This window comes from Staurois parvus, unplaced genomic scaffold (genome assembly GCF_062004578.1).
Source record: "Staurois parvus isolate SC_StPar_1 unplaced genomic scaffold, SC_StPar_1.0 ptg001068l, whole genome shotgun sequence".
Classification (NCBI taxonomy): Eukaryota; Metazoa; Chordata; class Amphibia; order Anura; family Ranidae; genus Staurois; species Staurois parvus.
This window is the reverse complement of record NW_028318864.1, coordinates 558,675-630,763: the sequence shown is the minus strand read 5'-3', so window position 1 is coordinate 630,763 and position 72,089 is coordinate 558,675. Positions and strand designations below refer to the sequence as shown.

Sequence of the window (72,089 nt, the reverse complement as noted above, 5' to 3'; positions counted from 1 at the left end):
CCCATGATATTTTTATTAAAGATTAATAACAGGTACATAAACAGAAGGTTTGGCAGCTATTTCCAAAGGTGACCAATATCAATTCACAATAGGAAATATACCAGAGTCAGGTATAACTGGACAATGAAAAACTGCATTCTAGCATGATATAGTAACAGGGAAATACAAGGGGCCCCTCATCATGGACCTATACTGGTCTTGCTATGCATACACCATAGATGAGTGTTTCTCAACCTTTTCTTAGCCAACGTGCCCTTTAAAATTCCACACAAGCAAATAAATGGGATTGGCTGGAGTTGGCCTCTAGCTACAGCCATTGTATTGAGTTGCTGGTCAGAGTTGCCAACATTCTAGTCAATGTTATGTAAGCTTGTCATTGTAACAATATAGTGGAAGAGAAAACAGAACCCCACATGTACTAAATATGACAAATGGGAATAGTGGAATTTGGAACCAGATTACTATGAAAACATTTTTTTTGCTGGATTGTGCTTTCAAACCAAACTGAAAATTGCCTAACAGACAATCTAGGATGACCTAAGAAGACCTGTATAATTTTACTTCTAGGATACATGAAGAAAGAAAATCTCAATGTATGTATGAGGTTGGTTATATTCTAAAAAAAATGTAATCAATACACAGACCTCTAAACAAAAGAAAATAATGTATTCATACTTGTAGGGCAATAACAGGCAATTTAGATAAAAGGTAAAAAAGCTAATTGAGGGAACATAAAAACGTTTGTCTATTTAACTTACTGCTAAAACAGGTTCTTATTGTAAAATTTGGAAAAGCAAAGAAAATTAGGGGGGAAACAAAGTTGCATGTACAAAAAGATAGACGGGAATGGTGAGAAACTTTTGATGGTGAATTGTTGTTTAACACACAACTACTAATCTACAATCTCTCAGACAACCTCGGATGGAACGGTTTCATTTTATTTCAAGGGAAGATGAAGAAAGAACATCGGAATGTAATGCATGAGGTTGGGTAGATTGATGGAATATCTGCAATATGTTATTTTTACAATCTATGGATCGCTCAACAAAAGGCAATCATTTAATCCTTCTTGTAGGGTAATAACAGGCAAGTGAAATAAAGATAAAATCTTCTAAATTCTGGGAACATTAAACATTTTTTATTTATTTAATCTTTTTGCTACGACATTTGTATTGCTGGGTTGTCATTGTAAAATATGATGAATGAGAAATATAGGAAAACAATGGCGTGTACAAAAAGACAGACAGGAATGGCAACATATGAAATTTGGGGAAATAAAAAATCTTTTGGTACTGAATTGCTTAGCATGCAATTACTAATCTACAACCTACCAGACAACCTCGGATGGAACGGTTTCATTTTATTTCAAGGATACATGAAGAAAGAACATCTGAATGTAATGCATTAGGTTGGGTAGATTGTAGAAATTACATATTGCAGGATAATGTGGATATTCCATCAATCTATGGATCTCTAACCAAAGACAATCATTGAATCCCTTTTGGTGGGCAATTTAACCTTCTGCTAAGAAATCTGTATTGTTAGGTTGTCATTGTAAAATATGATGACAAAGAAAATTAGGAAAACACTTGTATGTATGAAAAAGTCAGACAGGAATGGAAAAATTACAGGAATGGCAAAATTACAGGAATGGCAAAATTATAGGATAGGCAAAATTACAGGAATGGCAAAATTTTGAACTCAGTAAAAAAAACTTGATTTTGAATTGTGTTTAACAAGCAACTGCTAATCTATCATCTAACAGACAACCTGAGGAGTAATTGTTTTTTTTAACTATTTCAAGTGTACATGAAGAATGAATATCTGAATGTAAAGATTAATGATTAATATATTTTAAAAATAAATGATCACAATATCATGTGGATATTTAATAAATATATCAATCTCTAAAATAAAAGGCCTATTTGTCTGACAATAAATAACAGGTAAGTGAAAAAATAGAGAACATTCTTTATTTTTACTATTTAAATTTCTGCTAAGTACATCTCTTAATAGTAGAGATAAATGCTAGCTAAGGATAAAACTGAGGATTATAAAACGATGAAGTTCTATATGACTTACTTTGGAAAATGAAGGTATAGATGGTCTCCAAGTCGGTCTTCACGGAGGAAATCTATGTGGTCTTCTGAAAAGCAATTCTGGCGGGAAGCAGTCAATGGAGGAAATGAATCACTTTTGCTACAAACAAAATGAGAGTCACTGAAAGTAAGAACTGGAGGTCTGGTATATATGTGAGGAGAAAAAGGAATTTGTTAAATGAGATTCTGATTGGCCAACGCAGAGGAGCTGCTCATTAACATATGATTGGTGACTTTGGAATGGGCTCCTGAAGGGTGGAGCAGGTAGGTCCATATGAATGGGGATTGTTTATGCTGTGCCAGTGTGATGAGGGCGGGAAATTTACCCTGAAACTAATTTTAAATGATTTAATTAACCAAGGAAACCGTTTTTAGATGAAAAGTTTTATAGAGACAATGTATAAAAGTCTTAATATTCTTTTAATAATATATTTTTATTAAATTGCTCAACATAAATTTACAAAAATGCAAAATATCACATTGACCCAATTTAACCATGAAAAGTTTATGTATAAAATATCTGTCTAAATAAATGAAATAAACGTGCATCCATATATAAATCATAAATATACAATCTAAAACCAACATAGAATTCCACCCACCTGAGACTATAAAGTGGGCAATATATATAGACCTGACAAAGGCTGGAATGCTGAGCTGTGATTGGACCCTGAAAGGAAAGTTATTCTTTAAAGGTTTTAACAAAGATGTTCCATCACTAAAAGCTTCAAAAATCTTCTGCAGATTCTTACGATATATACTAATCTTTTACAAGCAGAGGATTTACATATAAAGTTTGAGGGCCAAAATACATTTTTCTGCTATGGGGCTTCATCACTAGTCATTTTTAGTGATGTGGAACTGCTCAGACTCAGCACTGCGCTCATACACATATATGTTCATTGGGGGGATGAAGGAACTTTCCTTGAGATGGTGAAATGTATGTCTTTATTGTCATGATTGCTTTGTATTTGTTGTATTTTGTCTCCACAATCTACTTTACTTTAAATGTTCACTTTGAGGTCACAAAACCGAAAATAGAGAGTACTCCATTGTGACAAGTCCAGATCACATTGGGAGCCAAATTTTTTTAACTGAAAAGGTTAATAAACCCCCTGATGTTGGTAAAATCCAGATTTTCTTCTCTTCTAAGAGTAATGAAGTGTTTTTGGGGTGTCATAGTAAAGGTAAGGAGGTGGCCTCACCAGTGTGTCCCATACTTCCAGTACTTTATTGAGCAAGGCATAGGGAATCATAGACCAAATGTGGAGGAAATGCAGGAAATAACCAGCTACTCTGCATTAGGTTGGATAGTAGAACATGCTTGATAATTACCTTCTATATTACTAGATTGCTGGATTGCCATATTCAGGAAAAGGATATTGGAAGAACCAACTGAAGCCGGTCAATTTAATAGGGATAATAGTAAACTGAAGAGGAAATTTTTTTTGCTTGTTTGATTTTATTTTTTTTGGTTTATTTTATTATTAAAAAGGTAAAAAAAATCATGAATTGATAGATTTTTATTCTTTAAAAACTTGTTTTATTGTGATTTGTTTTTATTGAAATGCATTGTATTTGTATGAAATTAAAGCTAAATGTAGCAGGGAGGATGTTTGGTAATGCACACATTTTAGCATCCTCATTTTTGGAAAAGTGGAACTTTGTAGAAAATGAATAAAGTGAATACAGATGTTGCAGATAAATTATAGCTTTATTTTTTTTCTCTGTGCATTGTAAAAACTTTCTAGTGTATAACGCTGTGTGTGGTCAGTGGACCAGAGTATGGAGTATTTTTAGGTTCTTTTGGTATACACTACAAAACATTGTTGTTGGGGGAAATGGTAGCCATTGTCATTGTCAATTGTTTCTGCTGAGTGTCTGGGTGTTCACCTCTATTATTGTTTGTTTACTGTAATTACCAAATCCCATCACCATTGCCTTCAGTTCCTCCTCTGTGTATTGTCTGTTGGGTGTAGGCTGAAACCATTCAGGGTAGATCTTATTGTTATGGTAAATTTCTGTGCTCCAACACCTTGGGTGTACTGAATATTGTAGTCTCAGACTAATGGCTTGTCATTGTGTCATTTATTTTTCTAGCACTTATTATCTTGCATTTTTTCAACTTGTTAGTGGAGCTTTGAAATGTTTTAAGGTAATTACTTGGAAACTGTGGGCACCATCTGCTGGAAACAGCTGCCATATCTAGCATGGAAAGCTTTGTAACTAAAGCCGGCCATAGAAGGTTCGAATCTCGGATGGTTCAAGGCCAAAATGTAACCAATGTATAGACAGGCTGAATGTACCTAAGTTGATTGATTGGTAAAAATTGGGTATAACTAACCTGTCTGGTCTTCCATGTGATCATTGCTAGAGGCTAATATAGCCGCTAGCAGAAATCACTGTGTTCTCCCAGTGGGGATGCCTCCCCCACCCCCTATCCCCACCAAGAGAACACAATAGCTCCATGGAAGGGATTCTCCCCTCAACACTGATTGTGTTGATATGGGAATCAAGTGATTTTCTTTCCTGAAACCCGCGGTTGCAGGAAACCTTATTAACCAAATATTAGGGCATCGAAAAATGAAAAAAAAAGAGTAAATGTAAAGGGTTTTTACCTGGTATTGTTAAAGTATTATTATTGTTAAGGCCTCCCAGAAGGAAAGTCTTAAAAATTAAGAATTACAAATCTGAAGGTGACACAAAACAAAGAATTGATAGCAAAAGCGAAAACTGAGCAAAATCACACCATAGGTTTACACAAAGTGGTCCTAGCCCAACCCCGGGCGAAAAGGGAAACATTACAGATTATGCACAATGTAAACTATTTCAATTTTCAATGGTCAGGCTGCCATAGCCGAGAGGTTGGGACATATTATCACATCTGCTTCTATCTGTGCCTATGATGTAGGGAGGGGTGAGGGATGTGAGGAGTATTGGGAAGAGAAGGATACAGATCTAAATTATCCTTTTCCAGTGGATATGGAAGAAATTGCTGACCTAAAAGATATATTAGTGTAGATGTGGAGGCGTATAAAGCAGTCATGACTCTAGGTGTCCTCATTTGGTTTGGTCAGCTTGTAGTGACCGGGTATCTATGGATCAGTATGTGTCTGTGGTTGCCTGACCTTGTCCCCGAGTTAGTGTATGGTGGTTGGGGGCCAAACAGAAGGAACGTGTTCCATAGACACAGGGATTGTGTTTTGTTCCTGTGGTGTCTTCACAGATGGGAAGTGGTTTCTGTGAACTACATTGGTTGTGTTTTTGACCTGATCATGAATGAATTCCTTATAAATGGTCTGTATCTAACAAATTCTGTCAGGGGTATGTACACTTATGAGCACGACCCGAATCATTCCTATGGATGAAGCCAAAATGAGTAAAGGAAATAAAATGCGTGGACTGCAATTTTGCCGTAAATGCGGGCCCTAGCAAAAGCCGTTTATTGCAAATTCTGAGCAGGGCCACATAATAAAAATCATTGGATGGGTCTCATGTTATGTATTTTACAGAGGGAAGAAATTAAACACCCAGTTTAACTGCTTCCTGACCACCATATAGAAGAATTACTGCTACAGGCCGGCACGGGTGCACATAATCACATATATATATATATATATATATATATATATATACACACATACACACACAATTTTGCATTTCCAGGTAGGTGATTACTCGCCGGCACCCCATGATTACCGAGGATCTCCGCCGGGAAGGAGAACTGTTTTGTTTACTAACAGTTCTCCTCCCTGTCAGCTCGTGTGATTACAGTGACGCACACATGCAGCCCCATAGTAAAACACTCTCAGCGTCCTTTTTTTCCCATGAATTGAGCTTTCTTTTGGTGGTATTTGATTTTATGCACGTGCCGCCCTGTAGCGCTATTTCTACTATAGGGCGGTTGGGAATCGGTTAAACTTACTAAGATCCTTTGCTTTGATAAATGTTACCATTCACTTTGTAGTTATCCTAAACTAACAATATATCTAAAAATCCGATACCAGAAGATTCCTGCTTATGTCTTTTCCACCTTCTAGGATTTGGCTGTGGCCAGAAAGTCACAGAACCTGAGTACACCTTCACACACCGAACTTTCTCACCAGGAGCTCCAAAGCAAAATGAAAAATGTCATTTCATATTCCAGTAGAATGGAATACTGTATATAAAGTGATCATCTATAGCCCAGCAAACGCTGATACTCCTGAACCTCAAGTCTTCCTTGTTTCTTTGTATTCATTCTCACATTCTAATTAGTCTACAAGTGATCAGTTCAAATGCAAATTGGCAAACACAATGTTTGCTTACTTGTACAACGTATGTAAATTCCCAGGCAGCCAATCAGAATGCTTCAACTTTACAACCACCCCCCCCCCCCCCCCCCATTTAAACTCCCATTTAAAGGTGACCTTCTCTTCCCTCTTTCACTTCTCTTCAACACCAGATCTAGGGTGACATTGGAGAATAGCTGAAGATCTCACCTGGAAATCAGTGGAGCCTGATAACAGAGGAACACTTTGCAGGATACATTGAAGAGTCATCTCAACATTTCCTAAGGTAAGTCATTATATTCGTACTATTATAATGAATGTTTTGTTACTTCCTCACTATTATAAAATGACACTTGTCAATCAATACACAAATATAACTGAGCTGTATATAGTAATGTTGTAGTTTTATATCGGCCCTCAGTTGTATGTGTTTGTGAAAATCAGAATTTAATTGGAGCTTTTACTATCAATCCTATTTTCCATCTCATTCCCTACCAGCCTGTACATATAGTTGGTTCAAATGAAGACTTTAAGTCAATATTTTAGTATATGTTCTATTATGTTGTGTGTTTTGGTTGTATTACGAGAAGGATATTTTACATATTATTTGGGCGGGTTGAGATGTTATTTGAATAAGGGCTAAAAACTGTTCTGTCTTCTCCAGATCAAAATGGCTTCTGCTGCCCATGATGTGAAGATCCTTCTGAAAGGACTTGTCTCCTCATCATCACAAGGTCTACAGGAGATAGACTTACAGGAGAGATTCCACCTCATCAAGGAACTTGGAAGTGGAGGACATGGTTCAGTGCTGCTGGTGGAGGACAAAGAAACAAGTGCCCAGTTATACAGGATGTTTTAATTTTATACATCTCTCCATATCCATAACATGATTTAAATATATATGTACACAAATGCTGTGCTTAATATCAATCTAATCATGTCCTATTTACAGATCAGAAGATGGCTTTGAAGATTATGGAAAAGAAAAGAACAAGTAAAAGGCAATTTCTGATAGAGTTCAATGTGTCCTCCTACCTTTCTTCTCATCCCAACATCATCAGGAGTTTTAGCATGGCCTTCAAGACCCAAGACCACTTTGTATTTGGCCTAGAGGCGGCACCAGTTGGTGACCTGTCCTCTATAATTGTACGCAATGTAAGTCTGATTCCAGCTGATTCCGAATTTTAGCAATTTTCTGGATCATTCTATTTCAGGGTAATAACTTTTTTTTTCTATATTCCAGGTTGGACTTCCAGAAGTCAGTGTTAAGAGATGTGCCATGCAGATTTCCAGTGCTCTGGAATTTATTGCCGAGAAAGGACTGGTGCACATGGACATAAAATGTAAAAACATTTTGGTATTTGACCAGGAGTGTCGTTGTGTGAAAATCACTGACTTTGGCCTTACTCGTATGAAAGGAACAGTGATTAGATCTAAGTCTGGCAGCACCTCCTACAGGGCCCCTGAGATGTGTGAACTCACTGGACAGGAAGAACTGGCTGTAGACTCCACTCTGGATGTATGGAGTTTTGGAGTGCTCCTCTACTGCCTGATCACAGGAAAATTTCCCTGGAAGGTGGCCACAGATAAAGACAAAAGATTCAGCAGATTTGTTGCCTGGCAAAGCAATCATTGTGATGACCCCCCAGCATCATGGAACAAACTGCCCACATGTCTGCAGAGAATGTTCAGATGTCTCTTAGCTGTGAACTACAGTCAGAGGAGCAAACCGACTGAAGTCTTGTGTTATATGGAGGAGAGCTGGAAATCAGATTCAACCTATTCAACAGATTGAACCTAAATGGCATCCCTTCCAGCTAATCTACAAGATCTAATGACTCCTTCAGACACTTCCAGTTCACTCACCAGATCTAAGGACTCTTTCAGCCATTACACAACTTGTTTAATCAACCACCTTGACAGAAGTGTTGGTTCTCACCTCCATATCTTCCCATTTCTGGATCTCAGTTCAGGCGGTTACCAAGTCAAAGGCAGGATAATACCTTATATCCAGTAATATCGATGGATGATGAAATGTCCATCAAATGGGCACACTGCTATCTGGGTCTTTGTGGATTTCTTAGGTAAAATGATGTAAGAAATGCCCATCACCAATATGTAATATGTTTATATATGATATGTTATATGGGAATAATAGGATATTTGTGACTACATAGTGATATGACTATGAAAGTAGCTGGTTTAAAGTAAGTTTGTAAACCATATGGGACAAAATGTCTTCCGGATTCTCAAAAGAACTAACCGTCTATGCCTTTATTAGTATTTCAAAGCCAAATGCTAGACATTGTAAATAAGATGGCAGTTTTTGTCTTTAGGGCCTGCTGAAAGGTGGTGGTCAGACACTGGGTCTCTATTTTGTTAAAGGGCTTTATCATGATAATATGGGGTCTGTTTATCTAAAAGTCTAGGGTGATGGCAGATTTAATGAATGCATACATCCTGTAGACATCTTGTCACCAACTAGTAGGCAGAGGTGTTAACATCGGACAGCCATCACATTAAAGTAGGACTTGAGTTCCATCCAATCGCTTTCTCCAGAAAGATATGATTGTACCACTTAGAAATTCCTTGATGATGGGGAATGGAGGGAACTAGTATAAGAATAGCTAGACTGGATATTAAAGGGGGGGCTTTATTGACAAGCTCTACTGGAGACTTGATGGGGGTAGCTTGACTGGGGAGTTGCCTGGAGACCTTGAGTGGAGGCTGACTATGGAGAGTGGTAATATGTGATGTACTTGCTAGCTAGATATCTTGTTGGCTAGCTAAATATATTTACTGGACTTTTGTCTTTGTTTTCCATGATGCAGAGGTTCTATTGCTTGAAGGTATTGGGTCATATTGCTGCTAATCCTTGCCTATGATTTATATGCCTCTTGGTTATATTTCTATGTAATTAAAGTCATATTTTCTTGTCTGCAGCAAAGCTGTTCATGTTTATTCTTTGTACAATATAATCTTTTTCACCTACAGTGTGTGTTTCATTGCTGTCCTACCCCTGAAAGAACAGTGAGAAGTGGGTGTGGGTCAATAACAATTATATTATTATTAATGTCTGTATTATTTGTTTAATCACACTCCCCATTTCCTTACAATGGCCCATGCAATTCTATTTCTTAAGCTACCCTTTTTATATTCTAATATTTTTATTGAATTTTTGTCTTCCTGAGGGGGTCCACCTGTACTATTGTTCATTCCATGCTTACTGTACATACAGGATCCCATCACCATTGTTCATCATGTCCCCTCTGTCTATTGACTATCAGGTGTTGGCTATTCAAAGTAGACACCATTGTTATTCTAAATTTTGTGCCTCAATCCTGTGTATGGAATATTCCAGTCTTAGAACATTGTGGGATACGGTTTTCTTTTTTATTTGGTGGTGGTGTACTGTTGAATAGCTACCAAAACTTTTGAGCTTTATGGAGAAGTTGATGGACAAGATTGGTAAAGTTGAAGAAAGGACTGAAATGATAAAAGTAATGAAGGAAGCCCATGGCACCAGACACAGGAGGATGTGAAATTAAGACTGATCAATGAAATTCAGTAAATGTGATGGATGGCTGAGTAATGTGAACATTTAAAGGTTCAAAAAGAGCTTTGAATGAGTATCTTTGGATACCCGGGCCTCCTATCCTTGTATTGAACTGTATTGTCTCCCGTTATATTGTAAAGTGCTGAGCAAACTGTTGACGCCATAAATCCTGTATAATAATAAATTAATTTTCTTTTGCGATTATGAACTGAATACATCCAGAGCAAATGATGGACTAAAGATATTGAGATCCAGATCTATGGAAGAGAGATCACAGAGCTGTACTGGAGTCTACCTCCATGCTGCCTGCCAATGGGGTCCAATCTGCCTCCATTCTGCCTGGCTATGGGGTCTAGTCCCCCTCCCTGCCAAAGGGGTCCAATGTGCCAGTAGATATTATTTTGTGCTTAAAGCGTCTTCAGAATACAAAGGCAAAAAACTTGAAATCGTAAAGGAGATTGCATATAAACCCTTATTACATGTGTGGTCTAGTTTTACTGACTACAAGGGGGTGCTGGTTACAATATGAGTTTATGTGAAATCTCCATTGGTAGATATCAATAGTTCTTGTACTGAGAAATATATACTAGCTAGAGTTTGATCAATGTGGTTGTGTAATATGTCTTATATTGTATGTCCGGGTTCTGAAGATAGAAGGGAATTGTTTGATTTAAATGTAAGCTGCCAAGGGGCGATATTCTATTAATTACAGGTGATACTGTATGACATAACAATAGACCGGGTTGCAGGAAGGTAGTCATATTGGCTCATTATAAGGAGAATCTGATTCCATCTTATCATATTTGTTGTAATTCACCTCTTCTCATTATTGTTCTACCTGTCTGAACAGACTGAATACAATCAATACACTTGCTGTGTAGCTTCCCCCTCATGTCAGCTGTTGTTCATCAAGGAGGCCTACTGCATGGAGATGGTCACTAAAAGAAACAGCTGAAATATAGTGAAAACTATAAAACAAATTTTACAAGTTAGGTAAATGTAACAATACAACAGAGAGTGATATTCACTGAAATATGCTTTTGGTTTTTCTTCATTCTATGACAATGACTATGTAGTTGCAGAATAAAGAGAGAAATGTTACCCCCAGGACAGAACTGATCATCTCAATGGTGAAGGGCTTGTGAATAGATGTTAAAGAGGAGGTAGAACACCTGGCTGAGATGTAACTGATGATACTGTTTCTTTCACAATGGCCTTGTTTATGGAAGCCACCCTCCATTGTTGGGACTAGTAATGTCCAACTGTGGACCTCTGGTAATGACAAATTTGCAGGATTATCTCAGCATAGGAAGGGACACAACTGCTTACATTAGTAACTGCTACAAGAGTTGCCATAAACAACCCAACTATTATCAGATCAAATGTGTTGTGCTAGCCCTGTAACATCTCAATGAATCCAGGGATGCATATAATCAAATCATGAAAATGACAAATTTGTATTAAACCATATAAATAATTCATTGCATATCCTTGTGGGGGTGGAGAAACATGAATACCAGCTGCGTTTTTGGCTGGATTCCTGGAAGTGGATCATTTGCACTAAGTCACTTCTTTTGCACGCAGCTCAGTTATATTTTATTGATCACAAGGATATGTAATGGTTTAACTAGAAGTATGATTTATAGGAATTCATGAGAATTAATGTGTCTCTTTCATGGATTATATGCTTCACTGCGGAAGTGTGAATCTTGATGGAAACCGATGGGTGAATCCTCTTTGAATTTAAATGCGATGGACAAATCTTAGTTTAGTTGACATTATGCTGTATGTAGATGACGGTTAAATATTGTTTACCTTTCTCAAATAAGATTCATCCATCTGCTGCATTTTTCCAAGAGAATGAATCTCCAGTTAGTGGCATAAAATACAGATGAATGAATGTCCATCAAACCTTTGCTGTAAATACTTTAGAAATATTGCATTATAACAAAACCAAATCTGGCTATTTATAAACATGTTAGAGAGAAGTTTAAGTGAAGAATTAAAAAAAAAAAAAAAAAGCTGTATCAAATCTTAGTTCAGTTTATTTTTTTGTTTACAAAGTTTTTATTGAAAGATAGACTACAAAAACTGCACATCATACATGAGGTAGAATGAACAGCAGGAAAAAAATGCACATAATAATTTACAATGAAATAAAGCTAATCACAAAAAAAGATCAAATACATGAAAGAGGAAGTCAACATTGTAGGCAGATTAACCACATAACTGACAAGAGTCAAAGACAAATAATGGTACAGCAGAGATTTAATCATTAAGTGCCAATGCACCATCCAACCATCCCAGTTTCTGTTGAATAAATGCATCCTGTCCAGTAATGTGTACTGAATACATTCCATGAGCATGACCATATCAACTACCCACAATACAGAGACCAGAGGGACTACTGGGGACTTCCAATGGCCCATAGGGTGGAAATGCAAATACTATGGAGTATCCTATTATGTTCACTGGAATCCTCCTCATATTGATTGGACACAAGGATTTCCCATTCTTTACCTTTGTAGTAGGTCATAATGATTAAAAACCAGTGCAAAAAAGAAAAAAATAAATTAATTAAGCACATATATGTATAATAATGTAATTCACAGTATATAAACACAGACTTGTGGTTGGGCAGAAGGAATTTAAGGATTCTGAACTCAGCCTTTTAAATTATGTAAAATGTTGTAGAGAAAAGTATTTTTTTGGCACGTACAATCTTTTGAAAATTACATCAAAGAGGATATCAATCCCAAGTTCAAATCCTTCCACCTTGGAAAAAGGTCAGTTCAACTTTGGAGGAATGAGGGAAAAAAAAAAAAACACACCTCACAATACACTCAAAAAATATGATGTCTATTGATTGATGATTGATGAGTATAATCGTAAATTAAAAGAAATTGATGATATACATGCAAAGTCATTGACTAAACAATCATCCTAAATGTGTTCAATTTACTGTACTGTGTAATATACTGTATATAAAGTGATCATCTATAGCCCAGCAAACGCTGATACTCCTGAACCTCAAGTCTTCCTTGTTTCTTTGTATTCATTCTCACATTCTGATTACAGTCTACAAGTGATCAGTTCAAATGCAAATTGGCAAAAACAATGTTGGCTTACTTGTACAACGTATGTAAATTCCCAGGCAGCCAATCAGAATGCTTCAACTTTACCCCCCCCCCCCCCCCAATTAAACTCTCATTTGAAGGTGACCTTCTCTTCCCTCTTTCGTTCCTCTCCAACACCAGATCTAGGGTGACATTGGAGAATAGCTGAAGATCTCACCTGGAAATCAGTGAAGCCTGATAACAGAGGAACACTTTGCAGGATACATTGAAGAGTGATCTCAACATTTCCTAAGGTAAGTCATTATATTCGTACTATTATAAGGAATGTTTTGTTACTTCCTTACTATTATAGAATGACACTTGTCAATCAATACACAAATATAACTGAGCTGTATATAGTAATGTTGTAGTTTTACATCGGCCTTCAGTTGTATGTGTTTATGAAAATGTGAATTTAATTGGAGCTTTTTCTATCAATCCTATTTTCCATCTCATTCCCTACCAGCCTGTACATATAGTTGGTACAAATGAAGACTTTAAGTCAATATTTTAGTATATGTTTTATTATGTTGTGTATTTTGGTTGTATTACGAGAAGGATATTTTATATATTATTTGGGGGGGTTGAGATGTTATTTGAATAAGGGCTAAAAACTGTTCTGTCTTTTCCAGATCAAAATGGCTTCTGCTGCCCACGATGTGAAGATCCTTCTGAAAGGACTTGTCTCCTCATCATCACAAGGTCTACAGGAGATAGACTTACAGGAGAGATTCCACCTCATAAAGGAACTTGGAAGTGGAGGACATGGTTCATATGGTTGTATTACGAGAAGGATATTTTACATATTCAAATAACATCTCAACCCCCCCAAATAAACCACATTTTCCATGTTATTTCTTACCAGTCTGTACATATAGTTGGTACAAATGAAGACTTTAAGTCGATATTTTAATATGTTTTATTATTAGAGATGAGCGAATTATTCAAAAATTTGATTTGGCTGATTCGCCGAATTCGCGGAATAAATTCGATTTGAGGCAAATATATTCGCTGCGAATTTAACTTATAAAAGGGTGTTTCTAGGCTTCAGAGAGCCTTTATATTAGTGCAGAACACTGTACCTTTAATTTAAATGCCCTTGGAGTCTGCTGGGGAAGAGAAATAATACTGTCGGTCAGTATGACATGCAGATGAGTGCCGTCGATCTTAGAATCACCGCACACTTCACTCATTTGGGCAGTCACGGGGCCAAAACCAGAGTGTGGAGCCACAGTGTGGTGGTGGAGGCAGCAGCAATGGGAGGCCATACAGCACCCTATGACAAAATGGAACCCACCTGCAGTGTGAGGAGACCTGAAAGTGGCACATGGCAGAGTGTGTCGATGGAAACAGCAGCAATGGGAGGCCGTACAGGGACCAATGACACACTCTGGACCTGGCAGCAGCATGAGGAGGCGGTACAGGGGCCCATGACAGATTACGGGCCTGGCAGCAGCATGAGGAGTCGGTACGGGGGCCCATGGCAGATTACGGGCCTGGCAGCAGCATGAGGAGGCGGTACAGGGGCCCATGGCAGAGTGGCGGAGCGTAAGCAGCTAAAATTGAAGGCCATACAGAGGCCTATGTTAAAAAGTCCCCCCAGCAGCAGCGTGGGGAGACGACTATCAAGAGTCCAATGGCAGAGTGGCGGAGCAGAAGCAGCTTCAATTGAAGGCCATACACAGGCCTAGGTTAAAAAGCGGAAGCCGTCAGCAGCGTGAGCAGACGACAGAGACACATGGCGCAGGGTGACGGTGAAGGCAGCAGTATTCGGAAGCCAAACACAGGCCTCGGTTAAAAAGCGGAAGCCGTCAGCAGCGTGAGCAGACGACAGAGACACATGGCGCAGGGTGGCGGTGGATGCAGCAGTATTCGGAAGCCAAACACAGGCCTCGGTTAAAAAGCGGAAGCCGTCAGCAGCATGAGCAGACGACAGAGGCACATGGCGCAGGGTGGCGGTGGAGGCAGCAGCAATGGAAGGCCATACAGCACCCTATCACAAAAATGGAACCCACCAACAGTGTAAGGAGACCTGAAAGTGGCACATGGCGCAGGGTGGCGGTGGAGGCAGCAGTATTCGGAAGCCAAACACAGGCCTCGGTTAAAAAGCGGAAGCTGTCAGCAGCGTGAGCAGACGACAGAGGCACATGGCGCAGGGTGGCGGTGGATGCAGCAGTATTCGGAAGCCATACACAGGCCTAGGTTTAAAACTGGAACCCAGCAGCCTGAGCAGACGACAAAGACGCACATGGCAGAGGATGGATCTGGCAGCAGTATGAAAAGGCGGTACAGGGGCCCGTGGCACAGTGTGGTGATGGGGGCTACAGCAACTGGATGCCAGAAAGTGGCCGATAGGGCTATATACTGCATGGAATTATAAAGTTGTAAAGACAGCGGCCTATTTGTCCCTAATAACATGTTTGGGGCATGATTCATGGCGGATTTAGTCAGTTGTGTCAGGAACTGGTGGTTTGAAATCCAGACTAATCCACGCCTGATTCATTTTCACAAATGTGAGTCTCTCCACACTTTGGGTGGACAGTCGTGTCCTCCGCGGAGTTACAATACCTCCTGCCGCACTAAACACGCGCTCCGATGCCACGCTACTGGCCGGGCATGACAGCCTTTCAAGGGCAAATTCAGCTAGTTGGGGCCAAAGGTCAAGTTTCGTTGCCCAGTAGTCAAGGGGATTGTCTACCTCGGTTGGCAGGGTGCTGTCCAAGTAGGCCCAAGCCTGTTGTTTGAGGTCCTGCTCCAGGTCCACCTGATGCTGCTGCGGCTGGTTAGTAGTTTCCTCACTGCGCTGGTGAAGAAAGCTACTCATCATCGACTGCAGACTGAGGCAGCCGCTGCTGGTGGAGCTGCCACTGCTCCTACAACCCCACCCCTCCCCTGCTGCCATGGCAGCGGAACGCGAGCGCACAGGGCCCACAGTGTCTGAGGATGGACGTTGGCGCAGAAAGGCAGAGACCAACTGACTACATAGGTGGTTTTTATAGTACTTTATTTTGGCCTCCCTCTCAGCAGGTGTGAAAGGCTACCATTTTTGAACGGTAGCGAGGGTCCAACAAGGTGGACAGCCAAAAGTCATCCCTCTGTCTGATGGTTATTATTCGGCTGTCGCTACGCAAGCAACTGAGCATGCTATGGGCCATTTGTGCCAAGGAATGCGAGGGACTCCCTGCCTCCATCTCCACAGCATACTGCCACGGTGCGTCTGGGTCCTCTGTCTCCTCCTCCTCCTCTACCAGATGCTCCTGCTCCTCCACTCCTGTCCGCTGAGTGGAAAAACCACCCATTTCACTCAATAATTCCTGAGCACCAATGTCCTCCTCTACCTCCTCCTCTTCTTCCTGTCCTGCCCCCACAGGGGTCATGTGGCGTTGAGATCTGTGCGCCACGTCTACCGCACCCTGACCAGCCATTGTTAACAGCATTTGTTCCAGGACGTGCAACAGAGGAATGACGTCGTTCATTCCATAGTCCTGCCGACTCACGAATAGCGTGGCCTCCTCAAAGGGCCTGAGCAAGCGGCAGGTGTCACGCATGAGCTGCCAATGGCTGACATCGAAGTTACACAGGGGAGTACCTTTATCCGCTTGTAACATCAGGAAATCGGTGATGGCCTTTCGCTGTTCGTAAAGGCGGTCTAACATATGTAGGGTTGAATTCCACCTTGTTGCAACGTCGCAGATCAGGCGATGCTGTGGAATTCCGTTCTGCCGCTGCAGCTCAAGGAGGGTGTGCTTTGCGGTGTAGGAATGGCTGAAATGCATGCAAAGTTTACGTGACATTTTAAGGATGTCTTTCAGTGGGATGGTGGATTTTAGGAACCGCTTGACAACCAGATTGAACACGTGAGCCATGCATGGCGCATGGCACAACCTTCCTTGACGCAGAGCAGACACCATGTTCTTTCCGTTGTCGGTCAACATGGTTCCGATTTTCAGTTTGCGCGGAGACAGCCATCTGTCGATTTCTCTGTTCATTACACTCAGAAGTTCCTCCCCTGTGTGACTACGTTCGCCAAGGCATACCAGGTGCAGCACAGCGTGACACCGTTGCGCCCTGCACATGTGATATGCCGGTCGGGTAATAGGACTTGGCAGGGGGGTGGCGGCTGAGGACACGGCGGAAGAAGAGGTGGTAGAGGCGGACATCTTTGCTGGACCAAGGACGTGCAAACGTGGAGGCAAAAGTGGCGTGACCTGTCCAAGTTGCTGGTGCGGCTGTGCCGGCACCACGTTCACCCAGTGGGCCGTAAATGACATGTACTGTTCCTGACCGTAGTTACAGCTCCACACGTCGGCGCTGCCGTGCACTTTGGCAGAGACCGACATGCTCAAAGACTGGCCCACCATCTCTTCTACATGTGAATGGAGGGCTGGCACTGCCTTTTTGGCGAAGAAATGCCGGCTTGGCACTCTCCACCGCGGCTCGGCACAAGCCATCATTTCTCGGAAAGGTGCTGAGTCCACCACTTGGAAAGGGAGGGACTGCAGCACCAGCAACTTGGACAGGAGGACGTTCAGCTTCTGCACCGTCGGGTGCGTGCTCGCAAACTGTTGTCTCTTGGAAACGGATTCCAAGAAAGACTGCTGACGGAATCCGTGAAGAGGAGTAGCAGGAGAAGGAGCATCTGAATGAGCGGAAGATGCCAACGAGCGACAACTCCCCTCAGCAGAGGTGTTGGAGCCTTGACTGGCTGATAGAGGGCGATTGACGTCGGGTGACGGAGCAAGTAACGGAGCGGGTGATGGAGCGGGGGCTGGGGCAGGCAGAACCGCCGTATCTTTATCACGGTTTTCCCAGGCCACCGAATGGCGACGCTGCATATGCTGACGCAACGCTGTAGTCCCAACATGGGCCCCCTGGCCACGCTTGACTTTCTGGCCACATAGTCGACATACGGCTACGTTTACTTCCTCGGGCGGCTTGACGAAAAATTGCCACACCGCCGAGTAGGAAACTTTGCCCCCGCTACTCCTCACTGGCTGACTGCTACTTCCTCTGTGCACACAGGCACCACTACTGGCCGTGGTGGTAGGCTGCAGTGGAGCTGGTGCTCTACTCCGTGGCCGTTTGGCTCCACTGACACTGCTGCGACCCTTCTGCCTCCTGGGCGACCCACCGACTGTTTTGCTCGCTGCCAAGCTGGCACCCTCTTCTCCTGATGATGCGGAAGCAATAGCCTGATGACGACGAGGCTGCCAAGTGCGATCAGCCTCATCATCATCAATTAGGGTCTCCGCGTCACTACTAGCCCCCTCGGCTGCGTGTGGGTCAGGAGACAGACCTGTCTCTAGACCGACTACCGAGCCACTCTACTCGCCAGTACTTCTTCGCCTGGCTGCTGAAGAGGCGGATGTCTCCCCCCGTTCCTGACCGCCCTCTGTTAGCTCTTCCTCACTGTACAGTGGGGCTGAGCCCACAGCATGCGATACTTCGCTTGGTGAGGGAACACCAAAGGACAGGGGCAGGTAGAGGACACGTGATTTCAGTGGGCTTGCTCCCGGGCCATGCCAACTAACGGTTGTGTCTGACGTACCCACCGACCGTTGGCTGTAGGTGTCAGAGGTGACCTGGGAAGAGGAAGACGACCGAGTCAACCAATCGATGACGGCAGGGTTGTCGGTGGAGACACGACCGCTGGATGACACCGGGAGCAATGGCCTCTGGCTGCGACTAGTGCTGCCTCAACCCCTTCCTCTGCTGCCACGTCTGCTCGCTCCTAAAACATTGCCTCCTCTGCCACTTATCTGCGTGTTGTCTGACATACTCTTTAATTCAATAGTGGTTGTGAAGCAGAAAGTAACGATTCTGTGTCCCTGAGTAACAATTCTGTGTCCCTGAGTAACGATTCTGTGTCCCCGAGTAACGATTCTGTGTCCCCGAGTAACGATTCTGTGTCCCCGAGTAACAATTCTGTGTCTGTCCCTGAGTAACGATTCTGTGTCCCTGAGTAACGATTCTGTGGCCCTCAAGTCTCTGTGGCCCTAACTCTGTCCCTAATACAGACAGGTCTGTCTCTCTTGAATGACCGGAGGCTAATGGAGAATTCTAAGATGGCCGCGATTTATAGCTCCACCATTACACAGTGCTGGCTGGCTGGCTGCTGATTGGCTAATGCGATCACATGTCATGAATGAATGCATTATGGGTCAGCGCGCCTTGTCTGCGCGCCTTCCCAGAGATCCCCGCTCCGTGGCCACACATGTCGCCGCCACTTTTGGGAAAATTCGATTCGTGCATCCGAAGTTTGCTAATTTTCGGATTTGGCGCTAATCGAATTTTTCCTAATCTTCGAAACGAATTCCACTTCGCCATGTTCAATTCGCTCATCTCTAGTTACAATGTTGAAAAGTTTAATATTAAAACTCTGTAAAGTTTCAAAGTATTTGGGTTTCATCATGTTTAATCCTATCACCTATTCTCAGGACACACTTTTTATATGCAAATCAGCAAGAACAATCCGGGGTTATTTACACAACATTTACATCAGGAGTCAGCCAATGGAAAGCCTTCATTCTCTGCCTTCCCCGCCCATCTCCCTTGTATAAAGAGGTCCTCTCCTTCCCCTATTCAATGACTCTACTTCCAGAGATACCGGTATACTCATCTACTACAGCCCAGCTGGAGATTTGGTGACGTTGTCCGGAGCTGATCTGCAGAGGAACCCAATACTCAAGAAAACTAATTGGACTTCATCACAGCGGAATCCTCACCACATTAAGGTAAGGTCACTTTCATCTAACCAATCAAGGGATCTTTATTATTTAATGAACATTCTGATAATTATCCTGCAGAGGTTTATGAGGCATATTTAATAAATATATGGAAAACTGACACAAAGGGGCAAGGAGTGGAGGTTTAGGACAGGAAATTGACTGAACAATGTTGAATTCTTTGCTATGAAATACTACCTCTCACCAAAACAGGAGTACAACATTCTACTTCATAATCTCACTGAAAATTCACTTCAACCGTTTTTTATATTTTCCTTGAGAGTTTTGATTAAATTACACTTTTTAACTGACTGAGCTCCGTGTTGATCCCCCTGAATTTATGTAATCAAAACTGGAAAGTTGGCATAGCTGGTCGGCAACAAGAGAGCAGAGTATCTGTTGTAGATTATTCTTAAGGAATGTTTAATCTTTTCATGGAAGTATCTGCCAGAAATATGAGGGTCACCAAAACTCTTCTGGCAGCAGATACACCTTTCCATCAATGCTGACCAAAGTTTATTACATTCTCTTCCTGAAGGATACTTGGGGGTTAAATGAGTCTCCTGACCACCAATTACCAATAGCCTCTCCCCCCGCACACAAATGCACTTATAGCTATTGGATATATTTATGTGTTGCTATGTCTTGGCTTTTCCATTTGTTTTGCACTTGATAAAGTTATAACCTTACTTGATAATTTTCTTATATAAGGATTGCTGGCTTTCCATATTCAGCTCATTTAACTATACTCCATAAATTTCTATTGTTGTGTTCAAACTCTTACTTTAATAACTGAACCTTATTCCCGAGCCCCATTCAATAAGATATGGAGCTTTAGTGAGCATCTCATATATATATATATGTATATCAATGTGGGTAATAGTATTCATATTTGAAACATTTCTATAGTTTTTCTAAAACAATTTGTTTTCTTCTTAATAATTCAACGTTTTCTTTTTTTGCTCTCCAGGACACTATGGCCTCCATTACTCATGGTGTTGAAGGATTTCTGAATAGAATGATCTCCTTCTATTCACAAGAAATAAAGCAGGTAGACTTACAGGAGTACTTCACCATTATGAAGGAACTTGGAGAAGGTGGATATGGAAGAGTTTTATTGGCAAAGGACAAGATAACAGGTCAGTGAACTATTCTAAGTACCGTTTCAGTATCCTCTGCAAATATGTATGTATATGTTTGTACATTTGTACACTATAGACTTTATATTTATTAAATCTCCATAAATATATCATGCTTAAATATTTTTTCGTGTTGGTAGAATGATTTAGGGAACTAAGCATTGGGCTGATTCTTGGGAGCAGTTATGCAAATATTAAAATGCCTTGATGGGTACATATCTGTCTGGAGCAGTGGACTGTATTTCCATGCAGACTGTCCTAGATAATGATCACATGTGATGCTGAGCCTCCATGATTAAAAGGACAGACATATAATGAATGAAAGGGGCAGGCCAGGAATAGTCAGGCTGGGAAGGATATGATGCTAACAATGCTGGACGTCCTCCAGCCAGGAAACGAGATGGGATCTGTATGACTTGCTGAAGCTTCCGATGCACAATGAGAGACTATCGCTGTGTTCAGTGAAATCAAAGTAGGACATTTCAGCCCAGGAAAGGTTCTTGTTCAGCTGATTGATGGCTGAAATTTAGCTATGAATGAAGCATAATACATTCTCAAACATTTTAATAAGATCCGTTGCTCGAATATTGAGATTTTCAAGTGGATAGAAAAAATGATCAGCTAAAAATTTCCATTTCTTAATCAAAGTTAAATTATTTTTTTCTACAGGTCAAAGAATGGCATTGAAGACCATGGATAAAAACAGAACCAGCCAGCGGTCTTTCCTCCAGGAGTTCTGCGTTTCATACTTTCTTTCATCTCATCCCAATATCATTGGATGTAATGGCATCGCCTTCACCACCATCGACTACTTTGTGTTTGCCCAGGAACTAGCCCCTGTTGGTGATCTCTTCTCCATGATTACACCATACGTAAGTACATTAAGGTTTCAGTATGCCCTTTTTTTTTAAAGTTTTGGATAAGGGAGGGATAAAACTAATGTTTTGAATTGCCCATCACTTTGTCTTAATAATGGAGATCACCGGAACATTTAGAAAAAGAGAATCTCTTTTGGGGGAAAACAAACGGCAATAGACTCCACTCCTAGTCTAAAACTAGATCAAAAGTGATGGCCATGCTTATACTTTAACTTATTCTGAATTGCTCTTTATATTCTATCTTACTGTATTTAACAACTATTGTATTTTGATTTTGTATTCCTAGGTGGGAATTCCAGAAGACTCAGTTAAGAGGTGTGCTCTTCAGATCTCCAATGCTCTCGAATTCATATCCGAGAAAGGACTGGTGCATATGGATTTGAAGCCAGAAAACATTTTGGTGTTTGACCAGGACTGTCACTTCATCAAGATCACAGACTTTGGCCTTGCGAAGGTCAGAGGGACAGTGATAACATCCAGGTGTGGTAGCAAAACCTACATGGCCCCAGAACTACGTGACATGACCATTACAGATGGACTGGTTGTAGATGGCTGCCTTGATGTGTGGGCGTTTGGTGTTACCATCTACTGCCTACTTCTAGGGGATTATCCATGGCAGGTGGCCATGCCTGAAGATGAAGGATATAGAGGTTTTGTTGACTGGCAAAACAATTTTCATATGGACAATCCTCCTGAAGCATGGAGAAAGATTTCATCCAGAATAAGAAGGATGTTTGGTGATCTTTTGGCCATTGACTTTTCTAAAAGAAGTAAATCTACAGAAATCCTGAAATACATGAACGAAAGCTGGAAGGAAGAAATCCCAGATGCAATCACAGGACAAGAAGATGAGGATCCCATCAAAAGCAGCTCTGTACAATCTGAGGTAACCTCCATTTCTCACCTGAACACCTCACAGCGTAGTGTTACTAACAAGTCCTTGTCTTACTTTTTGACCACAGACACTTCTGTATCTCAGTCTGAGATGACTCCATTGCCCCAGAAGGATGACATGGAAGAAGCACTGATCATATTCGATGATGAGTTCTCCTTACTTGTTGGTGCAGAGGTAAACATTGGATGAAGAAGAATCATGAGTGATGGTGCGTCTGAAAGAACATCACATATGGCCAACTTCCCCAGGTATGTACCTTTCTCAATTCACAATTTAATCTTTTAGGGCCATGTCACACTAGCAGTTCAGCACTAAGTCATCACTTTTTCCACCACAATATCCATCACTGATTTTGCATTGATACTAAAGCAATCCAGTTTCAGTCAATAAATAGCCGCCACCTTATCTTCCTTTAGTGGGATTATCCTCTTTTAGGAGCTGTCTGTACCTCTTCTGATCTGCAGATCTCTATAAAATGTACTACTGAGCTACCAAGAATGTTGTAACACACTAAACCTTTCATCCCAACTCTTCATTTTTGTAAGAGTGGCATGGGTGCAGTCTATGCCAACATACTTGCATTATGCGTCCTTCACTTTCATCTCAGATGGTTGGGGGGGGGGGTATGTCAGCGATAGAACTCTTGTTAGCAACTTACAAAGGGGTTGGGTCAGGCCTTGTAGTTCGGAAGTTTAAAGTGAAGCTTGAATCAAAGGGGTCGATACTAAAGTCCTTCTAGCTAACAATGGTAATAGCAGGACTCTTGTTGGATATGATATTAGAAGTTTGCGGTAAAATATTTGAAATTGTTAGTATTTTATTATGGCATTGCCAAGACCATTTATAGTACATTATGAGAGAGCCTTAGTCATTATTTTTATATGAATCTAGAGCAGTCAGACCAGTGAAGGATGGTTGCTTTTTGGTTGCTGTAGGTCTCTATCCATTTTTATTTTGTCTTTTTGACTAGATTTGTCTACTCTGTGGATAGTTTGTAATTTACACAACCACAATCTGTCATATAACCTCTTGGAGGAACCTTTTAAACATTTTTGTAACCTTTTTAACTGAACCACAACCGGTGATTTCATTTATTACTCCAGGATCCTCAGTTTTTCTATATAGATATTCAGAACTGACCACATGCATTTTGTCCTGTTACATTCCCTGTTCATGTTTGCATTTCATAGATCATTTCTATATTTTGCTCTAACAATATTTCTTTACATTTTTCAGATGACAAGTCTGGACTATCCCCAGTGGATGAACAAGGCCCCTGCCTGGTACATGGGGGAATGTAACTTGTAGATATATGAGTAGTTACTCCTCCTGTGCACTGGGTGGGGCTCTTGAATTTTCTCTGTACAGAAAAATACCCATTGATCCTGCCAGAAATCATTTGAGTTCCTAAATTACTTTTTGAGCTTACACCACTGCCTCTGTTGCATCTGAAATGCTAAGCAGTGTTGTCAGCCAGGTTTAGAAGGACCTGTTTAGCACTGACAGAGGTATATACTGGTATGTCAACCACTTTGCCACATGATTTAACATTTGTAACTGTGTGTACTGGTAAGTCAACCACCAAATTACTTTTTGGTGAATTGTATTCATCATTGAGGCAAATTGTAGCTTCCAGGCAACTCCTGCTTGGAGTAAACCATGATAATCATATAGTATATCCGGGTAAATAGCATCTTTAGGTTTTCTTTAAATTCACCATTTTCACCTCACTATGTGAATTGTTCTCAAAGTTTATCATATTTTTGGGGGCGCATGCGCGGCTGGCTCTGGGATTACAGCTCCGTGAAGAGAGCTCCGCATCCCGGCCAGCCTAAACCCGGCACTCACCAATCCCACAGCGGCACTGACCTCTCCCCACGCTGATAAGGGGACACAGGTCTCCACTGGATCCCCAGGGAATATGCCCCGATGCCGCAGATCACCAGGGAAGACAGGAAAGCTGACAAACTTTTTCCCAGCTCTCAGCCCCTGCAGGAAAGATGGTGCCGGCTCCTCACAGACAGATGCCTTACAGACAGAACGGAGACCAGAGCACACCACAGACCCCAGGCTCAAAGCAACATTATACCCTGGAGACCCTGGTGAGTCCTCTACGCCCCTGTCTCCCACCACAAGTAGCCCTGCTAAGTCCAGACCTAGGCTGGACATAGAAAATCCTCCTGTCACTCAGCCTTCCTATTCTACACTCAATTCTGCTATTTCTACTCCATCCTTAATAGAAAATTTTCCTGCTTCAGACCAACCTATCGCTGAACTGTCTATGAACAGTATGCTTCTCTCACTGTGACAAACATTACATGATGACCTGACGACGACACTATCGCAAATTTCAACCGCGGTACAACGAGAGGACCACCGTATCAGCCATATTGAAAATAAAACGAGGGAAATGTTCGCAGCTCACAATGGCCTAATAGACGCATACACCGACCAGGGCACCGACGTAGAACAGATTAACCTCAAACTAGCGGATCCTGAAGACCGCTCTAGGCGGAACAACATCAAATTCCACGCAATCCCATAAAACATCAATTCGGACGCCATAGTACCATATTTACAACAATACATGAAATACCGCATTCCTTCCCTATCAGATGTAGAGCTCGTTATAGATCGTGCGCACAGATTACCAAAACCATCGTTCCTACCGGCCGCAGTCCCTAGGCACATCCTGGCACGCATCCACTTTTACCATGTGAAAGAAAAAATTATGATAGCCACGAGAAACATTACATCACTACCGCCAGAGCAAGCAAATATAAAATTATTTGCAGACCTAACTAAAGCCTCTCTTCTAAACCTCAAGAAGCATGTCACCATAACAAAAGCTCTGCGGAACCACGGAATTGGCTACCAATGGGGTTTCCCCACAAATCATTGTTAAACAACAAGGAAGGTTCTTTACAATTAAATCTCTTGAAGCAGGCATCGACCTCTTGAAAGTCTGGAAGATCCTATCAGCGGACTCCCACCAACCCACCTCCAACCATACGCAACACATGGAAGCAGAATGGTCCAGATCCTAAGATCACCACCATCAACAACCAACCAACAAGCTGGGACCCTATCAACCACTAATGGCTGGCATATGGCCCCATTATGACCATCATCGAACCCCAAGTTACTCGTCAACATGACTTACCATGTAAGTCATGTATGTTCAAATCCCCCCTTTAGATAGTAGCAATAAGTGCTACACATACCACTTGTGTTTTCAACAAGTTTTTTTTACCCCCTTACCCTCCTACCTATAATAGTCGATTGACTCAACCTCTCCACATTCAAAATAACGTCCTACAAGATGAAACATCCTCATCAAACCAGTGAACACATCCAGCAAGTTACCTCTTCTTTGTGGAAACTTCTCAAAAACAACAAAAAGATATGCCATTACTCTACATTATCCATGAAATACCTCTGCTACTTCGAACAACTCGCCTACATCCAGGACTATGATTAAAATATCATCCTTAAATGTCCGTGGCCTCAACTCACCATTCACAAGATCTCTACTACAAAAAGAAGCTCGTTCGTTGCAGGCTGATGTCCTATTCCTTCAAGAATCCCACTTTGCCACCAACAAAATCCCCAAATTTCACTTACACCATTTTTCTCCAATCTATATTTCAACCAGCCAAAAGAAGACCGGTGTCATCACAGCCATTAGAGACTCTCTCCAATACCACTGCATCTCAGAAGTCGCAGACCCTCAAGGGCGCTACCATATCCTGATATGCAAAATTAATGGAATCCTGTACACCCTGGTCAACATCTATGGTCCAAACACCAATCAACTCCAATTCTACAACAAAATCAATTCCACTATTTCCGCTCAGAAACAAGGCAGACTAATTATAGGAGAAGACTTCAACATTACTGGCAACCCACTCCTGGACTCTTCTTCTATCAACCGCTCCTCCAAACAATCGTTTAACGTCTTTCTACACAAAAATGACCTCTACGACATCTGGCGATGCCATCACAGTACAGAAAAAGACTACACCTACTACTCCCCCTCTCAGCTCTCCTACTCCAGAATTTACTTTTTCATCACAGACAAATAGACTTTACAACACGCCACATCCTCCAAAATTGGTACCATAACCTGGTCAGATCACCCTCCAATCTCCATCTCCTTAGATCACAATCAACACTCAACAATCCCCTGTATCTGGAGACTTAACACATTCTTATTGAAGAACCCGGACCACAAAAAACTCATATTGGACTCTCACAATATGTTTTTTTACATAAATGACTCACCTGAAACATCGATACACACACTATGGTCCACATATAAGGCATACATGAGAGGTATCCTTATACAAATAAATTCCCCAATCTCCAAACAGAGAAACTAACAAATCGAAAATATCCTCCTCTCCATTAAAACAAAAGAAGAATTAAACAAAAAATCCCCAAACTCCGCAACATCTGCCCAACTCACCGCTGACAGAAACAAACTTAGAACCCTCCTGCTCTACAAATCCTCAACCTTCAAAAAACTACATTCTACTCCCTTAGCAACAAAGCCAACTCCTTACTAATCAAAATGATTAAACAACGACGACTAAGAAATAAAATATCTTCAGTTTATCATCCATCCTCACGATCCCTAACCACAAACCCGCAGGATATAGCTAATGCCTTCTCGACCTATTACTAACAACTATAAAACCTTAAAGACGACCCCAACACCATTCAACCAACACCTACGTCCATACAACAATTCCTCCACACAATTAAACTCCCTCAACTTTCCTCAACCCAACTTGATGACATATCAACTCCGATCACTACCACTGAAATAGAATCCACCATTAAAACACTTCCTCTTAACAAGTCTCCAGGAAATGACGGTTATATAAACGAGTACTACAAACAATCTGCCCCTAACCTATCGCCATATCTGACTAGACTCTTTAACCATGCGGCCACCACTGGCACATTCCCCAAGGACATGCTACAATCAACAATAACCACAATACCAAAGCCTGGCAAAGATCCACAGTTTGTCCAAAATTATAGACCAATTTCCCTACTTAACACAGACGTCAAACTCTATGCAAAAATTATAGCGTGAAGACTACTCCCCTATCTCCCCACTTTGATACACCCAGACCAAGTAGGATTCATACCAGGCTGCCAGGCACCTGACGCTACTAGAAGACTCATATCCCTCATCCATCACTTAGAACACACCAAACAACCCTCATTGCTTTTATCATTGGACGCTGAAAAAATGTACGACCGCATACACTGGCTATTCTTGCAAATGACCTTACAAAAATTTGGCATCACAGGTTGGATGTTAACAGCCATTTTAGCACTATACTCCCTCCCATCACCCAGAGTATTAACTGACGGAACACTATCAGACCCCTTTGATATTACCAATGGCACCAGACAAAGTTTCCCCCTATCTCCTGTCATATTTGCATTACTTATTGAACCCCTAGCCTCTAAACTTCAAGACGACCCGATGTTCACTGGCATACGACACCTTAACACTGAGCACAACATTTTCCTATTCGCAGACAACATCATACTGATGATTATCAACCCAGCCAAATCCCTCCAAACAATACATACCCATCTTCAACAATATACGATGGTCTCCTATTATAAACTAAACACGCCCAAATCCTCAATTCTAAACCTTCACACACCATATATCACTCAACTATTCCTTTGCTTAACAATTTCCCTTCACTTGGGAAAAAAATAATATCCCATATTTAGGAATCAAACTCTCGGCCACAACAGACCAGCTATTTACCTTGAACCACAAAAAATTACTTGAAAATGTACCCCAAGAAATTGCCAACCTTCGTACCTCAGAACAAAGTGAGGAAATTCCCCTCTTAGACAGGTGTCAGTGGAACAGGTATTCCCATTGGATGAATTCCCCTCTAGTCCTGTTTTGGTTACAACTGTAAAATTGTGGATTTCTGATCGGTTTCTGTTTTAGAGACAATGGTCACCAGGACAAATAGAATGGGTGGATCTCCCCAAAAATGACACATACAGAAAATCAGAACCTGACAAAAGATATAATTCTTCACCAGTTGATGGAGAACTCAAAAATATTTTTTACCATTACATAAACTTTGGACAGGTTAGTTTCTCATTCATTTTTTTTGTTTTGTAAATTTCTCTGATGGTCGAATAATCTGACCAAGATCAAGTCTGGATTAATTTCAATGCACGTTCTACTGTCTAAAATGTACACTGATGGAGCAAAATCTACACGAGTGCATCACATGGATCAAAGTGCAGGGAAGTGTGTCTGCTGGATTAACATTGTAGAGTTTAGGAAAAGATGAATTTTTATCATGCAGTGAGGACCCCCCCCCCCAATTTTCTTCATAAGCAAAGAAAATTAAGTCTCTGGTGACTTTTAGTGTATGGATTGTATTATACGGGTCAGAAAATCTCTTCTGCCCAAAGCATTGGACTCCAGTCCCCAAAGCCTCCCAAAAGGCCAATTTCCCCCAACAGAGTAGATAAGTGTTGTTGTCTCAGGCTGCCCATCGATAAACCGCTTTAGTCATGGGCAAATACATCTGTGACATGCAGAGGTTTGTCATGGTTCTTGACTTTCACCCCAAATCTATTTACTTTAAGATGTAATATCTCTAAAGATATGATTTGGTAGAGTGTTCACACAACTGACTGAAAGCTTCAACACAACAACAGAAATATATTGGTAAAAAGGTTTAAATCTAACAAACCATCAATCTATTCATTTACACAGAAATGATTAAAGTGACACTAATGTTTTGTTTTTTCTTAAAAACATCAAACATGTCATATTTATCCGCTGTGTGCAAAGGTTTTGCACAGAGCAGATGGGATTCTGCTCTTCGTGGGTCCTCTGCTGGTGCTCCTGGTCTTTCCCTTCTGTTGGGTGCCCCAATAGCAAATAGCTTGCTATGGGAAAATCTGAGCAGGCACACTCCCAAACCATGGTTCTACGTGTCCATTCACATACAAAGCTGTGTCTCAGCCCTGCCCCTTCCTCTCCTAATTAACTCACTGGCTGTGAATTGGCTCATGCTGCTGCATCATCCAATCAAGAGTGAGGCCGCAGAAAACAGAGGCTGTCATGGACATCGATGGATCAAGAGGGAGCTCAGATAAGTGTTGGGGGAGCTGCATACATAGAATGCACGAAGGTAAAAAACCCTGAGACTTTACAACCACTACAAAATTTTTTTTAATGGATTAGTATAGAGCTCTTTCCATAGACTTGCATGGTGTACTACCAATTGGTGGGTCTATCTATTCCATCTACTCAAATATTGCTCATCTTTTCAGGATTGGACAACTTCCAATATACCTTTAGTTAGCATACTGTAATAAACAAATCCTAAGCACAACCTTTTTGGAGGGAAAATTAGATATAAACAGGACTGGGATTTCAAAGGTCAAATGACGCATTCCTGAAAGGATGGCCTCCTTCATTACATATCTAAACAAGGGGGATCCATTAAAGTGGATATTTTGGAGTTGGTTCCATTGGGGGAGATTTACTAAAATTGATGTGCACACAGTCCGGTGCAGCTGTACATGGGAGCCAATCAGCTTCTAGCTTCAGCTTCCTCAATTAAGCTTTTAAATAAGACCTGGAAGCTCCAGTTTTAGTAAATCTACCCCATTGTGTAGATCACTACTGAGACACGGAATCATCTGAAAGAAGCTCCTCAGCCTATTGTCAGCCTTCTCATATACAGTATCATCTGTAATGAATAGAATGATCCCCTTGGCAGCTTCCATTCAGATCAAGCAATTCCCTTCTATCTTCAGAACCTGGGGATATCCAAAGACATATTACACACTAGATATGGGCTGCATGTTAGACTCGAACATGGGCCGTTCGTGTGTTCGCTGAACACAGGTCAGATGCATTGCTTTAACCAATCACAGTGTGTGATGATGTCACAAGAGGTAGGATGAACCCCTGCCCCCTTGTGCCATCATGACAGTATATCAGAACTGTCATCGTGGGTGCAGCTGTCAGACAGTGAGAGCCAGCATGGAGTGCAGAGTGTTTTTTTTCTTTTTTTGGGTAGTGGCAGCAGCGGGCATCATGATTGACGTTAGATCTACTTCGGGGGACTTTTTAAATTTGTATTTTTAATAAAGGACTTGCCAAAGACTGTCTCCTGTCTTTTACACTACACTTTTTCTTTGCGAATGGGTAGCGGTACCATGTGCCGCATATTCATTTACATGGGGGGGTTGGGATCTGGGGGCCCCCTTGTAAAGGGGGCTTCCATATTCCGATAAGCCCTCTGCCCGCATATCCCCACAATCACAGACCACTGTTGTGGGGAAGAGGCCCTTGTCCCCATCAACATGAGGCAAGGTGCTTTGGGAAAGGGGATCCCCTGCCCTAAGTGCCCCTCAATATTGAGGACATGTAGCCTGGCATGGTTCATAAGGGGGGGTACTCACTCATCTCACCCCCTTTCCTGTCCTGCCGGGCTCCATTGTCGGATAAGGGTCTGGAATGTTTTTTGGGGGAACCCCCACACCATTTTTATTTACATTTTGGCATGGAAGTTCCTCTCAAAATCCATACCAGATCCCAATGGCTTGGTATGAATGGGAGGGGGGACCCCACGCTGTTTTTTTTTTTTTTTTTTTAAGTAATTGTCGTGAAATGCCGACAATTCCTTTTACATTCACCTGTCAGCAGGAAACCCCACTGACAGCTGAAACATGAATGAATGTTTCACTACTAAAAAACACATGACTTCAGAACAGAACTCAGGCCAGATTTTAGTAACTGAGCGGGATCTCACCACATACTCAGATGCAGTCAGATACCACTCAGTTGTTCAGTTCGTGTACGAAGTTTGCGGTCAAACATTCTGTAGGTTCCAATGTTCAATCGCGAACCAAACAGGGCGGTGTTCGGCCCATCACTATTACACACCCACATTGATCAAACTCTAACTAAAATATGTTTCTAACCACAAGATTATTTACATCTATGAATGGAGATTTCACATAACCTCATAAATAATGGCAGGCTCACCTCATGAAAGGATATTGCATGTGGTATTTGGGTCACGTGACACGTTTCCCAAATATCGCATGTGATACTGAAAATGATAATTCACAATCCCTTTATCCGGTATTTACCTCAAAAAGCAGAAATACTTGGTAAACGTTAGTCTATTCACTAAACACACGGCTGGTGACGGCTCTGGAAGAACCAGCTGAAATTTCATACATTACTTGACCATCGCATACCTGGACCTCTACTTATTTATCATTTACATTTATTTAGTTATGTACTTTTGGTGAATCGACTTTAACACTTTCAGGAGATATTTATCGAGTTTTAGCATTTTGAAGTAAATTCCACATAAACGGATAATACATTGACATTTCCAGTATCGCATATGATATTTGGGAAAAATGTGTCATGTGACCCAAATACCACATGCAATATCCTTATGTGAATTGAGCCCAGAGTGCTTTGTTCATTCCTTCTTCATAGATGAGTTAGGAATCAGAAGACTTCAGTGTTTATGAAGACATGTGACTCTTTGTATACACTCATAAAGCCGGGCTGTGTTCCTGTGACTCTTGTTTTCACCACATGGAGAGGTTGTAGAAGGTCAGGCTTGTAAGGATCAGGTGTAATAGTTGGGTTGTTAATGTAATTCTTGCACAGGTTACTACTGAGATAATCATGAAAAGTTGGCATTCCCTGAGGGCCACAGTTGGACATCAGGAGTCCCAACAATAGAGGTTGGTGTCCATAAACATGGTCATTGTAATGGAAACAGTATCGGCAGTCACACCTCAGCCAGGTATTCTCCCTCCTCTTTAACATATCAATTCACAAACCCATCACCATGGAGATGGCCAGTTCTGGGGGTAAAAGTTCTCTCTATATTCTACAGCTAGATAGTCAAAGTTTTGCGCAAAATAAAGTGTATTTTAGTGAATAACACAATCTCGGTTGTTATATTTACAGAATTTTTTAAATAGTTGCTAATTTATATTTTTCACTACATTTCAGATTTTCAGATTCTTCTTTTACTGGCCATTTCCATGCAGTAGGCCTCCCTGAATGAACCACAAGTGACATAAAGGGGAAGCAACATAGCATTGATTGTATATGGTCTGTTCAGGCTGGTAGATCTATATTGGGATGAGGTGAAGTAATACAAAATTGTTAAGATGAAATCATATTCTTTGTATGTAATGAGCAATTATGAATCCCTTCTTATACACATTATTGTATGATAGTCATTGGGAAGAATGTTCCTTACATTTGAGGTCACTGCAAACCCCCCTTACAGAAAGCTAGAAAGATCATTGGTGTCAGTGGCAATATATCAATGAGGCAGAAATTGCTCCTTGCTCAAGGAATCCTCAGCAACGTCTGGAGGAACCTCATTGTTCCATGAAATGATGGCTGAGAAAGGCTGATCTAGACAAATCCTCTTCTTAAAGAAATTCAAAGTTTTCCAGCAGTAAAGGAATGGCTATTTTGGCCAACAGGATCATTCTGTGGTGGTTTTCTATTGATAATACTATGGTTAAGGTTTCTTTAAGTATGCCAAAATCCAGTGTTGTGTTATTGTTCAGAATAATTATATCTAACCCACGTTAATTGTACAATATTCAGAAGCAGCCATTTTTAAAGTTTGCTTTTGAAGGTGAAAGTTACAGATCTGGGTTACTTGCCTCAATACTTGGCTTGTCATTCACCCAGAGCACCATGTCAGTATGATATTTCCATTACTTGATAAACACCTGGCTTGTTCTAGGTCACTGATCACCAAGTAGTGAAGAAATGATCAGGATGTTTGGAGATGAATCTCTATAAATAAGATCAGACATGGCAGCTCCAATATTCCTATCCTGAGAGGTCTGTTTAATCCTCATGGAAATATTTCTATGCTAATTACATTTTTTAAGTTCATTTAAATCTTTTTTGTCAATAAAGTATTTTTTAAGTTAAACTCATTGGTGTTCAATGTTGCTGGAAATAGGGAAAATGGCATAAGATCCATCAATAGGCCAAAGCCCATATTACACCGATACTTCTTTATTCAAAATAAATTCCTGTTTTCACCTCATGGAGAGGTCATAGAGGTTCTTATAGATGGAAGTGATTCTTTGCTTTGTGAGGATCAGATATAACATTTGGGTTTATTCATCTCAATTTCAACTCTTGTACAGATTATTATTTAAGCACTTATGTCCCTTCCTATACTAATATAATCATGCAAATTTGGCATCCACAGAGGGCCACAGTTGGGCACCACTAGTCCTAACAATGGAGGTTGGCTTCTAGAAACAAGGTCATTGTGATGGAAACAGTATCAGCAGTCACACCTCAGCCAGGTATTCTTCCTCCTCTTTAACATATCAATCCACAAGCCCATCACCATTGAGATGGCCAGTTCTGTCCTGGGGGTAAAAGTTCTCTCAATATTCTGCAGATACATTGTCATTGTCAGCGCAAAACCAAAGTGTGTTTTAGTAAATAACACAATCTCAGTTGTATTATTACATTCATATGAATATTTAAATTGTTTGTTTTTTTTAACCACATTTCAGGTTTTCAGGTGCTTCTTTTAGTGGCCATCTCCATGCAGTAGTCCTCCTTGATGAACTACAGGTGACATGAAGGGGAAATAACATAGCAGGAGTATTGATTTTATAGACTAGTGGAGTTATATTGAGATGAGGTGAAGTAAAACAAAAAGTGATAAGATGGAAGCAGATTCTCCATGTGGAACGAGCAACTTTGACTCCGTCTTTGTACACATAATCTTTTCTTTTTACCTTAATGCTTAACTCCACAAAGTTACATAAAACCTGGACAGTCAATAAAAAAGCTGAAGACTCTGGAACCAGAAGACCAGGAGAAGGTGGCAATGGAGCAACTAGGTGAAACCTGGACATCATGTGAGGGAAGTCTGCCATAATGTACAAAAATGATGTGTGTACTTGAACATTATCGCACAAGCCCTGGATACCCTATGTTTAGTTCCACTTTAAGCCGTCCATTAAGTCATGTCTAAACCATCGTTTCTCAGATTTTTGAAAATGGTCCTCTGCAACAACTTTCAAGTCTCAGAGAACCCCTGCTAATAATTACTCTACAGTATGTACAGCTCTGTGTATGTTAGTGTGATGGTCAGTGCAAAGAATGTCCTTTGCCTTTGTGGTCAATAGGAAGAATCCCCTTTACAGATAGCTAGACAGATAACTGGTGTTAGCCTCAACTCATCAATGAGGTAGAATTTGCTCCATTGGTCAAGGAACCCTTAGCAACCTCTGGAGGAACCTTAGGCTTCCAGGGAACCCTGATTGAGAGAAGCTGATCTAGACCAATTCTCTTATTATTGGAGCTAAGTTTCCAGCATTTAAGGAATGACAAGTGTGGGCCAATGGGGCCATTCTGCAGCAGCTTTTCATTTAGACTTATAAGGTTCAAGGCATCCTTTATGCCATGCCAAACTGTAGTTTTATGCTGAATTCATTTTAAATTCATTGTTTTTTTTATTGGCAATAAAGTTTTTTTAGGTTTAGTTTTTTTTTTTTATAAACCCATTGGTGTGCAATGTGCTAGAAATAAGGCATAATGTATAAAAGAACCAGCAAATAATGGGTACATTTGTTTTCAATAAATGAGCTGGTTACTATTTCCTCTTGTATTATTTATTTAAATTAGAATCAGTTAAAAAAAAATAATTCTTATAAAGCAAAAATAATTTCCCATTTTATAGTTACAATGTTGAAAAGTTTAATATTAAAACTCTGTAAAGTTTCAAAGTATTTGGGTTTCATCATGTTTAATCCTATCACCTTTTCTCAGGACACACTTTTTATATGCAAATCAGCAAGAACAATCCGGGGTTATTTACACAACATTTACATCAGGAGTCAGCCAATGGAAAGCCTTCATTCTCTGCCTTCCCCGCCCATCTCCCTTGTATAAAGAGGTCCTCTCCTTCCCCTATTCAATGACTCTACTTCCAGAGATACCGGTATACTCATCTATTACAGCCCAGCTGGAGATTTGGTGACGTTGTCCAGAGCTGATCTGCAGAGGAACCCAATACTCAAGAAAACGAATTGGACTTCATCACAGCGGAATCTTCACCACATTAAGGTAAGGTCACTTTCATCTAACCAATCAAGGGATCTTTATTATTTAATGAACATTCTGATAATTATCCTGCAGAGGTTTATGAGGCATATTTAATAAATATATGGAAAACTGACACAAAGGGGCAAGGAGTGGAGGTTTAGGACAGGAAATTGACTGAACAATGTTGAATTCTTTGCTATGAAATACTACCTCTCACCAAAACAGGAGTACAACATTCTACTTCATAATCTCACTGAAAATTCACTTCATGATGTCTGTCCGTCTGAAGCTATGTGGTCTTCCTGAGAACATAAAGATGACATTTAGCAGGAAAACGCCTTAAATGTTTTTAAGGTGCTTGAAAAGGGATGTGACAGTTGAGTGTTTGGATGATATGACATCACTCATGGTTATTGTGGCTCATTCTAGGACTTCACAGTTTTGGAGAGAATGTTTTAGGGAAATGCCACTAATATCTTCTGATATCCTTTAGCATGACCTCTGCTGTCTTCTGAGTACAAAAAGTGAGGCAACCGTTTTTTATATTTTCCTTGAGAGTTTTGATTAAATTACACTTTTTAACTGACTGAGCTCTGTGTTCATCCCCCTGAATTTATGTAATCAAAACTGGAAAGTTGACATAGCTGGTCGGCAACAAGAGAGCAGAGTATCTGTTGTAGATTATTCTTAAGGAATGTTTAATCTTTTCATGGAAGTATCTGCCAGAAATATGAGGGTCACCAAAACTCTTCTGGCAGCAGATACACCTTTCCATCAATGCTGACCAAAGTTTATTACATTCTCTTCCTGAAGGATACTTGGGGGTTAAATGAGTCTCCTGACCACCAATTACCAATAGCCTCTCCCCCCGCACACAACTGCACTTATAGCTATTGGATATATTTATGTGTTGCTATGTCTTGGCTTTTCCATTTGTTTTGCACTTGATAAAGTTATAACCTTACTTGATAATTTTCTTATATAAGGATTGCTGGCTTTCCATATTCAGCTCATTTAACTATACTCCATAAATTTCTATTGTTGTGTTCAAACTCTTACTTTAATAACTGAAACTTATTCCCGAGCCCCATTCAATAAGATGTGAAGCTTTAGTGAGCATCTCATATATATATATATATGTATATCAATGTGGGTAATAGTATTCATATTTGAAACATTTCTATAGTTTTTCTAAAACAATTTGTTTTCTTCTTAATAATTCAACGTTTTCTTTTTTCGCTCTCCAGGACACTATGGCCTCCATTACTCATGGTGTTGAAGGATTTCTGAATAGAATGGTCTCCTTCTATTCACAAGAAATAAAGCAGGTAGACTTACAGGAGTACTTCACCATTATGAAGGAACTTGGAGAAGGTGGATATGGAAGAGTTTTATTGGCAAAGGACAAGATAACAGGTCAGTGAACTATTCTAAGTACCATTTCAGTATCCTCTGCAAATATGTATGTATATGTTTGTACATTTGTACACTATAGACTTTATATTTATTAAATCTCCATAAATATATCATGTTTAAATATTTTTTCATGTTGGTAGAATGATTTAGGGAACTAAGCATTGGGCTGATTCTTGGGAGCAGTTATGCAAATATTAAAATGCCTTGATGGGTACATATCTGTCTGGAGGAGTGGACTGTATTTCCATGCAGACTGTCCTAGATAATGATCACATGTGATGCTGAGCCTCCATGATTAAAAGGACAGACATATAATGAATGAAAGGGGCAGGCCAGCAATAGTCAGGCTGGGAAGGATATGATGCTAACAATGCTGGACGTCCTCCAGCCAGGAAACAAGATGGGATCTGTATGACTTGCTGAAGCTTCTGATGCACAATGAGAGACTATCGCTGTGTTCAGTGAAATCAGAGTAGGACATTTCAGCCCAGGAAAGGTTCTTGTACAGCTGATTGATGGCTGAAATGTAGCTATGAATGAAGCATAATACATTCTCAAACATTTTAATAAGATCCGTTGCTCGAATATTGAGATTTTCAAGTGGATAAAAAAAATGATCAGCTAAAAATTTCCATTTCTTAATCAAAGTTAAATTATTTTTTTCTACAGGTCAAAGAATGGCATTGAAGACCATGGATAAAAACAGAACCAGCCAGCGGTCTTTCCTCCAGGAGTTCTGCGTTTCATACTTTCTTTCATCTCATCCCAATATCATTGGATGTAATGGCATCGCCTTCACCACCATCGACTACTTTGTGTTTGCCCAGGAACTAGCCCCTGTTGGTGATCTCTTCTCCATGATTACACCATACGTAAGTACATTAAGGTTTCAGTATGCCCTTTTTTTTAAAGTTTTGGATAAGGGAGAGTTAAAACTAATAATGCCCATCACTTTGTCTTAATGATGGAGATTGCCGGAACATTTATAAAAAGAGAATCTCTTTTGGGGGAAAACAAACGGCAATAGACTCCACTCCTAGTCTAAAACTAGATCAAAAGTGATGGCCATGCTTATACTTTAACTGATTCTGAATTACTCTTTATATTCTATCTTACTGTATTTAACAACTATTATATTTTGATTTTGTATTCCTAGGTGGGAATTCCAGAAGACTCAGTTAAGAGGTGTGCTCTTCAGATCTCCAATGCTCTCGAATTCATATCCGAGAAAGGACTGGTGCATATGGATTTGAAGCCAGAAAACATTTTGGTGTTTGACCAGGACTGTCACTTCATCAAGATCACAGACTTTGGCCTTGCGAAGGTCAGAGGGACAGTGATAACATCCAGGTGTGGTAGCAAAACCTACATGGCCCCAGAACTACGTGACATGACCATTACGGATGGACTGGTTGTAGATGGCTGCCTTGATGTGTGGGCGTTTGGTGTTACCATCTACTGCCTACTTCTAGGGGAGTATCCATGGCAGGTGGCCATGCCTGAAGATGAAGGATATAGAGGTTTTGTTGACTGGCAAAACAATTTTCATATGGACAATCCTCCTGAAGCATGGAGAAAGATTTCATCCGGAATAAGAAGGATGTTTGGTGATCTTTTGGCCATTGACTTTTCTAAAAGAAGTAAATCTACAGAAATCCTGAAATACATGAACGAAAGCTGGAAGGAAGAAATCCCAGATGCAATCACAGGACAAGAAGATGAGGATCCCATCAAAAGCAGCTCTGTACAATCTGAGGTAACCTCCATTTCTCACCTGAATACCTCACAGCATAGTGTTACTAACAAGTCCTTGTCTTACTTTTTGACCACAGACACTTCTGGATCTCAGTCTGAGATGACTCCATTGCCCCAGAAGGATGACATGGAAGAAGCACTGATCATATTCGATGATGAGTTCTCCTTACTTGTTGGTGCAGAGGTAAACATTGGATGAAGAAGAATCATGAGTGATGGTGCGTCCGAAAGAACATCACATATGGCCAACTTCCCCAGGTATGTACCTTTCTCAATTCACAATTTAATCTTTTAGGGCCATGTCACACTAGCAGTTCAGCACTAAGTCATCACTTTTTCCACCACAATATCCATCACTGATTTTGCATTGATACTAAAGCAATCCAGTTTCAGTCAATAAATAGCCGCCACCTTATCTTCCTTTAGAGGGATTATCCTCTTTTAGGAGCTGTCTGTACCTCTTCTGATCTGCAGATCTCTATAAAATGTACTACTGAGCTACCAAGAATGTTGTCACACACTAAACCTTTCATCCCAACTCTTCATTTTTGTAAGAGTGGCATGGGTGCAGTCTATACCTACATACTTGCATTATGCGTCCTTCACTTTCATCTCAGATGGTTGGGGGGGGGGTATGTCAGCGATAGAACTCTTGTTAGCAACTCACAAAGGGGTTGGGTTAGGCCTTGTAGTTTGGAAGTTTAAAGTGAAGCTTGAATCAAAGGGGCCGATACTAAAGTCCTTCTAGCTAACAATGGTAATAGCAGGACTCTTGTTGGATATGATATTAGAAGTTTGCGGTAAAATATTTGAAATGGTTACTATTTTATTATGGCATTGCCAAGACCATTTATAGTACATTATGAGAGAGCCTTCGTCATTATTTTTATATGAATCTAGAGCAGTCAGACCAGTGAAGGATGGTTGCTTATTGGTTGCTGTTGGTCTCTATCCTTTTTTATTTTGTCTTTTTGACTAGATTTGTCTACTCTGTGGATAGTTTGTAATTTACACAACCACAATCTGCCATATAACCTCTTGGAGGAACCTTTTAAACATTTTTGTAACCTTTTTAACCGAACCACAACCGGTGATTTCATTTATTACTCCAGGATACTCAGTTTTTCTATATAGATATTCAGAACTGACCACATGCATTTTATCCTGTTACATTCCCTGTTCATGTTTGCATTTCACAGATCATTTCTATATTTTGCTCTAACAATATTTCTTTACATTTTTCAGATGACAAGTCTGGACTATCCACAGTGGATGAACAAGGCCCCTGCCTGGTACATGGGGGAATGTAACTTGTAGATATATGAGTTGTTACTCCTCCTGTGCACTGGGTGGGGCTCTTGAATTTTCTCTGTACAGAAAAATACCCATTGATCCTGCCAGAAATCCTTTGAGTTCATAAATTACTTTTTGAGCTTACACCACTGCCTCTGTTGCATCTGAAATGCTAAGCAGTGTTGTCAGCCAGGTTTAGAAGGACCTGTTTAGCACTGACAGAGGTATATACTGGTATGTCAACCACTTTGCCACATGATTTAACATTTGTAACTGTGTGTACTTGTAAGTCAACCACCAAATTACTTTTTGGTGAATTGGATTCATCATTGAGGCAAATTGTAGCTTCCAGGCAACTCCTGCTTGGAGTAAACCATGATAATCATATAGTATATCCGGGTAAATAGCATCTTTAGGTTTTCTTTAAATTCACCATTTTCACCTCACTATGTGAATTGTTCTCAAAGTTTATCATATTTTTGGGGGCGCATGCGCGGCTGGCTCTGGGATTACAGCTCCGTGAAGAGAGCTCCGCATCCCGGCCAGCCTTAACCCGGCACTCACCAATCCCACAGCGGCACTGACCTCTTCCCACGCTGATAAGGGGACACAGGTCTCCACTGGATCCCCAGGGAATATGCCCCGATGCTGCAGATCACCAGGGAAGACAGGAAAGCTGACAAACTTTTTCCCAGCTCTCAGCCCCTGCAGGCAAGATGGTGCCGGCTCCTCACAGACAGATGCCTTACAGACAGAACGGAGACCAGAGCACACCACAGACCCCAGGCTCAAAGCAACATTATACCCTGGAGACCCTGGTGAGTCCTCTACACCCCTGTCTCCCACCACAAGTATCCCTGCTAAGTCCAGACCTAGGCTGGACATAGAAAATCCTCCTGTCACTCAGCCTTCCTATTCTACACTCAATTCTGCTATTTCTACTCCATCCTTAATAGAAAATTTTCCTCCTTCAGACCAACCTATCACTGAACTGTCTATGAACAGTATGCTTCTCTCACTGTGACAAACATTACATGATGACCTGACGACGACACTGTCGCAAATTTCAACCGCGGTACAACAAGAGGACCACCATATCAGCCATATTGAAAATAAAATGAGGGAAATGTTCGCAGCTCACAACGACCTAATAGACGCATACACCGACCAGGGCACCGACATAGAACAGATTAACCTCAAACTAGCGGATCCTGAAGACCGCTCTAGGCGGAACAACATCAAATTCCACGCAATCCCATAAAACATCAATTCGGACGCCATAGTACCCTATTTACAATAATACATGAAATACCGCATTCCTTCCCTATCATATGTAGAGCTCGCTATAGATTGTGCGCACAGATTACGAAAACCATTGTTCCTACTGGCCGCAGTACCTAGGCACATCCTGGCACGCATCCACTTTTACCATGTGAAAGAAAAAATTATGATAGCCACGAGAAACATTACATCACTACCGCCAGACCAAGCAAATATAAAATTATTTGCAGACCTACCTAAAGCCACTCTTCTAAACCGCAAGAAGCTTGTCACCATAACAAAAGCTCTGCGGAACCACGGAATTGGCTACCAATGGGGTTTCCCCACAAATCATTGTTAAACAACAAGGAAGGTTCTTTACAATTAAATCTCTTGAAGCAGGCATCGACCTCTTGAAAGTCTGGAAGATCCTATCAGCGGACTCCCACCAACCCACCTCCAACCATACGCAACACATGGAAGCAGAATGGTCCAGATCCTAAGATCACCACCATCAACAACCAACCAACAAGCTGGGACCCTATCAACCACTAATGGCTGGCATATGGCAACATTATGACCATCATCGAACCCCAAGTTACTCGTCAACATGACTTACCTTGTAAGTCATGTATGTTCAAATCCCCCCGTTAGATAGTAGCAATAAGTGCTACACATACCACTTGTGTTTTCAACAAGTTTTTTTTACCCCCTTACCCTCCTACCTATACCAGTCGATTGACTCAACCTCTCCACATTCAAAATAACATCCTACAAGATGAAACATCCTCATCAAACCAGCGACCACATCCAGCAAGTTACCTCTTCTTTGTGGAAACTTCTCAAAAACAACAAAAAGATATGCCATTACTCTACATTATCCATGAAATACCTCTGCTACTTCGAACAACTCGCCTACATCCAGGACTATGATTAAAATATCATCCTTAAATGTCCGTGGCCTCAACTCACCGTTCACAAGATCTCTACTACAAAAAGAAGCTCGTTCGTTGCAGGCTGATGTCCTATTCCTTCAAGAATCCCACTTTGCCACCAACAAAATCCACAAATTTCACTTACACCATTTTTCTCCATTCTATATGGCAACCAGCCCCAAAAAGAAGACCGGTGTCATCACAGCCATTAGAGACTCTCTCCAATACCACTGCATCTCAGAAGTCGCAGACCCTCAAGGGCGCTACCATATCCTGATATGCAAAATTAATGGAATGCTATACACCCTGGTCAACATCTATGGTCCAAACACCAATCAACTCCAATTCTACAACAAAATCATTTCCACTATTTCCGCTCAGAAACAAGGCAGACTAATTATAGGAGAAGACTTCAACATTATCGGCAACCCACTCCTGGACTCTTCTTCTAGCAAACGCACCTCCAAACAATCGTTTAACATCTTTCTACACAAAAATGACCTCTACGACATCTGGCGATGCCATCACAGTACAGAAAAAGACTACACCTACTACTCCCCCTCTCAACTCTCCTACTCCAGAATTTACTTTTTCATCACGGACAAGTGGACTTTACAACACGCCACATCCTCCAAAATTGGTACCATAACCTGGTCAGATCGCGCTCCAATCTCCATCTCCTTAGATCACAATCAACACTCAACAATCCCCTGTATCTGGAGACTTAACACATTCTTATTGAAGAACCCGGACCACAAAAAACTCATATTGGATGCTCACAATATGTTTTTTTACATAAATGATTCACCTGAAACATCGATACACACACTATGGTCCACATATAAGGCATACATGAGAGGTATCCTTATACAATTAAATTCCCGAATCTCCAAACAGAGAAACCAACAAATCGACAAAATCCTCCTCAACATTAAAACAAAAGAAGAATTAAACAAAAAATCCCCAAACTCCGCAACATCTGCCCAACTCACCACTGACAGAAACAAACTTAGAACCCTCCTGCTCTACAAATCCTCAACCTTCAAAAAACAAAAACTACATTCTACTCCCTTAGCAACAAAGCCAACTCCTTACTAATCAGAATGATTAAACAACGATGACTAAGAAATAAAATATCTTCAGTTTATCATCCATCCTCTTGATCCCTAACCACAAACCCGCAGGATATAGCTAATGCCTTCTCGACCTATTACCAACAACTATACAACCTTAAAGACGACCCCAACACCATTCACCCAACACCTACGTCCATACAAGGCCTCTGCCTGGTACATGGGGGAATGTAACTTGTAGATATATTTTCACCTCACTATGTGAATTGTTCTCAAAGTTTATCATATTTTTGGGGGCGCATGCGCGGCCGGCTCTGGGATTACAGCTCCGTGAAGAGAGCTCCGCATCCCGGCCAGCCATAACCCGGCACTCACCAATCCCAGCAGCGGCACTGACCTCTCCCCACGCTAATCTCCACTGGATCCCCAGGGAATATGCCCCGATGCCGCAGATCACCAGAGAAGTCGGGAAAGCTGACAAACTTTTTCCCAGCTCTCAGCCCTTGCAGGCAAGATGGTGCCGGCTCCTCACAAACAGATGCCTTACAGACAGAACGGAGACCAGAGCACACCACAGACCAATCTTTGGTTCCATTTTGAAAATCCTTCCCTCCTGAAATGTAATCTCCCCATTGAAGTATTTAAAGGTTTAAGTCATATCCCTCCCCTGTGCATGTTTTCCTCCAGACTTGCATATTAAGTCTCTACTGATATTTTATCCGTCAGACCTTTCACCATTTTTGTTCCTCATCGCTGGATTCATTCTATTTTATCATTACCTTTTTGTAAGTGAGATCTCTAGAACTTAACACAGTATTCCTGCCCTGAAGATACAAAAAGGAAATGTACAAAGTGAGTGAATTCCCCTCTTAGACAGGTGTCAGTGGAACAGGTATTCCCATTGGATGAATTCCCCTCTAGTCCTGTTTTGGTTACAACTGTAAAATTGTGGATTTCTGATCGGTTTCTGTTTTAGAGACAATGGTCACCAGGACAAATAAAGGGTGGATCTCCCCAGAAGTGACACATACAGAAAATCAGAACCTGACAAAAGATTTAATCCTTCACCAGTTGATGGAGAACTCAAAGATATTTTTTACCATTACATAAACTTTGGACAGGTTAGTTTCTCATTCATTTTTTTTGTTTTGTAAATTTCTCTGCTGGTGGAATAATCTGACCAATATCAAGTCTGGATTAATTTCAATGCACGTTCTACTGTATAAAATGTACACTGATGGAGCAAAATCTACACGAGTGCATCACATGGATCAAAGTGCAGGGAAGTGTGTCTGCTGGATTAACATTGTAGAGTTTAGTAAAAGATGAATTTTTATCATGCAGTGAGGACCCCCCCCCCCCAATTTTCTTCATAAACAAAGAAAATTAAGTCTCCGGTGACTTTTAGTGTATGGATTGTATTATACGGGTCAGAAAATCTCTTCCGCCCAAAGCATTGGACTCCAGTCCCCAAAGCCTCCCAAAAGGCCAATTTTCCCCAACAGAGTAGATAAGTGTTGTTGTCTCAGGCTGCCCATCGATAAACCGCTTTAGTCATGGGCAAATACATCTGTGACCTGCGGAGGTTTGTTATGGTTCTTGACTTTCACCCCAAATCTATTTACATTAAGATGTAATATCTCCAAAGATATGATTTGGTAGAGTGTTCACACAACTGACTGAAAGCTTCAACACAACAACAGAAATGTATTGGTAAAAAGGTTTAAATCTAACAAACCATCAATCTATTCATTTACACAGAAATGATTAAAGTGACACTAATGTTTTGTTTTTTCTTAAAAACATCAAACATGTCATACTTATCCGCTGTGTGCAATGGTTTTGCACAGAGCAGATGGGATTCTCCTCTTCACGGGTCCTCCGCTGGTGCTCCTGGTCTTTCCCTTCTGTCGGGTGCCCCAATAGCAAATAGCTTGCTATGGGAAAATCTGAGCAGGCACACTCCCAAACCACGGTTCTACGTGTCTATTCACATACAAAGCTGTGTCTGAGCCCTGCCCCTCCCTCTCCTAATCGACTCACTGGCTGTGAATTGGCTCACGCTGCTGCATCATCCAATCAAGAGTGAGGTCCCAGAAAACAGAGGCTGTCATGGACATTGATGGATCAAGAGGGAGCTCAGATAAGTGTTGGGGGAGCTGCATACATAGAATGCATGAAGGTAAAAACCCTGAGACTTGACAACCACTACAAAAAGAAAATTAAATGGATTGGTATAGAGCTCTTTCCATAGACTTGCATGGTGTACTACCAATTGGTGGGTCTATCTATTCCATCTACTCAAATATTACTCATCTTTTCAGGATTGGACAACTTCCAATATACCTTTAGTTAGCATACTGTAATAAATCCTAAGCACAACCTTTTTGGAGGGAAAATTAGATATAAACAGGACTGGGACTTCAAAGGTAAAATAACACATTCCTGAAAGGATGGCCTCCCTCATTACATATCTAAACAAGGGGGATCCATTAAAGTGGATATTTTGGAGTTGGTTCCATTGGGGGATATTTACTAAAATTGATGCGCACACAGTCCGGTGCAGCTGTACATGGGAGCCAATCAGCTTCTCGCTTCAGCTTCCTCAATTAAGCTTTTCAATAAGACCTGGAAGCTCCAGTTTTAGTAAATCTACCCCATTGTGTAGATCACTACTGAGACACGGAATCATCTGAAAGAAGCTCCTCAGCCTATTGTCAGCCTTCTCATATACAGTATCATCTGTAATGAATAGAATGAGCCCCTTGGCAGCTTCCATTCAGATCACACAATTCCCTTCTATCTTCAGAACCTGGGGATATCCAGACATATTACACACTAGATATGGGCTGCATGTTCGACTGGAACATGGACCGTTCGTGTGTTCGCTGAACACAGCTCAGATGCATTGCTTTGACCAATCTCAGTGTATGATGATGTCACAAGGGGTAGGATGAACCCCTGCCCCCTTGTGCCATCATGACAGTATATCAGAACTGTCATTGTGGGTGCAGCTGTCAGACAGTGAGAGCCAGCATGGAGCGCGGAGTGTTTTTTTCTTTTCTTGGGTAGTGGCAGCAGCGGGCATCGTGATTGACGTTGGATCTACTTTGGGGGACATTTTTCTAATTTGTATGTTTAATAAAGGACTTGTCAAAGACTGTCTCCTGTCTTTTTTATACTACACTTTTTTTTGGCGAATGGGTAGCGGTACTATGTGCCACATACTCATTTACATGGGGGGGGGGTTGGGATGTTGTAAAGGGGGCTTACATATTCTGATAAGCTCTCCACCCGCATATCCCCACAATCACAGACCACTGTTGTGGGGAAGAGGCCCTTGTCCCCATCAACATGAGGCAAGGTGCTTTGGGAAAGGGGATCCCCTGTCCTAAGTGCCCCTCAATATTGAGGACATGTAGCCTGGTATGGTTCATAAGGGGGGGGGGGCACTCGCTCATCTCACCCCCTTTCCTGTCCTGCCGGGCTGCATTGTCGGATAAGGGTCTGGAATGTTTTTTGGGGGAACCCCACACTATTTTTTTTACATTTCGGCGTGGGACTTCCACTCAAAATCCATACCAGATCCCAAGGGCTTGGTATGAATGGGAGGGGGACCCCCACGCTGTTTTTTTTTTTTTTTAAAGTAATTGTCGTGAAATGCCGACAATTCCTTTTACATTCACCTGTCAGCGGGAAACCCCACTGACAGCTCAAACATGAATGAATGTTTCACTACTAAAAAACGCATGACTTCATAACAGAACTCATGTCAGATTTTAGTAACTGAGCGGGATCTCACCACATACTCAGATGCAGTCAGATACCACTCAGTTGTTCAGTTCATGTACGAAGTTCGCGGTCAAACATTCTGTAGGTTCCAATGTTCAACCGCGTACCAAACAGGGCGGTGTTCGGCCCATCACTACTACACACCCACATTGATCAAACTCTAACTAAAATATATTTCTAACCACAAGATTCTTTACATCTATGAATGGAGATTTCACATAACCTCATAAATAACGGTGGGCTCACCTCATGAAAGGATATTGCATGTGGTATTTGGGTCACATGACACATTTCCCAAATATCGCATGTGATACTGAAAATGACAATTCACTATCCCTTTATCCGGTATTTACCTCAAAAAGCAGAAATACTTAGTAAACGTTAGTCTATTCACTAAACACACGGCTGGTGACGGCTCTGGAAGAACCAGATGAAATTTCATACATTACTTGAATATCGCATACCTGGACCTCTACTTATTTAACATTTACATTTATTTAGTTATGTACTTTTGGTGAATCGACTTTAACACTTTCAGGAGATATTTATCTAGTTTTAGCATTTTGAAGTAAATTCCACATAAACGGATAATAAATTGACATTTCCAGTATTGCATATGATATTTGGGAAAAATGTGTCATGTGACCCGAATATCACATGCAATATCCTTATGTGAATTGAGCCCAGAGTGCTTTGTTCATTCCTTCTTCATAGATGAGTTAGGAATCAGAAGACTTCAGTGTTTATGAAGGCCTGTGACTCTTTGTATACACTCATAAAGCCGGGCTGTGTTCCTGTGACTCTTGTTTTCACCACATGGAGAGGTTGTAGAAGTTCGGGCTTGTAAGGATCAGGTGTAATAGTTGGGTTGTTCATGTAATTCCTGCACAGGTTACTACTGAGATAATCATGAAAAGTTGGCATTCCCTGAGGGCCACAGTTGGACATCAGGAGTCCCAACAATAGAGGTTGGTGTCCATAAACATGGTCATTGTAATGGAAACCATATCGGCAGTCACACCTCAGCCAGGTATTCTCCCTCCTCTTTAACATATCAATTCACAAGCCCATCACCATTGAGATGATCAGTTCTGTCCTGGGGATAAAAGTTCTCTCTATATTCTACAGCTAGATAGTCAAAGTTTTACGCAAAACAAAGTGTATTTTAGTGAATAACACAATCTCGGTTGTTATATTTACAGAATTTTTTAAATAGTTTTTTTTTAAATAGTTGCTCATTTATTTTTTATTTTCATTTATTTTTTATTTTCATTTATTTTTTTCACTACATTTCAGATTTTCAGATTCTTCTTTTACTGGCCATTTCCATGCAGTAGGCCTCCCTGAATGAACCACAAGTGACATAAAGGGGAAGCAACATAGCATTGATTGTATATGGTCTGTTCAGGCTGGTAGAGCTATATTGGGATGAGGTGAAGTAATACAAAATTGTTAAGATGAAATCATATTCTTTGTATGTAATGAGCAATTATGAATCCCTTCTTATACACATTATTGTATGATAGTCATTGGGAAGAATGTTCCTTACATTTGAGGTCACTGCAAACCCCCTTTACAGAAAGCTAGAAAGATCATTGGTGTCAGTGGCAATATATCAATGAAGAAGAAATTGCTCCTTGCTCAAAGAATCCTCAGCAACCTCTGGAGGAACCTCCGTGTTCCATGCAATGATGGCTGAGAAAGGCTGATCTAGACAAATCCTCTTCTTAAAGAAATTCAAAGTTTTCCAGCAGTAAAGGAATGGCTATTTTGGCCAACAGGATCATTCTGTGGTGGTTTTCTATTGATAATACTATGGTTAAGGTTTCTTTAAGTATGCCAAAATCCAGTGTTGTGTTACTGTTCAGAATAATTATATCTAACCCACGTTAATTGTACAATATTCAGAAGCAGACATTTTTAAAGTTTGCTTTTGAAGGTGAAAGTTACAGATCTGGGTTCCTTGCCTCAATACTTGGCTTGTCATTCACCCAGAACATCATGTCAGTATATTTTCCATTACTTGATAAACACCTGGCTTGTTCTAGGTCAGTGATCACCAAGTAGAGAAGAAATGATCAGGATGTTTGGAGATGAATCTCTAAAAATAAGATCAGACATGGCAGCTCCAATATTCCTATCCTGAGAGGTCTGTTTAATCCTCATGAAAATATTTCTATGCTAATTACATTTTTTAAGTTAATTTAAATCTTTTTTGTCAATAAAGTATTTTTTATGTTAAACCCATTGGTGTTCAATGTTGCTGGAAATGGGGAAAATGGTATAAGATCCATCAAGAGGCCACAACCCATATTACACCGATACTTCTTTATTCAAAATACATTCCTGTTTTCACCTCATGGAGACGTCATAGAGGTTCTTATAGATGGAAGTGATTCTTTGCTTTGTGATGATCAGATATAACATTTGGGTTTATTCATCTCAATGACAACTCTTGTACAGATTATTAGTTAAGCACTTATGTCCCTTCCTATACTAATATAATCATGCAAATTTGGCATCCACAGAGGGCCACAGTTGGGCACCACTAGTCCTAACAATGGAGGTTGGCTTCTAGAAACAAGGTCATTGTGATGGAAACAGTATCTGCAGTCACACCTCAGCCAGGTATTCTTCCTCCTCTTTAACATATCAATCCACAAGCCCATCACCATTGAGATGGCCAGTTCTGTCCTGGGGGTAAAAGTTCTCTCAATATTCTGCAGGTACATTGTCATTGTCAGCGCAAAACCAAAGTGTATTTTAGTAAATAACACAATCTCAGTTGTATTATTACATTCATCTGAATATTTAAATTGTTTGTTTTTTTTAACCACATTTCAGGTTTTCAGGTGCTTCTTTTAGTGACCATCTCCATGCAGTAGTCCTCCTTGATGAACTACAGGTGACATGAAGGGGAAATAACATAGCAGGAGTATTGATTTTATAGACTAGTGGAGTTATATTGAGATGAGGTGAAGTAAAACAAAAAGTGATAAGATGGAAGCAGATTCTCCATGTGGAACGAGCAACTTTGACTCCATCTTTGTACACATAATCTTTTCTTTTTACCTTAATGCTTAACTCCACAAAGTTACATAAAACCTGGCCAGTCAATAAAAAAGCTGAAGACTCTGGAACCAGAAGACTAGGAGAAGGTGGCAATGGAGCAACTAGGTGAAATCTGGACATCATGTGAGGGAAGTCTGCCATAATGTACAAAAATGATGTGTGTACTTGAACATTATCGCACGAGCCCTTGATACCCTATGTTTAGTTCCACTTTAAGCCGTCCATTAAGTCATGTCTAAACCATCTTTTCTCAGATTTTTGAAAATGGTCCTCGGCAACAACTTTCAAGTCTCAGAGAACCCCTGCTAATAATTACTCTACAGTATGTACAGCTCTGTGTATGTCAGTGTGATGGTCAGTGCAAAGAATGTCCTTTGCCTTTGTGGTCAATAGGAAGAATCCCCTTTACAGATAGCTAGACAGATAACTGGTGTTAGCCTCAACTCATCAATGAGGTAGAATTTGCTCCATGGTCAAGGAACCCTTAGCAACCTCTGGAGGAACCTTAGGCTTCCATGGAACACTGATTGAGAGAAGCTGATCTAGACCAATTCTCTTATTATTGGAGCTAAGTTTCCAGCAGTTAAGGAATGACAAGTGTGGGCCAATGGGGCCATTCTGCAGCAGCTTTTCATTTAGACTTATAAGGTTCAAGGCATCCTTTATGCCATGACAAACTGTAGTTTTATGCTGAATTCATTTTAAATTCATTGTTTTTTTTATTGGCAATAAAGTTTTTTTAGGTTTAGTTTTTTTTTTATAAACCCATTGGTGTGCAATGTGCTAGAAATAAGGCATAATGTATAAAAGAACCAGCAAATAATGGGTACATTTGTTTTCAATAAATGAGCTGGTTACTATTTCCTCTTGTATTATTTATTTAAATTAGAATCAGGTAAAAAAAAAAAAATCTTATAAAGCAAAAATAATTTCCCATTTTGTAGTTACAATGTTGAAAAGTTTAATATTAAAACTCTGTAAAGTTTCAAAGTATTTGGGTTTCATCATGTTTAATCCTATCACTTATTCTCAGGACACACTTTTATATGCAAATCAGCAAGAACAATCCGGGGTTATTTACACAACATTTACATCAGGAGTCAGCCAATGGAAAGCCTTCATTCTCTGCCTTCCCCGCCCATCTCCCTTGTATAAAGAGGTCCTCTCCTTCCCCTATTCAATGACTCTACTTCCAGAGATACCGGTATACTCATCTATTACAGCCCAGCTGGAGATTTGGTGACGTTGTCCGGAGCTGATCTGCAGAGGAACCCAATACTCAAAGAAAACTAATTGGACTTCATCACAGCGGAATCCTCACCACATTAAGGTAAGGTCACTTTCATCTAACCAATCAATGGATCTTTATTATTTAATGAACATTCTGATAATTATCCTGCAGAGGTTTATGAGGCATATTTAATAAATATATGGAAAACTGACACAAAGGGGCAATGAGTGGAGGTTTAGGACAGGATAATATGTAATACAATGTATACAGAAGACAGGATAGCCATTGGAGGCTTCCCATGATCAGCCTGATGAAAAAGTTGTTCGTATTACAGGATATAATAAACATTGTGGCAGTAATTTGTGTGATGTAATACAATTTCAAACATATGTTTAGGTGGCCAAATAATTTATAATTGTTTTCTAAATCTCCTATTACAAGTATATTCCAATCTGTACAAAAACAATTGAATGAACAATGTTGAATTCTTTGCTATGAAATACTACCTCCCACCAAGACAGGAGTACAACATTATACTTCATAATGTCACTGAAAATTCACTTCATGATGTCTGTCTTTCTGATTCTATGTGGTCTTCCTGAGAACATAAAGATGACATTTAGCAGGAAAACGCCTTGAAAATGTTTTTAAGATGCCTGAAAAGGGATGTGACAGTTGAGTGTTTGGATGATATGACATCACTCATGGTAATTGTGGATCATTCTGGGACGTCACAGTTTTGGAGAGAATGTTTTAGGGAAATGCCACTAATATCTTCTGATATCCTTTAGCATGACCTCTGCTGTCTTCTGAGTACAAAAAGTGAGGCAACCCTTTTCTATATTTTCCTTGAAAGTTTTGATTAAAATACGCTTTTTAACTGACTGAGCTCCGTGTTCATCCTCCTGAATTTATGTAACCAAAACTGGAAAGTTGTATAAGGTAAAATATACAGTAAGCGCTCGTCAATGGTGATAGCAGCTGAACATAAAGGAAAACTCATATAAAGTCCCACAATGCATGTATATAAAAATGCAGCGCTTAAGAAGAAAGGTGATGATAAGACACAGTCCAGTGAAAAAAAGTGCTCCGTGTTCCTAGTGCGGATGGTAAAGATTTACACTAACCAGATAGCGTAATATTATACGCATGTGTACATATATCCTGTAGAATCCCCTTCTGCACTCAGATCTGGTCAAATAGATAGCTGGAAAGGATAGACGTCCTGCGCCCTCTTGTGGTGAAAGAGTGGTCCAGCAAGTCAGAACGATGCCAATCAGAGTAAGCCTTCCCCCTTCACTGAAGATGACCAGGAGATCCCTTGGGGCTGTAAAAGTTGAGGAAGCTCCTCACAGGGAACACAGGGAAGTGCTCATAGTGTAGTAGATAGGCTTTTATTATAAAAACATAGGTGCACAATAAAACGGGTGTAGACAGGTATGCATGAATACACTGACCCCTTGTAATTTAAAGATGGCCGCCGGGCCTCCTCGTGGCACCGGCGGCTTAGTGTCAACGGCGTCCCAGGTCCACCTGACGCGTTTCGTGCGCACGCACTTCTTCAGAGGTGGAACAAGGACCGCTGTGACCGTCTCCTCTAACGTTTATACCGAATCTGGCGCATGCGCACTGATGCGGCGCCATCTTGCCGAAGTCCGGGCGTCCGCAATTCACAAGTGCGCATGCGCGGATGCCATTTTACCATGGGCCAAAGTAGATGCAAGTCTCTAGACAGCGGCTCCGTACTAGTGGAGTCCGGGCGTCCGTGTTGCCCAACTGCGCATGTGCGGGCACCATTATGTCATGTGCCAAAAGGTAGAATACCCAGCGCTAACTGAAGCGTTATTGTGGGTACCGGACGTGATATGCACTGTAATAAATAGCAAACTAAATAATATTATGTGGGGAACCCCTTCAGAGGACATCCAATGAAAAATAATATTAAGGGGAGAAGAAATTAAACATGTTCCCAGAGACTCCACTAGTACGGAGCCGCTGTCTAGAGACTTGCATCTACTTTGGCCCATGGTAAAATGGCATCCGCGCATGCGCACTTGTGAATTGCGGACGCCCAGACTTCGGCAAGATGGCGCCGCATCAGTGCGCATGCGCCAGATTCGGTATAAACGTTAGAGGAGACGGTCACGGCGGTCCTTGTTCCACCTCTGAAGAAGTGCGTGCGCACGAAACGTGCGCACTTCCCTGTGAGGAGCTTCCTCAACTTTTACAGCCCCAAGGGATCTCCTGGTCATCTTCAGTGAAGGGGGAAGGCTTACTCTGATTGGCATCGTTCTGACTTGCTGGACCACTCTTTCACCACAAGAGGGCGCAGGACGTCTATCCTTTCCAGCTATCTATTTGACCAGATCTGAGTGCAGAAGGGGATTCTACAGGATATATGTACACATGCGTATAATATTACGCTATCTGGTTAGTGTAAATCTTTACCATCCGCACTAGGAACACGGAGCACTTTTTTTCACTGGACTGTGTCTTATCATCACCTTTCTTCTTAAGCGCTGCATTTTTATATACATGCATTGTGGGACTTTATATGAGTTTTCCTTTATGTTCAGCTGCTATCACCATTGACGAGCGCTTACTGTATATTTTACCTTATACCTGTTTGTAACCATATTTATTAGTATAGCGGCTCTCTACCATACTTTCCTAATGGGGGACATCTTTGATATTAGAGCCTCTAGATCTCTAATACCGGACGATATATTCACACAAGTTAACGAAACAGATGATCTGAGGGGGTTGTTCATTCATCTGCACAATCTCACCACCTCTGAAATCAAGACCATCTGGGATATCTCCTTTTTGGAGAAATATGTTAAAGATCTAATGGTCCCCAGATCTCTTAGATGGGATATTTCTCCTGACACTGATGACACTTCATCATTATTGGAATGGTACCATTATTTCAATACGGTTGGGATTGACATGCTTAAATTCTTAATTGCCAGAAAAAAGAAAAAGCTGATCTACCTTGATAAGGAGATTAACTTGGTAAGGGATAAACTTACCCCTTACAAAACCAATGATGACTATATCACTGAATCCAATAAGTTAAAAAAACACCTAGAAAATGTGGATTTGGAGCAAAAAAACAAAAAAAGAAAGAAATACAGTAGAGATTTGACTGACTACCAAACACAGCAGGTGTTCAAATGGCAAACTCAGGACACCACTAATATGACAGGTAGTAGTGGTTCCCATCCACCCTCTACCCCGGTTCATAAACAAGGTCAGCAAAATCCCACTAATTCACAGAGTAAGATGAGACCTTACAATTCAAACAAAGTAAGTTATAACATCACTACCCAGAACAAATTCCAACCACTAGCGGAATTATCAGATAGAAATATCGGGTCTAGGGACAATAGATGGCATCCTAATGCTCACCCGAAACAAAGAAATTCTGCTCCATATAACACCCAGCAGAAATCTAATAAACCCAATAAACGCAAAAACCACTATAAGAACAATCATCATCAGGGCCCTTCTTACCCGCAGAGGAATTCTTTTGATAACCGAAATGATTATCACTATTACAATTCTCCACAACAAGGGTATTACAGAGACCAGTACCCCCATGATTACCAAAACCAATATTAGAGACCACCATATGATGAGTATTATGCTCCTCCTACCCCCAGAACTCCAGATACCCGCACTAATAATGGCCATCATTTTTTAGAGAGAGGCAGGGTACGAAAACGAAGCGACAACATAGAGGTAAAAGGGGAGGAAGGAGAATCAATAGATCCAACAAAACGAAGGAGAACGTGATAGGGAAGGGCATTTTTAATCTTAGCGCAACTCCCCTTTCTGATAATGAACTCATTCTCCTTGATAAGGGCTTGAAGTTTGCTCCTGCTAGACCCATGAATAAATTTCAGGCCTTTATTGATATTCAGAAATTCGCAAGAAAGTTATCCATCAAAAGATATTTTCTGAATAATCCCATCTTTAAACAACCTTCCAGTCATTACACCTCCCTTGCCAATGCATCCACTTTCAATCCCCCACCACAGAATAATTCTGCTGTTGGTTTGTTCAAAGACCAGGTATTGAAAGATCTGAAAAATCTCCCGCCCAAGAGAATATATAAGGACCTTAAGACTGATGCAGCTATTAAATCTCTTTTGGATAAAAAAGACCTTGTAGTTAGACCAGCGGATAAGGGCGGAGGGGTTGTGATTATGAATAAAAGCGATTACACAGCAGAAGTGTATAATATTCTTGGGGATGCGTCAACTTACCAATTGCTTCAACAAGATCCCTTGCCTGGGTATAAACGCACCCTTAAGACCATTATTAAAAATGGGTATGATAGTTCCATTATTAATAAGAAAGAGAAGGAATTTCTGTGCCCTAAGGCTCCCCGCCTTCCGGTTCTATACATCTTGCCAAAGGTTCATAAGAATCCATTAAAACCACCCGGTAGGCCGATAGTGAGTGGTATCGACTCACTCTGTTCAAGAATAGGCGCCTATATTGACCAGCATTTACAACCTTTAGTACTTCACACTCCATCCTACTTAAGAGACACGAAGCATGTTCTCAATTCTATTAAAGATCTTTGTATTCCTCCATCCGCTTTTTTGGTCACAGCGGATGTTGAGGCGCTGTATAGCAACATCAATCATAAAGATGGGATGATTGTCGCTAAACATTATCTCACACATGAAAGTTCGTTACTTTCTCCACACATTGATTTTATACTAGAACTTCTGGACTTTGCCATGTCAAAAAATTATATGTGGTTTGATAGTAAATACTACCTGCAGGTCAAGGGTGTTGCTATGGGGGCAAAGTTTGCCCCCAGCCTAGCAAACCTGTTTATGTCCTTTTGGGAGGAGGACAATATCTATGCTATGGACTGGCCCGAGTTACTTTTCTATAAACGGTACATCGATGACATACTTTTATTTTGGCATGGCACGGAGCAGTCCCTTATCAACTTTTTTGCCTCTCTCAATAACAACAAGGTTAATATAAAATTGTCATATAACTACAGCAACACAGAAATCGATTTCTTAGACCTCACTTTACTAAACCTAGAGGGGAATATTGCTACAAAATCCTTTTTCAAGCCCACCGACCGCAACAGCTTTATTCCTCTGGGAAGCTGTCACCATCCCAGTTGGTTAGCAGGAATACCGAAAGGGCAATTCCTCAGACTCAGGAGAAACTGTACCAGTATCGATGCCTTTTACACGCAGGCTAATATCCTAAAGGATAGATTCCTTGAAAAAGGTTATGACAAAGCGATGTTGGATGGCACTATGGAAGTAATCGCCAATACAGACAGACAGGAATTATTGAGTATCCAAACTAAACCATCCAAAACTTTGGTCTGCCCATTTATTACTATTTTCTCGGCTCAGTACAGATCCATAAAACACATTATCACGAAAAATTGGGGGATCTTGAAGGCTGATTCCACGCTCTCTAAGATACTTCCGGATAAACCTGAAGTTATCTTCCGCAGGTCTTCCACTCTGAGGGATAAAATAGCTCCTAATGTGGTCTCTTTGCCTACACCACCCCCCTCTCTGTTCAGCTATACCGGTTTCTATCCCTGCAACAAATGCATTGCTTGTAAGTGCAATGGAGTGAGGAAGAAAAAGCTAGACACGTTTTCCTCTAACCAGACTAATAAATGCTACAATATTGATAAATTCATCTGTTGCAATAGTAGGTACGTTGTATACTTATTAGAATGCCACTGTTCCAAACAATACATTGGGAGGACGACTAGGCGACTTAGGGATCGCCTCCGGGAACATGTCAATAACATTAAAAAGGGATACAAGGAACACTCCCTGTCCCTCCATTACAGGAAATATCACCATAGGGACCCCTCCAGTCTGAGATTTGTTGGTATTGATGCAGTAACCGCATATTGGAGAGGAACTTTTAAGACCAGGGCGGTCTCACAGATGGAGACTAAATATATTTTTGAATTAGAGACTTTGCACCCTGCAGGCTTGAATATTGAACTTGATGTCAACTGCTACATCGATAATAGTTGAACCTACTAGGGTCTATAGCAGGATATTGACACGAGAATCCACGTTGACTATACTTTAGGTCAACGGTGAGTCATTATACACTTAACCTCATTTTAATTTCTATTTTAACCACTTGTGTATGGTAATTAGCATAAACCCATTTCCACACACGCTCATTTGAACTGGACCATATCTATCCTTACGCCCGGACTTCGGCAAGATGGCGCCGCATCAGTGCGCATGCGCCAGATTCGGTATAAACGTTAGAGACGGTCACGGCGGTCCTTGTTCCACCTCTGAAGAAGTGCGTGCGCACGAAACGCGTCAGGTGGACCTGGGACGCCGTTGACACTAAGCCGCCGATGCCACGAGGAGGCCCGGCGGCCATCTTTAAATTACAAGGGGTCAGTGTATTCATGCATACCTGTCTACACCCGTTTTATTGTGCACCTATGTTTTTATAATAAAAGCCTATCTACTACACTATGAGCACTTCCCTGTGTTCCCTGTGAGGAGCTTCCTCAACTTTTACAGCCCCAAGGGATCTCCTGGTCATCTTCAGTGAAGGGGGAAGGCTTACTCTGATTGGCATCGTTCTGACTTGCTGGACCACTCTTTCACCACAAGAGGGCGCAGGACGTCTATCCTTTCCAGCTATCTATTTGACCAGATCTGAGTGCAGAAGGGGATTCTACAGGATATATGTACACATGCGTATAATATTACGCTATCTGGTTAGTGTAAATCTTTACCATCAAAACTGGAAAGTTGGCATAGCTGGTCGGCAACAAGAGAGCAGAGTATCTCCTGTAGATTATTCTTATGGAATGTTTACTCTTTTCATGGAAGTATCTGCCAGAAATATGAGGGTCACCAAAACTCTTCTGGCAGCAGATACACCTTTCCATCAATGATGACCAAAGTTTATTACATTCTCTTCCTGAAGGAGACTTGGGGGTTAAATGAGTCTTCTGACCACCAATTACTGAGAGCCTCTCCCCCCGCACACAACTGCACTTATAGCTATTGGATATATTTATGTGTTGCTATGTCTTGGCTTTTCCATTTGTTTTGCACTTGATAAAGTTATAACCTTACTTGATAATTTTCTTATATAAGGATTGCTGGCTTTCCATATTCAGCTCATTTAACTATACTCCATAAATTTCTATTCCCGAGCCCCATTCAATAAGATGTGAAGCTTTAGTGAGCATCTCATATATATATATATATATGTATATCAATGTGGGTAATAGTATTCATATTTGAAACATTTCTATAGTTTTTCTAAAACAATTTGTTTTCTTCTTAATAATTCAACGTTTTCTTTTTTCGCTCTCCAAGACACTATGGCCTCCATTACTCATGGTGTTGAAGGATTTCTGAATAGAATGATCTCGTTCTATTCACAAGAAATAAAGCAGGTAGACTTACAGGAGTACTTCACCATTATGAAGGAACTTGGAGAAGGTGGATATGGAAGAGTTTTATTGGCAAAGGACAAGATAACAGGTCAGTGAACTATTCTAAGTACCATTTCAGTATCCTCTGCAAATATGTATGTATATGTTTGTACATTTGTACACTATAGACTTTATATTTATTAAATCTCCATAAATATATCATGTTTAAATATTTTTTCATGTTGGTAGAATGATTTAGGGAACTAAGCATTGGGCTGATTCTTGGGAGCAGTTATGCAAATAATAAAATGCCTTGATGGGTACATATCTGTCTGGAGCAGTGGACTGTATTTCCATGCAGACTGTCCTAGATAATGATCACATGTGATGCTGAGCCTCCATGATTAAAAGGACAGACATATAATGAATGAAAGGGGCAGGCCAGGAATAGTCAGGCTGGGAAGGATATGATGCTAACAATGCTGGACGTCCTCCAGCCAGGAAACGAGATGGGATCTGTATGACTTGCTGAAGCTTCTGATGCACAATGAGAGACTATCGCTGTGTTCAGTGAAATCAGAGTAGGACATTTCAGCCCAGGAAAGGTTCTTGTTCAGCTGATTGATGGCTGAAATTTAGCTATGAATGAAGCATAATACATTCTCAAACATTTTAATAAGATCCGTTGCTCGAATATTGAGATTTTCAAGTGGATAGAAAAAATGATCAGCTAAAAATTTCCATTTCTTAATCAAAGTTAAATAATTTTTTTCTACAGGTCAAAGAATGGCATTGAAGACCATGGATAAAAACAGAACCAGCCAGCGGTCTTTCCTCCAGGAGTTCTGCGTTTCATACTTTCTTTCATCTCATCCCAATATCATTGGATGTAATGGCATCGCCTTCACCACCATCGACTACTTTGTGTTTGCCCAGGAACTAGCCCCTGTTGGTGATCTCTTCTCCATGATTACACCATACGTAAGTACATTAAGGTTTCAGTATGCCCTTTTTTTTAAAGTTTTGGATAAGGGAGAGTTAAAACTAATAATGCCCATCACTTTGTCTTAATGATGGAGATTGCCGGAACATTTATAAAAAGAGAATCTCTTTTGGGGGAAAACAAACGGCAATAGACTCCACTCCTAGTCTAAAACTAGATCAAAAGTGATGGCCATGCTTATACTTTAACTTATTCTGAATTACTCTTTATATTCTATCTTACTGTATTTAACAACTATTGTATTTTGATTTTGTATTCCTAGGTGGGAATTCCAGAAGACTCAGTTAAGAGGTGTGCTCTTCAGATCTCCAATGCTCTCGAATTCATATCCGAGAAAGGACTGGTGCATATGGATTTGAAGCCAGAAAACATTTTGGTGTTTGACCAGGACTGTCACTTCATCAAGATCACAGACTTTGGCCTTGCGAAGGTCAGAGGGACAGTGATAACATCCAGGTGTGGTAGCAAAACCTACATGGCCCCAGAACTACGTGACATGACCATTACGGATGGACTGGTTGTAGATGGCAGCCTTGATGTGTGGGCGTTTGGTGTTACCATCTACTGCCTACTTCTAGGGGAGTATCCATGGCAGGTGGCCATGCCTGAAGATGAAGGATATAGAGGTTTTGTTGACTGGCAAAACAATTTTCATATGGACAATCCTCCTGAAGCATGGAGAAAGATTTCATCCAGAATAAGAAGGATGTTTGGTGATCTTTTGGCCATTGACTTTTCTAAAAGAAGTAAATCTACAGAAATCCTGAAATACATGAACGAAAGCTGGAAGGAAGAAATCCCAGATGCAATCACAGGACAAGAAGATGAGGACCCCATCAAAAGCAGCTCTGTACAATCTGAGGTAACCTCCATTTCTCACCTGAACACCTCACAGCGTAGTGTTACTAACAAGTCCTTGTCTTACTTTTTGACCACAGACACTTCCGGATCTCAGTCTGAGATGACTCCATTGACCCAGAAGGATGACATGGAAGAAGCACTGATCATATTCGATGATGAGTTCTCCTTACTTGTTGGTGCAGAGGTAAACATTGGATGAAGAAGAATCATGAGTGATGGTGCGTCCGAAAGAACATCACATACGGCCAACTTCCCCAGGTATGTGCCTTTCTCAATTCACAATTTAATCTTTTAGGGCCATGTCACACTAGCAGTTCAGCACTAAGTCATCACTTTTTCCACCACAATATCCATCACTGATTTTGCATTGATACTAAAGCAATCCAGTTTCAGTCAATAAATAGCCGCCACCTTATCTTCCTTTAGAGGGATTATCCTCTTTTAGGAGCTCTCTGTACCTCTTCTGATCTGCAGATCTCTATAAAATGTACTACTGAGCTACCAAGAATGTTGTAACACACTAAACCTTTCATCCCAACTCTTCATTTTTGTAAGAGTGGCATGGGTGCAGTCTATACCTACATACTTGCATTATGCGTCCTTCACTTTCATCTCAGATGGTTGGGGGGGGGGTACGTCAGTGATAGAACTCTTGTTAGCAACTCAGAAAGGGGTTGGGTTAGGCCTTGTAGTTCAGAAGTTTAAAGTGAAGCTTGAATCAAAGGGGCCGATACTAAAGTCCTTCTAGCTAACAATGGTAATAACAGGACTATTGTTGGATATGATATTAGAAGTTTGCGGTAAAATATTTGAAATTGTTAGTATTTTATTATGGCATTGCCAAGACCATTTATAGTACATTATGAGAGAGCCTTCGTCATTATTTTTATATGAATCTAGAGCAGTCAGACCAGTTAAGGATGGTTGCTTATTGGTTGCTGTAGGTCTCTATCCTTTTTTATTTTGTCTTTTTGACTAGATTTGTCTACTCTGTGGATAGTTTGTAATTTACACAACCACAATCTGTCATATAACCTCTTGGAGGAACCTTTTAAACATTTTTGTAACCTTTTTAACTGAACCACAACCGGTGATTTCATTTATTACTCCAGGATACTCAGTTTTTCTATATAGATATTCAGAACTGACCACATGCATTTTGTCCTGTTACATTCCCTATTCTTGTTTGAATTTCACAGATCATTTCTATATTTTGCTCTAACAATATTTCTTTACATTTTTCAGATGACAAGTCTGGACTATCCCCAGTGGATGAACAAGGCCCCTGCCTGGTACATGGGGGAATGTAACTTGTAGATATATGAGTAGTTACTCCTCCTGTGCACTGGGTGGGGCTCTTGAATTTTCTCTGTACAGAAAAATACCCATTGATCCTGCCAGAAATCATTTGAGTTCCTAAATTACTTTTTGAGCTGACAACACTGCCTCTGTTGCATCTGAAATGCTAAGCAGTGTTGTCAGCCAGGTTTAGAAGGACCTGTTTAGCACTGACAGAGGTATATACTGGTATGTCAACCACTTTGCCACATGATTTAACATTTGTAACTGTGTGTACTTGTAAGTCAACCACCAAATTACTTTTTGGTGAATTGGATTCATCATTGAGGCAAATTGTAGCTTCCAGGCAACTCCTGTTTGGAGCAAACCATGATAATCATATAGTATATCCGGGTAAATAGCATCTTTAGGTTTTCTTTAAATTCACCATTTTCACCTCACTATGTGAATTGTTCTCAAAGTTTATCATATATTTGGGGGCGCATGCGCTGCTGGCTCTGGGATTACAGCTACGTGAAGAGAGCTCTGCATCCCGGCCAGCCTAAACCCGGCACTCACCAATCCCACAGCGGCACTGACCTCTACCCACGCTGATAAGGGGACACAGGTCTCCACTGGATCCCCAGGGAATATGCCCCGATGCCGCAGATCACCAGGGAAGACAGGAAAGCTGACAAACTTTTTCCCAGCTCTCAGCCCCTGCAGGCAAGATGGTGCCGACTCCTCACAGACAGATGCCTTACAGACAGAACGGAGACCAGAGCACACCACAGACCCCAGGCTCAAAGCAACATTATACCCTGGAGACCCTGGTGAGTCCTCTCCGCCCCTGTCTCCCACCACAAGTAGCCCTGCTAAGTCCAGACCTAGGCTGGACATAGAAAATCCTCCTGTCACTCAGCCTTCCTATTCTACACTCAATCCTGCTATTTCTACTCCATCCTTAATAGAAAATTTTCCTGCTTCAGACCAACCTATCGCTGAACTGTCTATGAACAGTATGCTTCTCTCACTGTGACAAACATTACATGATGACCTGACGACGACACTATTGCAAATTTCAACCGCGGTACAACGAGAGGACCACCATATCAGCCATATTGAAAATAAAATGAGGGAAATGTTCGCAGCTCACAATGGCCTAATAGACGCATACAACAACCAGGGCACCGACGTAGAGCAGATTAACCTCAAACTAGCGGATCCTGAAGACCGCTCTAGGCGGAACAACATCAAATTCCACGCAATCCCATAAAACATCAATTCGGACGCCATAGTACCATATTTACAACAATACATGAAACACCTCATTCCTTCCCTATCATATGTAGAGCTCGCTATAGATCGTGCGCACAGATTACCAAAACCATTGTTCCTACTGGCCGCAGTACCTAGGCACATCCTGGCACGCATCCACTTTTACCATGTGAAAGAAAAAATTATGATAGCCACGAGAAACATTACATCACTACCGCCAGAGCAAGGAAATATAAAATTATTTGCAGACCTACCTAAAGCCACTCTTCTAAACCGCAAGAAGCTTGTCACCATAACAAAAGCTCTGCGGAACCACGGAATTGGCTACCAATGGGGTTTCCCCACAAATCATTGTTAAACAACAAGGAAGGTTCTTTACAATTAAATCTCTTGAAGCAGGCATCGACCTCTTGAAAGTCTGGAAGATCCTATCAGCGGACTCCCACCAACCCACCTCCAACCATATGCAACACATGGAAGCAGAATGGTCAAGATCCTAAGATCACCACCATCAACAACCAACCAACCAACAATCTGGGACCCTATCAACCACTAATGGCTGGCATATGGCCCCATTATGACCATCATCGAACCCCAAGTTACTCGTCAACATGACTTACCATGTAAGTCATGTATGTTCAAATCCCCCCGTTAGATAGTAGCAATAAGTGCTACACATACCACTTGTGTTTTCAACAAGTTTTTTTTACCCCCTTACCCTCCTACCTATACCAGTCGATTGACTCAACCTCTCCACATTCAAAATAACGTCCTACAAGATGAAACATCCTCATCAAACCAGCGACCACATCCAGCAAGTTACCTCTTCTTTGTGGAAACTTCTCAAAAACAACAAAAAGATATGCCATTACTCTACATTATCCATGAAATACCTCTGCTACTTCGAACAACTCGCCTACATCCAGGACTATGATTAAAATATCATCCTTAAATGTCCGTGGCCTCAACTCACCATTCACAAGATCTCTACTACAAAAAGAAGCTCGTTCGTTGCAGGCTGATGTCCTATTCCTTCAAGAATCCCACTTTGCCACCAACAAAATCCCCAAATTTCACTTACACCATTTTTCTCCAATCTATATGGCAACCAGCCAAAAGAAGACCGGTGTCATCACAGCCATTAGAGACTCTCTCCAATACCACTGCATCTCAGAAGTCGCAGACCCTCAAGGGCGCTACCATATCCTGATATGCAAAATTAATGGAATCCTGTACACCCTGGTCAACATCTATGGTCCAAACACCAATCAACTCCAATTCTACAACAAAATCAATTCCACTATTTCCGCTCAGAAACAAGGCAGACTAATTATAGGAGAAGACTTCAACATTACTGGCAACCCACTCCTGGACTCTTCTTCTAGCAACCGCTCCTCCAAACAATCGTTTAACGTCTTTCTACACAAAAATGACCTCTATGACATCTGGCGATGCCATCACAGTACAGAAAAAGACTACACCTACTACTCCCCCTCTCAGCTCTCCTACTCCAGAATTTACTTTTTCATCACAGACAAGTAGACTTTACAACACGCCACATCCTCCAAAATTGGTACCATAACCTGGTCAGATCACCCTCCAATCTCCATCTCCTTAGATCACAATCAACACTCAACAATCCCCTGTATCTGGAGACTTAACACATTCTTATTGAAGAACCCGGACCACAAAAAACTCATATTGGACGCTCACAATATGTTTTTTGACATAAATGACTCACCTGAAACATCGATACACACACTATGGTCCACATATAAGGCATACATGAGAGGTATCCTTATACAATTAAATTCCCCAATCTCCAAGCAGAGAAACTAACAAATCGAAAATATCCTCCTCTCCATTAAAACAAAAGAAGAATTAAACAAAAAATCCCCAAACTCCGCAACATCTGCTCAACTCACCACTGACAGAAACAAACTTAGAACCCTCCTGCTCTACAAATCCTCAACCTTCAAAAAACTACATTCTACTCCCTTAGCAACAAAGCCAACTCCTTACTAATCAAAATGATTAAACAACGACGACTAAGAAATAAAATATCTTCAGTTTATCATCCATCCTCACGATCCCTAACCACAAACCCGCAGGATATAGCTAATGCCTTCTCGACCTATTACCAACAACTATAAAACCTTAAAGACGACCCCAACACTATTCAACCAACACCTACGTCCATACAACAATTCCTCCACACAATTAAACTCCCTCAACTTTCCTCAACCCAACTTGGTGACATATCAACTCCGATCACTACCACCGAAAAAGAATCCACCATTAAAACACTTCCTCTTAACAAGTCTCCAGGAAATGACGGTTATATAAACGAGTACTACAAACAATCTGCCCCTAACCTATCGCCATATCTGACTAGACTCTTTAACCATGCGGCCACCACTGGCACATTCCCCAAGGACATGCTAGAATCAACAATAACGACAATACCAAAGCCTGGCAAAGATCCACAGTTTGTCCAAAATTATAGACCAATTTCCCTACTTAACACAGACGTCAAACTCTATGCAAAAATTATAGCGTGAAGACTACTCCCCTATCTCCCCACTTTTATACACCCAGACCAAGTAGGATTCATACCAGGCTGCCAGGCACCTGACGCTACTAGAAGACTCATATCCCTCATCCATCACTTAGAACACACCAAACAACCCTCATTGCTTTTATCATTGGACGCTGAAAAAATGTACGACCGCATACACTGGCTATTGTTGCAAATGACCTTACAAAAATTTGGCATCACAGGTTGGATGTTAACAGCCATTTTAGCACTATACTCCCTCCCATCACCCAGAGTATTAACTGACGGAACACTATCAGACCCCTTTGATATTACCAATGGCACCAGACAAGGTTTCCTCCTATCTCCTGTCATATTTGCATTACTTATTGAACCCCTAGCCTCTAAACTTCAAGACGACCGGATGTTCACTGGCATACGACACCTTAACACTGAGCACAACATTTTCCTATTCGCAGACAACACCATACTGATGATTATCAACCCAGCCAAATCCCTCCAAACAATACATACCCATCTTCAACAATATACGATGGTCTCCTATTATAAACTAAACAAGCCCAAATCCTCAATTCTAAACCTCCACACACCATATATCACTCAACTATTCCTTTGATTAACAATTTCCCTTCACTTGGGAAAAAAATAATATCCCATATTTAGGAATCAAACTCTCGGCCACAACAGACCAGCTATTTACCTTGAACCACAAAAAATTACTTGAAAATGTACCCCAAGAAATTGCCAACCTTCGTACCTCAGAACAAAATGAGGAAATTCCCCTCTTAGACAGGTGTCAGTGGAACAGGTATTCCCATTGGATGAATTCCCCTCTAGTCCTGTTTTGGTTACAACTGTAAAATTGTGGATTTCTGATCGGTTTCTGTTTTAGAGACAATGGTCACCAGGACAAATAGAATGGGTGGATCTCCCCAAAAATGACACATACAGAAAATCAGAACCTGACAAAAGATATAATTCTTCACCAGTTGATGGAGAACTCAAAAATATTTTTTACCATTACATAAAGTTTGGACAGGTTAGTTTCTCATTCATTTTTTTTGTTTTGTAAATTTCTCTGATGGTCGAATAATCTGACCAAGATCAAGTCTGGATTAATTTCAATGCACGTTCTACTGTCTAAAATGTACACTGATGGAGCAAAATCTACACGAGTGCATCACATGGATCAAAGTGCAGGGAAGTGTGTCTGCTGGATTAACATTGTAGAGTTTAGGAAAAGATGAATTTTTATCATGCAGTGAGGACCCCCCCCCCCCCCCAATTTTCTTCATAAGCAAAGAAAATTAAGTCTCTGGTGACTTTTAGTGTATGGATTGTATTATACGGGTCAGAAAATCTCTTCTGCCCAAAGCATTGGACTCCAGTTCCCAAAGCCTCCCAAAAGGCCAATTTCCCCCAACAGAGTAGATAAGTGTTGTTGTCTCAGGCTGCCCATCGATAAACCGCTTTAGTCATGGGCAAATACATCTGTGACATGCAGAGGTTTGTCATGGTTCTTGACTTTCACCCCAAATCTATTTACTTTAAGATGTAATATCTCTAAAGATATGATTTGGTAGAGTGTTCACACAACTGACTGAAAGCTTCAACACAACAGAAATGTATTGGTAAAAAGGTTTAAATCTAACAAACCATCAATCTATTCATTTACACAGAAATGATTAAAGTGACACTAATGTTTTGTTTTTTCTTAAAAACATCAAACATGTCATACTTATCCGCTGTGTGCAAAGGTTTTGCACAGAGCAGATGGGATTCTGCTCTTCGTGGGTCCTCTGCTGGTGCTCCTGGTCTTTCCCTTCTGTTGGGTGCCCCAATAGCAAATAGCTTGCTATGGGAAAATCTGAGCAGGCACACTCCCAAACCATGGTTCTACGTGTCCATTCACATACAAAGCTGTGTCTCAGCCCTGCCCCTTCCTCTCCTAATTAACTCACTGGCTGTGAATTGGCTCATGCTGCTGCATCATCCAATCAAGAGTGAGGCCGCAGAAAACAGAGGCTGTCATGGACATCGATGGATCAAGAGGGAGCTCAGATAAGTGTTGGGGGAGCTGCATACATAGAATGCACGAAGGTAAAAAACCCTGAGACTTTACAACCACTACAAAATTTTTTTTAATGGATTAGTATAGAGCTCTTTACATAGACTTGCATGGTGTACTACCAATTGGTGGGTCTATCTATTCCATCTACTCAAATATTGCTCATCTTTTCAGGATTGGACAACTTCCAATATACCTTTAGTTAGCATACTGTAATAAACAAATCCTAAGCACAACCTTTTTGGAGGGAAAATTAGATATAAACAGGACTGGGATTTCAAAGGTCAAATGACGCATTCCTGAAAGGATGGCCTCCTTCATTACATATCTAAACAAGGGGGATCCATTAAAGTGGATATTTTGGAGTTGGTTCCATTGGGGGAGATTTACTAAAATTGATGTGCACACAGTCCGGTGCAGCTGTACATGGGAGCCAATCAGCTTCTAGCTTCAGCTTCCTCAATTAAGCTTTTAAATAAGACCTGGAAGCTCCAGTTTTAGTAAATCTACCCCATTATGTAGATCACTACTGAGACACGGAATCATCTGAAAGAAGCTCCTCAGCCTATTGTCAGCCTTCTCATATACAGTATCATCTGTAATGAATAGAATGATCCCCTTGGCAGCTTCCATTCAGATCAAGCAATTCCCTTCTATCTTCAGAACCTGGGGATATCCAAAGACATATTACACACTAGATATGGGCTGCATGTTAGACTCGAACATGGGCCGTTCGTGTGTTCGCTGAACACAGGTCAGATGCATTGCTTTAACCAATCACAGTGTGTGATGATGTCACAAGAGGTAGGATGAACCCCTGCCCCCTTGTGCCATCATGACAGTATATCAGAACTGTCATCGTGGGTGCAGCTGTCAGACAGTGAGAGCCAGCATGGAGTGCAGAGTGTTTTTTTTCTTTTTTTGGGTAGTGGCAGCAGCGGGCATCGGGATTGATGTTGGATCTACTTTGGGGGACATTTTAAATTTGTATTTTTAATAAAGGATTTGCCAAAGACTGTCTCCTGTCTTTTACACTACACTTTTTCTTTGCAAATGGGTAGCGGTACCATGTGCCGCATATTCATTTACATGGGGGGGTTGGGATCTGGGGGCCCCCTTGTAAAGGGGGCTTCCATATTCCGATAAGCCCTCTGCCCGCATATCCCCACAATCACAGACCACTGTTGTGGGGAAGAGGCCCTTGTCCCCATCAACATGAGGCAAGGTGCTTTGGGAAAGGGGATCCCCTGCCCTAAGTGCCCCTCAATATTGAGGACATGTAGCCTGGCATGGTTCATAAGGGGGGGTACTCACTCATCTCACCCCCTTTCCTGTCCTGCCGGGCTCCATTGTCGGATAAGGGTCTGGAATGTTTTTTGGGGGAACCCCCACACCATTTTTATTTACATTTTGGCATGGAAGTTCCTCTCAAAATCCATACCAGATCCCAATGGCTTGGTATGAATGGGAGGGGGGACCCCACGCTGTTTTTTTTTTTTTTTTTTTAAGTAATTGTCGTGAAATGCCGACAATTCCTTTTACATTCACCTGTCAGCAGGAAACCCCACTGACAGCTGAAACATGAATGAATGTTTCACTACTAAAAAACACATGACTTCAGAACAGAACTCAGGCCAGATTTTAGTAACTGAGCGGGATCTCACCACATACTCAGATGCAGTCAGATACCACTCAGTTGTTCAGTTCGTGTACGAAGTTTGTGGTCAAACATTCTGTAGGTTCTAATGTTCAACCGCAAACCAAACAGGGCGGTGTTTGGCCCATCACTATTACTCACCCACATTGATCAAACTCTAACTAAAATATATTTCTAACCACAAGATTATTTACATCTATGAATGGAGATTTCACATAACCTCATAAATAATGGCAGGCTCACCTCATGAAAGGATATTGCATGTGGTATTTGGGTCACGTGACACGTTTCCCAAATATCGCATGTGATACTGAAAATGATAATTCACAATCCCTTTATCCGGTATTTACCTCAAAAAGCAGAAATACTTGGTAAACGTTAGTCTATTCACTAAACACACGGCTGGTGACGGCTTTGGAAGAACCAGCTGAAATTTCATACATTACTTGACCATCGCATACCTGGACCTCTACTTATTTATCATTTGCATTTATTTAGTTATGTACTTTTGGTGAATCGACTTTAACACTTTCAGGAGATATTTATCGAGTTTTAGCATTTTGAAGTAAATTCCACATAAACGGATAATACATTGACATTTCCAGTATCGCATATGATATTTGGGAAAAATGTGTCATGTGACCCAAATACCGCATGCAATATCCTTATGTGAATTGAGCCCAGAGTGCTTTGTTCATTCCTTCTTCATAGATGAGTTAGGAATCAGAAGACTTCAGTGTTTATGAAGACATGTGACTCTTTGTATACACTCATAAAGCCGGGCTGTGTTCCTGTGACTCTTGTTTTCACCACATGGAGAGGTTGTAGAAGGTCAGGCTTGTAAGGATCAGGTGTAATAGTTGGGTTGTTAATGTAATTCTTGCACAGGTTACTACTGAGATAATCATGAAAAGTTGGCATTCCCTGAGGGCCACAGTTGGACATCAGGAGTCCCAACAATAGAGGTTGGTGTCCATAAACATGGTCATTGTAATGGAAACAGTCACACCTCAGCCAGGTATTCTCCCTCCTCTTTAACATATCAATTCACAAACCCATCACCATGGAGATGGCCATTTCTGGGGGTAAAAGTTCTCTCTATATTCTACAGCTAGATAGTCAAAGTTTTGCACAAAATAAAGTGTATTTTAGTGAATAACACAATCTCGGTTGTTATATTTACAGAATTTTTTAAATAGTTGCTAATTTATATTTTTCACTACATTTCAGATTTTCAGATTCTTCTTTTACTGGCCATTTCCATGCAGTAGGCCTCCCTGAATGAACCACAAGTGACATAAAGAGGAAGCAACATAGCATTGAATGTATATGGTTTGTTCAGGCTGGTAGATCTATATTGGGATGAGGTGAAGTAATACAAAATTGTTAAGATGAAATCATATTCTTTGTATGTAATGAGCAATTATGAATCCCTTCTTATACACATTATTGTATGATAGTCATTGGGAAGAATGTTCCTTACATTTGAGGTCACTGCAAACCCCCTTACAGAAAGCTAGAAAGATCATTGGTGTCAGTGGCAATATATCAATGAGGCAGAAATTGCTCCTTGCTCAAGGAATCCTCAGCAACCTCTGGAGGAACCTCCGTGTTCCATGCAATGATGGCTGAGAAAGGCTGATCTAGACAAATCCTCTTCTTAAAGAAATTCAAAGTTTTCCAGCAGTAAAGGAATGGCTATTTTGTCCAACAGGATCATTCTGTGGTGGTTTTCTATTGATAATACTATGGTTAAGGTTTCTTTAAGTATGCCAAAATCCAGTGTTGTGTTATTGTTCAGAATAATTATATCTAACCCACGTTAATTGTACAATATTCAGAAGCAGCCATTTTTAAAGTTTGCTTTTGAAGGTGAAAGTTACAGATCTGGGTTACTTGCCTCAATACTTGGCTTGTCATTCACCCAGAGCACCATGTCAGTATGATATTTTCCATGACTTGATATACACCTGGCTTGTTCTAGGTCACTGATCACCAAGTAGTGAGGAAATGATCAGGATGTTTGGAGATGAATCTCTATAAATAAGATCAGACATGGCAGCTCCAATATTCCTATCCTGAGAGGTCTGTTTAATCCTCATGGAAATATTTCTATGCTAATTACATTTTTAAGTTCATTTAAATCTTTTTTGTCAATAAAGTATTTTTTAAGTTAAACTCATTGGTGTTCAATGTTGCTGGAAATAGGGAAAATGGTATAAGATCCATCAAGAGGCCAAAGCCCATATTACACCGATACTTCTTTATTCAAAATAAATTCATGTTTTCACCTCATGGA

General features: G+C 40.9%; 5 protein-coding genes across 5 annotated transcripts in view; all 5 read left to right on the top strand.

Moving 5' to 3' along the window:
- Window positions 1-7,040: 7,040 nt before the first annotated feature.
- On the top strand, window positions 7,041-8,165 carry LOC149440587 (serine/threonine-protein kinase SBK1-like). Its single transcript, XM_089658447.1, has 3 exons — window positions 7,041-7,203; window positions 7,323-7,525; window positions 7,614-8,165. The coding sequence occupies exons 1-3, from the start codon at window positions 7,041-7,043 to the stop codon at window positions 8,163-8,165; spliced, it is 918 nt and encodes a 305-aa protein (XP_089514573.1).
- Window positions 8,166-20,743: 12,578 nt separating this feature from the next.
- LOC149440586 (serine/threonine-protein kinase SBK1-like) lies at window positions 20,744-23,987 on the top strand. Its single transcript, XM_089658446.1, has 4 exons — window positions 20,744-20,906; window positions 21,576-21,778; window positions 22,071-22,853; window positions 23,916-23,987. The coding sequence occupies exons 1-4, from the start codon at window positions 20,744-20,746 to the stop codon at window positions 23,985-23,987; spliced, it is 1,221 nt and encodes a 406-aa protein (XP_089514572.1).
- Window positions 23,988-37,085: 13,098 nt separating this feature from the next.
- On the top strand, window positions 37,086-40,320 carry LOC149440585 (serine/threonine-protein kinase SBK1-like). The gene is made up of 4 exons (XM_089658445.1): window positions 37,086-37,248; window positions 37,918-38,120; window positions 38,405-39,187; window positions 40,249-40,320. The coding sequence occupies exons 1-4, from the start codon at window positions 37,086-37,088 to the stop codon at window positions 40,318-40,320; spliced, it is 1,221 nt and encodes a 406-aa protein (XP_089514571.1).
- An 18,714-nt stretch (window positions 40,321-59,034) lies between these two features.
- LOC149440584 (serine/threonine-protein kinase SBK1-like) lies at window positions 59,035-62,269 on the top strand. Its single transcript, XM_089658444.1, has 4 exons — window positions 59,035-59,197; window positions 59,867-60,069; window positions 60,354-61,136; window positions 62,198-62,269. The coding sequence occupies exons 1-4, from the start codon at window positions 59,035-59,037 to the stop codon at window positions 62,267-62,269; spliced, it is 1,221 nt and encodes a 406-aa protein (XP_089514570.1).
- A 5,836-nt stretch (window positions 62,270-68,105) lies between these two features.
- Window positions 68,106-72,089, top strand: part of LOC149440583 (serine/threonine-protein kinase SBK1-like) — a 12,073-nt gene continuing 8,089 nt past the window's right edge. The window contains exon 1 of the mRNA XM_089658443.1: window positions 68,106-68,165. Within this exon, the coding sequence (XP_089514569.1) occupies window positions 68,106-68,165 (60 nt within the window). The remainder of the gene's footprint in view (window positions 68,166-72,089) is intronic.

What these genes read in the sequence shown, in the direction of transcription:
- LOC149440585 (XM_089658445.1), top strand. Translation starts at nt 37,086, where the DNA reads ATGGCCTCCATTACTCATGGTGTTGAAGGATTTCTGAATAGAATGGTC. An exon ending in GGCAAAGGACAAGATAACAG is followed by an intron (nt 37,249 to 37,917) that starts GTCAGTGAACTA and finishes TTTTTTCTACAG; the next exon opens with GTCAAAGAATGGCATTGAAG. An exon ending in CCTTACTTGTTGGTGCAGAG is followed by an intron (nt 39,188 to 40,248) that starts GTAAACATTGGA and finishes TACATTTTTCAG; the next exon opens with ATGACAAGTCTGGACTATCC.
- LOC149440584 (XM_089658444.1), top strand. Translation starts at nt 59,035, where the DNA reads ATGGCCTCCATTACTCATGGTGTTGAAGGATTTCTGAATAGAATGATC. An exon ending in GGCAAAGGACAAGATAACAG is followed by an intron (nt 59,198 to 59,866) that starts GTCAGTGAACTA and finishes TTTTTTCTACAG; the next exon opens with GTCAAAGAATGGCATTGAAG. An exon ending in CCTTACTTGTTGGTGCAGAG is followed by an intron (nt 61,137 to 62,197) that starts GTAAACATTGGA and finishes TACATTTTTCAG; the next exon opens with ATGACAAGTCTGGACTATCC.
- LOC149440587 (XM_089658447.1), top strand. Translation starts at nt 7,041, where the DNA reads ATGGCTTCTGCTGCCCATGATGTGAAGATCCTTCTGAAAGGACTTGTC. An exon ending in GGTGGAGGACAAAGAAACAA is followed by an intron (nt 7,204 to 7,322) that starts GTGCCCAGTTAT and finishes TCCTATTTACAG; the next exon opens with ATCAGAAGATGGCTTTGAAG. An exon ending in CCTCTATAATTGTACGCAAT is followed by an intron (nt 7,526 to 7,613) that starts GTAAGTCTGATT and finishes TCTATATTCCAG; the next exon opens with GTTGGACTTCCAGAAGTCAG.
- LOC149440586 (XM_089658446.1), top strand. Translation starts at nt 20,744, where the DNA reads ATGGCCTCCATTACTCATGGTGTTGAAGGATTTCTGAATAGAATGATC. An exon ending in TCTCCATGATTACACCATAC is followed by an intron (nt 21,779 to 22,070) that starts GTAAGTACATTA and finishes TTGTATTCCTAG; the next exon opens with GTGGGAATTCCAGAAGACTC. An exon ending in CCTTACTTGTTGGTGCAGAG is followed by an intron (nt 22,854 to 23,915) that starts GTAAACATTGGA and finishes TACATTTTTCAG; the next exon opens with ATGACAAGTCTGGACTATCC.